The sequence below is a fragment of the Nicotiana sylvestris genome, chromosome 5, assembly GCF_000393655.2.
Source record: "Nicotiana sylvestris chromosome 5, ASM39365v2, whole genome shotgun sequence".
Taxonomy (NCBI): domain Eukaryota; kingdom Viridiplantae; phylum Streptophyta; class Magnoliopsida; order Solanales; family Solanaceae; genus Nicotiana; species Nicotiana sylvestris.
Genome location: NC_091061.1, coordinates 72,269,673 through 72,341,761, shown reverse-complemented (window position 1 = coordinate 72,341,761; position 72,089 = coordinate 72,269,673). Strand labels below are relative to the sequence as shown.

At 41.5% G+C, this 72,089-nt stretch overlaps 1 protein-coding gene and 1 long non-coding RNA gene across 3 annotated transcripts in view; both read left to right on the top strand.

The window, feature by feature from the left end:
* The first annotated feature begins 11,798 nt into the window (after window positions 1–11,798).
* Window positions 11,799–54,574, top strand: LOC104215003 (uncharacterized). 2 transcript variants are annotated; one of them, XM_070174456.1, is made up of 10 exons: window positions 11,799–12,309; window positions 17,692–17,812; window positions 23,479–23,564; window positions 23,804–24,221; window positions 24,312–24,412; window positions 25,109–25,175; window positions 42,921–43,148; window positions 52,663–53,124; window positions 53,341–53,413; window positions 54,180–54,574. In XM_070174456.1, exons 1-10 carry the CDS (start codon window positions 11,897–11,899, stop codon window positions 54,416–54,418), a joined length of 2,208 nt encoding a protein of 735 aa, XP_070030557.1. In that variant the 5' UTR covers window positions 11,799–11,896; the 3' UTR covers window positions 54,419–54,574. The 2 variants fall into 2 exon arrangements, with proteins under 2 accessions (XP_070030557.1, XP_070030558.1); XM_070174457.1 differs by lacking the exon at window positions 11,799–12,309 and adding an exon at window positions 21,846–22,144 and having other exon boundaries at window positions 17,723–17,812.
* Window positions 54,575–70,971: 16,397 nt separating this feature from the next.
* LOC138891085 (uncharacterized) overlaps window positions 70,972–72,089 on the top strand; it is an 8,476-nt gene continuing 7,358 nt past the window's right edge. The window contains exon 1 of the long non-coding RNA XR_011407394.1: window positions 70,972–71,160. This is a non-coding gene — a long non-coding RNA (uncharacterized lncRNA). The remainder of the gene's footprint in view (window positions 71,161–72,089) is intronic.

The window sequence follows — 72,089 nt, the reverse complement described above, 5'->3', positions numbered from 1 at the left end:
AAATATCCAATCTCACAACTCTCCAACCAATACCTGAACATCCATAGTCCAATTGCCTCTCCTTCGCTGGAATTAAATGACAAATCTCCCAATCATGAACTGAATAATCGTCCTTTTGAATCACTCACTACAATGACGCATAGGTAAGCACCCTACTATTTACACCATCATTGCGTGATAACAACGCATGATCATCATAATACATTGTGCATAGCCTCAAAACCATGGGTGAAACTAATATTGGGCTGAAATGACAAAACACCCCTCCACAAGGTGACGATAATAGCTCGCCCGCGTACGTAGGGAAAAACATCCTGCACTACATCTGTAGCATCTTCACAACTCGTTGGTGCCCAACTGATACTGAATGCTCCCGACATCACGTACGAATGGGTATGAAGAAAATGAAGACATAAACTTTAATAAATCAAATCGCACGACGGGGGATCAAGAAGGGAAGTTCTCCTAACAGCCATGTAGCCTATTGAAGATAAGTACAAACGTCTCGATACCAATCCACAAGACTCTACAAGACATACTTATGACTCGTGAGACCTAAATGAACCTAGTGCTCTGATACCAAACTGTCATGACCCAATTCCCACTATAGGTCATAATGGCACCCAATGTCGCTGTTAGGCAATCCAACGGTGAACTATCAACTTAATTATTCATTTTATTGTTTTTGTCCAACGGTGAACAGTCTGAGTGCACTATTCAAATTCTTGAGGATATGCTCCGTACGTGTGTGATTGAGTTTGGAGGATATTGTGATCAGTTCTTACCATTGGCAGAGTTTACTTATAACAACAACTATCAGTCCAGCATTCAGATGACACCGTATGAGGCTTTATATAGGAGACGGTGTAGATCCCCGGTGGGTTGGTTTGAGCCAGGTGAGGCCAGATTATTGGGAACAGACTTAGTTCAGGATGTTTTGGAGAAGGTTAAGGTAATTCAGGATAGATTCCGCACAACCTAGTCTAGACAGAAGAGTTACACGGACTGGACGGTTCGTGATGTTTCCGATATGGTTGGAGAGCGGGTTCTGCTTCAGGTTTCGCCTATGAAGGGCGTTATGAGATTCGGGAAGAAAGGGAAGTTGAGTCCGAGGTTTATTGGCCCTTTTGAGATATTGAGGCGTGTGGGGGAGGATGCTTATGAGCTTGCCTTACCTCCCAGCTTGGCAGGAGTTCATCCGGTATTTCATGTTTCGATGCTCCGGAGGTATCACGGCGATCCGTCGCACGTGTTGGATTTCAGTTCAGTCCAGTTAGATAAGGATCTATCTTATATTGAGGAGCCAGTGACAATATTGGACAGACAAGTTAGAAAGCTGAGGCCAAAGAACATTGCATCAGTGAAGGTTCAGTGGCGGGGTTAGCCGGTCGAGGAGGCGACCTGGGAGACCGAGCAGGATATGTGCAGTCGTTACCCTCATCTTTTCACTACTTCAGGTATGTCTCTATGCTCGTTCGAGAACGAACGAATGTTTAAGTGTAGGAGGATGTGACGACCCGGCCGGTCGTCTTAAGAATTAACGCCCTGATCCCCTATTAACTTCTTTCCCCAAGTTTATTTCTGCTATTTTGATTTGCCGGGATGTTCGATTTTAAGTTTCGGAGAGTTTTGGGACACTTAGTCCCTAAATGAGAGCTTAAGTGTTGTAAAGTTGACCGTAGTCGTAACATTGTGAAGACGGCCTCGAAATGGAAATCTGACAGTTTTGTTAGCTCCGTTGAGTGATTTCGGGCTTAGGGGGCATGATCAGATTGTGTTTTGGAGGTCCACAGCTAATTTAGGCTTGAAATGACGAGATTCGATTTTTTGAAGTTTCCGGTCCGATAGTGAGATTTTGATCTAAGGGTCGGAATGGAATTCCGAAAGTTGGAGTAGCTCTGTAGTATTAAATGTGACATGCTTGCAAAATTTCAGGTTATTCGGACGAGATTTGATAGACTTTTTGATCGAAAGCATAAGTTAAGAGTTCTTGGAGTTCTTAGGCTTGAATCCTATGTTAAATTGGTGATTTAATGTTGTTGTGAGTGTTCCGAAGTTTTGATCAAGTTTGAACGATGTCATGGGATGTGTTGGTACAATTGGTTTGAAGTCCCGAGGACTCGGGTGAGTTTCGGGATGTTTTAGGTCGAAAATCATAGCTGTTGCAGGTCCAGAAGAGTTGCAGGCCTTGGAACCCACCAGTACGGTCCGCACAAAATCCAGTGCGTCCGCGGTGGGGGTTGTGCGGCCACACAAAATGTAGTGCGGTCCGCGGCGAGGAACATTTCATTGGTCCTACTTTGGAAGCTCATATCTTTTGATCTACAAGGAATTATGGGATGCTTCAAAAACAAAAGTTGTAGACCTTCGTGTCTAGTTTCATGAAAGGTAAAAAACTCACAATTTGGACATTTGTAGAGAAAGTTATGTCCAAAATACTAAAACCTGTCACTGCAGTCAAAACCTGTGCGGACAGCACTGGTTTTTTGGGGACAACACTCGTTTTTGTGCGGTCCGCAGTGGTGCAAATCTGGGGGGTGCTCTATAAATACGAGGTTTTGGATTTTATTTCATATTTTGACCTAGAGAGCTCGGATTTTGGCGATTTTTCAAAGGTTTTTCCAGAAATTCATCGGGGTAAGTAATTCTAACTCACATTTGGCTTGAGTACATGAATCCATCATTGAATTCATCATTTAATTCGTGATTTGGGATGGAATTTGGGAAGAAAACTTGTGAAATCTTTCAAAAATGTAAAATGATGATTTGAAGGACCAAATTGTATCGGAATTGGATAATTTTGGTATGATTAGACTCGTGAGGGTATGAGGATTCTGAAAATATGAATTTTACCCGATTACAAGACGTGGGCCTGAGGGGCATTTTGGTCATTTTACATAATTTCACATATTAGCTTAGAATTTAATTGTAAAATCAATTACTTGAAGTATTAGTTAATTCTTTTGCATTAAATGTTTTAATTGTTTTATCAGTGTGACCTCCTTACCCCTACTACACAGTTAATTCTCCTTATTTCTCCTCATTAGAAATATGAAAGTTTTTTTTTAGTTTCTCACCAGGTGTTTTGTGATGATAGATTATAATTGCATATTTTAGTCGCTTATTACACTCTAATTTACTGCACTTTAATTGAGTTTGAGCTTTAATCGCTAGTGTTTTGCACTAATTGTGTGTTTTATGCCTTGTAGGAGTGATTCCGAGCTACATAGATGTTATGGAATGAATTCAAGTGATTTGAAGATTTGAAGTCTGAGTAAAATCTCAAAGAATTAAGCCTGGATCGTGTTTAGTGATCAAATTTGATAGTTAAGAACAAACGAAGACTCGAGTAGGTATATTGCGCACTGTCTAGTAAAATAGACATAACTCTTTGGTCCAAACTCCATTTGGGCTATATAATATATGGTTGGAAAGCTAACTCAAAAGGATACAACTTTCATATTTTACATTTTTCCAAATTCCAAATGGAGAAGGGTGAAAAATACGGTCGAAATTGCAATAACTGAACTGGACGCAGACTGAGGCAGTGCACTTGGAAAATACCGCGCCCGGGAGCATCCAAACCTGAAAAATTGTCCTTTTTCATGTAGGAGAAGGTATAATTATTTGGGCCTGACCCTACTTGGTATATATACATGGAAAAACGGTTTTTTGAGGAGGCTGGACAGATTTTTTGACACAGATTCGACCTAAGGAGGCAGAGACACAATAGGAGCAAGGCGGGGGATTCTTCTATGAGTTTTTCCTTCCTCTTCCTATGTTTCATTGTTGGTTATGACTTTTAATATTGTAGTTTTACCTACTATTATGAATAGCTAATTTGTTATCTAGGGTTTTGATAGAACCTTTTGTAGGATATATTCTTGTTATGTCACATCACAATGGGTACCCGCGCTCACTGGGGGTGTGCAGACCGTTGGAGGGGCCCCCTACGGCCCAAGTGTAATATCAAGACATCTCGTGACATCATCACTAGGCTCTCGGCATCATATCATTAAGTCACCACGTGGCGTACATATTTAAGGCCCTCGGCCTCATAATCATAATCAGTGTATCACCGCTGCGCCGTGCAGCCCGACCCAAAAGTATCCTCACAGCACAGGCCCTCGGCCTTACTCAGTCAAAATCACATAAGCCACTCGGGCCACAGTAAAACATGATGCTCAGCCCAAAGTATTATTTGAAATATCATTTGATATATTAAAATAGAGTGGACATGGCTGAGTTATGAAAACAGTGAAATATAGCATGAATGAGTTCACGTATAAAGTCAAAATAGTGAGGAAATATCAATAAAATCCCCCTAAGGGTTCAAATAGTTGGCATGAAGCATAAATATGGCATTCAGCCCAAAACATGATGATAACAAATAGTTTCCAGTCAAATACGCGATAAAATAATCATTCGGGATAGACTAAGTCACAATCCCCAATAGTGCATGACCCCACGCTCGTCATCTAGTGTGTGTGTCACTTCAATATAACACAACGATTTGCAATCCGGGTTTCATACCCTCAGAACATCATTCACAATCATTACTCACCTCGATCAGGTCCAAACTCTAGCCCGCGATGCATTTGCCCTCACAAATCGACCTCTGAATGCTCCAAATCTAGCCACAATCAATACATAACCATTAAAATATGCTAAGGGAACAAAGCCCACTCGAAAATATCCAATTTATATCAAAATCCCGAAAATTCTCAAACCCTGCCCCCGGGCCCACGTCTGGGAATCAGATTAAAAGTCACATCAATAGAATCCTCATCCTTTCACGAGTCTATACATACCAAGAACATCAAAATCAGACCTCAATTGCCCCTTCAAATTTCCAATTTACACTCTCCAAAGTCAAGCCCTAATTTCCCAATTTTTGGCTTTAATTTTCCACATATTTTATGATTAAACAAGTAAGAATCAACATAGGATCGAGTGTTGAATTCAAAAATCTTACCTCCAAGTGTTTCCCTTCGATTCCCTCTTCAATCTTTCTCAAAAGCTCCAAAAATTACTCAACAATGGAGAAAATAGACCAAAAATCGCGAACTCACTTTTTAAACATTCTGCCCCAGGCCTGAAATCCTTTATCGCGATCGTGGGACTTCCTTCGCGATCGCGAAGCACAATCTACCAGGCACTCAAATTTACTCTACGCGAACGTGGTGAGGTCCACATGAACGTGATGCTCAGAACTTTAAACCTACGCGAACGCGGATAGATCCACGCGAACGCGATGCACCACTTGCCCAACTCACGCGATCGCGACTCACGCTACGCGATCGCGAAGAACAACCTGACCTACATTATCACAACCCTACACGATCGAGACTCTCCCTACGCGATCGCAAAGGAGAAATCTCTGCAATAGATGAAACTCAAAACCTGCAACTACAAACAACATGGATTGGTCCGATTGACCACCCGAGGCCCTCGGGACCTCAACCAAATATGCCAACATATCCCATAACATCAATCAAACTTGTTCCAACCTTCAAAACTCTCAAAACGACATCAAAACACCTAAATCTCATCGGATTCAAATTTCAAGAACTTCCAAATTCCTCTTTTGATTAGAAACCCAACCAAACCACGTCCAAATGACCTGAAATTCTGCACACACGTCACAAATGACACAGAGGAGCTACTGCAACTTCCGGAATTCCACTCCGACCCCTATATTAAAATCTTACCTATCAACCGAAAAACGCCAAAATCTCAATTTTGCCAATTCAAGCCTAAACCTTCCACGGACTTCCAAAATGCATTCTGGTCACGCTCATAAGTCCCAAATCACCTAACGGAGCTAAACAAATCATAACAATCCGAGATCATATACTAACAAGTCAAATCTTGGTCAAACTTTTCAAATTTCATGCTTCAAGCTGGGGAACTGTTCTTCCAAATTCATTCCAATTACCCTAAAAACCAAAACCAACGATTTACATAAGTCATAATCCATCACACGGGGCAAGTCATGCCTGAGAACCAACGAGCAAGGTGCAAAAGCTCAAAACAACTGGTCGGATCGTTATAATAGACTTAGTCTTCTACCCACCATGTTCCTTCTCGTCCTTCGCTGTAAATAAATGCTGCCTCGAATCATGATCCATATCTGCCACACCCGAACAACTATATTACCATCAACTCTAAGCCTCCTTACGATCATCTTCCTCAAGCCATCAATACTAGAAACACTAATTCAACCTTGAAGTCGCAATACACCATCATCTCAGATAACCACTTCTTAGGTGCCACTTTACAACATCGTGCCCCTAAGGGCAAATAAATGAAGACCATCATACCAACAAGCCTCACTGCGACGAGGACGACAACACTACAACATAAACAAGAATTCCACCAAGTTCAAAAATATCCAATCTCACAACTCTCCAACCAATACCTGAACATCCATAGTCCAATTGCCTCTCTTTCGCTGGAATTAAATGCCGAATCTCCCAATCATGAACTGAATAATCGTCCTTTTGAATCACTCACTACAATGACGCATAGGTAAGCACCCTACTATTTATACCATCATTGCGTGATAACAACGCATGATCATCACAATACATTGTGCATAGCCTCAAAACCATGGGTGAAACTAATATTGGGCTAAAATGACAAAACACCCCTCCACAAGGTGACGATAATAGCTCGCCCGTGTACGTAGGGAAAAATATCTTGCACTACATCTGTAGCATCTTCACAACTCGTTGGTGCCCAACTGATACTGAATGCTCCCGACATCACGTACGAATGGGTATGAAGAAAATGAAGACATAAACTTCAATAAATCAAATCGCACGACGGGGGATCAAGAAGGGAAGTTCTCCTAACAGCCATGTAGCCTATTGAAGATAAGTACAAACGTCTCGATACCAATCCACAAGACTCTACAAGACATACTTATGACTCGTGAGACCTAAATGAACCTAGTGCTCTGATACCAAACTGTCATGACCCAATTCCCACTATAGGTCATAATGGCACCCAATGTCGCTGTTAGGCAATCCAACGGTGAACTATTAACTTAATTATTCATTTTATTATTTTTGTCCAACGGTGAACAGTCTGAGTGCACTATTCAAATTCTTGAGGATATGCTCCGTGCGTGTGTGATTGAGTTTGGAGGATATTGGGATCAGTTCTTGCCATTGGCGGAGTTTGCTTATAACAACAACTATCAGTCCAGCATTCAGATGGCACCATATGAGGCTTTATATAGGAGACGGTGTAGATCCCCGGTGGGTTGGTTTGAGCCAGGTGAGGCCAGATTATTGGGAACAGACTTAGTTCAGGATGCTTTGAAGAAGGTTAAGGTAATTCAGGATAGATTCCGCACAGCCTAGTCCAGACAGAAGAGTTACACAGACTGGACAGTTCGTGATGTTTCCTATATGGTTGGAGAGCGGGTTCTGCTTCAGGTTTCGCCTATGAAGGGCGTTATGAGATTCAGGAAGAAAGGGAAGTTGACTCTGAGGTTTATTGGCCCTTTTGAGATATTGAGGCGTGTGGGGGAGGTTGCTTATGAGCTTGCCTTACCTCCCAGCTTGGCAGGAGTTCATCCGGTATTTCATGTTTTGATGCTCCGGAGGTATCACAGCGATCCGTCGCACGTGTTGGATTTCAGTTCAGTCCAGTTAGACAAGGATCTATCTTATATTGAGGAGCCAGTGACAATATTGGACAGACAAGTTAGAAAGCTGAGGTCAAAGAACATTGCATCAGTGAAGGTTTAGTGGCGGGGTCAGCCGGTAATGGAGGCGACCTAGGAGACCGAGCAGGATATGTGCAGCCGTTACCCTCATCTTTTCACTACTTCAGGTATGTCTCTATGCTCGTTCGAGAACGAACGAATGTTTAAGTGTAGGAGGATGTGACGACCCGGCCGGTCGTCTTAAGAATTAACGCCCTGATCCCCTATTAACTTCTTTCCCCAAGTTTATTTCTGCTATTTTGATTTGCCGGGATGTTCGATTTTAAGTTTCGGAGAGTTTTGGGACACTTAGTCCCTAAATGAGAGCTTAAGTGTTGGAAAGTTGACCGTAGTCGGAACATTGTGAAGACGGCCTCGAAATGGAAATCCGACAGTTCTGTTAGCTCCGTTGAGTGATTTCGGGCTTAGGGGGCATGATCAGATTGTGTTTTGGAGGTCCACAATTAATTTAGGCTTGAAATGACGAGAGTCGAATTTTTGAAGTTTCCGGTCCGATAGTGAGATTTTGATCTAAGGGTCGGAATGGAATTCCGAAAGTTGGAGTAGCTTCGTAGTATTGAATGTGACATGCTTGCAAAATTTCAGGTTATTCGGACGAGATTTGATAGACTTTTTGATCGAAAGCATAAGTTAAGAGTTCTTGGAGTTCATAGGCTTGAATCCTATGTTAAATTGGTAATTTAATGTTGTTGTGAGCGTTCCGAAGTTTTGAACAAGTTTGAACGATGTCATGGGATGTGTTGGTACAATTGGTTTGAACTCCCGATGACTCGGGTGAGTTTCGGGATGTTTTAGGTCGAAAATCATAGCTGTTGCAGGTCCAGAAGAGTTGCAGGCCTTGGAACCCACCAGTACGGTCCGCACAAAATCCAGTGCATCCGCGGTGGGGGTTGTGCGGCCACACAAAATGCAATGCGGTCCGCGGCGAGGAACATTTCACTGGTCCTACTTCGGAAGCTCATATCTTTTGATCTACAAGGAATTTTGGGATGCTTCAAAAACAAAAGTTGTAGCCCTTCGTGTCTAGTTTCAAGAAAAGTAAATAAATCACAATTTGGACATTTGTAGAGAAGGTTATGTCCAAAATACTAAAGCCTGTCACTGCAGTCAAAACCTGTGCGGACAACACTGGTTTTTTGGGGACAACACTAGTTTTTGTGCGGTCCGCAGTGGTGCAAATCTTGGGGGTGCTCTATAAATACGAGGTTTTGGATTTTATTTCATATTTTGACCTAGAAAGCTCGGATTTTGGTGATTTTTCAAAGGTTTTTCCAGAAATTCATCGGGGTAAGTAATTCTAACTCACATTTGGCTTGAGTACATGAATCCATCATTGAATTCATCATTTAATTCGTGATTTGGGATGGAATTTGGGAAGAAAACTTGTGAAATCTTTCAAAAATGTAAAATGATGATTTGAAGGATCAAATTGTATCGGAATTGGATAATTTTGGTATGGTTAGACTCGTGAGGGTATGAGGATTCTGAAAATGTGAATTTTACCCGATTACAAGACGTGGGCCTGAGGGGCATTTTGGTCATTTTACATAATTTCACATATTAGCTTAGAATTTAATTGTAAAATCAATTACTTGAAGTATTAGTTAATTCTTTTGCGTTAAATGTTTTAATTGTTTTATCAGTGTGACCTCCTTACCCCTACTACACAGTTAATTCTCCTTATTTCTCCTCATTAGAAATATGAAAGTTTTTTTTAGTTTCTCACCAGGTGTTTTGTGATGATAGATTATAATTGCATATTTTAGTCGGTTATTACACTCTAATTTACTACACTTTAATTGAGTTTGAGCTTTAATCGCTAGTGTTTTGCACTAATTGTGTGTTTTATGCCTTGTAGGAGTGATTCCAAGCTACATAGATGTTATGAAATGAATTCAAGTGATTTAAAGATTTGAAGTCTGAGTAAAATCTCAAAGAATTAAGCCGGTATCGTGTTTAGTGATCAAATTTGATAGTTAAGAGCAAACGAAGACCCGAGTAGGTATATTGCGCACTGTCTAGTAAAATAGACATAACTCTTTGGTCCAAACTCCATTTGGGCTATATAATATATGGTTGGAAAGCTAACTCAAAAGGATACAACTTTCATATTTTACATTTTTCCAGATTCCAAATGGAGAAGGGTGAAAAATGCGGTCGAAACCGCAATAACTGAACTGGACACAGACTGAGGCAGTGCACTTGGAAAATACCGCGCCCGGGAGCATCCAAACCTGAAAAATTGTCCTTTTTCATGTAGGAGAAGGTATAATTATTTGGGCCCGACCCTACTTGGTATATATACATGGAAAAATAGTTTTTTGAGGAGGTTGGACAGATTTTTTGACACAGATTCGACCTAAGGAGGCAGAGACACAATAGGAGCAAGGCGGGGGATTCTTCTATGAGTTTTTCCTTCCTCTTCCTATGTTTCATTGTTGGTTATGACTTTTAGTATTGTAGTTTTACATACTATTATGAATAGCTAATTTGTTATCTAGGGTTTTGATAGAACCTTTTGTAGGATAAATTCTTGTTATGTTTTTATATAATTGAGCCGTTGGATTTCTCTACTTGTTCAACTACGTATTTATTGTTGTTGATTGAATGGCCATCGATTGACTGTGCCTATTTATTATGTGTTGGTTGAGAAAGGATACATATTTAGGTAGTTGTTGAACAACGTCACTCCTAGCGTATGTGAGAAATCAATACAGCGGGTTTAAAGGTAGGTTTAGAAATAACAAAGCCTTGACGTGGTCATAGTGAGCAGTTAAATAAAGCCAACTAGCGTAGTTCGAGAGAATATATCTAGTAAATTGTTGTAGTTGCTCGAGAGAGAATTACGACACCTAAAGTGCTCACGATCAGTAGAGAATACATTGGCAAAATTGTAGGGAACATAACTAGAAGGATTCCGATAATTGGGGAAATCATAACTCTAGACCTCCTTAATTTAGTCTCCAACCCTTTGTCTCGTTAGTTGATAATTTTCCTGCTTTCTAGTATTTGCTAGTTAATTAGTTAGAAATATAAATCTCAATCTTTATAATTTAGAAAATTGTTCAAACTTGTCTTTTTAGTGATATTAAACAGATATAGCTAAGCCATAGTTCTCTGTGGGATTCGACTCCGAACTTTTAGACCGGATTATATTTTCAGCGACTGCTTATCCTTTTTAGGACTAGAGTTGGGCGTGATCATCCGGTACCCACATTGGGGCCCGACTAAATCTGTATTCGCACCGGGAAGTCCCACATTGAGGGGTAAAGTTCTCCCTAACAAAGGCGACTCCATACCTAGGGGCTCGAACCCGAGACCTCTGGTTAAGAATGAAGGAGTACTTACCACTCCACTACAACCTTCGTTGGTAGAAATATGAAAGTTTAAGATTCTCCTTATATTCCTCGTTAGAATTTTAAAGTGCCAGTACCAAATATCTAGGTGATATATTTTTCCTTTAAAGAGGCAAAAAAATACTTCATCAGTTTCAATTTATGTTATATATATATATATATATATATTAATTCATTTAAGAAAGATCAATTAGCGCCTTTTGATTTTGAAATTCAGTATATAAAAGGGAGTTGATAACTCTCTTCCTGATTTTTTATCTCGTGAATACTTAGATTAATCATGAATTTCTATACAGCTTTTTTCGATGAAAAAACGTTAATCACTATTATAAAGGTGATTAGATAATACAAAGACTTACAAAGTCTTATAATTGAAAAAATTATTGACGATATTGTAGAAGAAGAATTCTCTAATCATGTTTACTCTAATGAAACTTTAAAAATCTCCTTTTCTTTTAAAATTTTTTGAATCAAATTACAATCATTATCAATAAAAATAAAATAAAATCATAAGCCTATGTGACCGCTCGTTACTTACCCTCTCTATCCATAGCAAGTGTAAGTATATGGTCATGAATTAACGGTCAAGCGCAAATATAAGTAAGGCAACCACATCAGTTTCCATCATATCAAAGCATACAGTAAACATGATTATGCAGCTCAATAAAAAATAGTTCTGGCATTATTAAAATTAATTAATTAAAAATAGATAACCGCTTGTGTCCCCCTCACTCCCAAGTTATTCACATTCCCTAGTCACCATTACCCATTTCTCTCTTAGTGACAAAATTTTGGTCGGAGCATGCGTACTTTGTGTTTCAGTTTCATAATCGGACCTACAAACTATGCGAATAACAAGAAGAAAGTTCCATCTTGCTCTTGTTCTCAAGCCAGCTTCTCAGCTTCCGAATACAGTATTAGATTGGATGTCAATAAGCATCAGATTGTCAGTAGTGATAAAAGCAGTAGGAATTCCTATTCCTACAATAGCAGAAAAGGAGGAATTAGAGAGGATCCGCTGTTAGGAGGAGGAGGAGCAGGAGATGTGGTGGTTGCCGCAGATAGAAAGCAGGTTCGGTGTGAAGTGGAAGTGGTGTCTTGGCGAGAACGGAGGATTAAAGCTGAGATTTCGGTGAACGCTGATGTGAATTCTGTTTGGAATGCTCTCACTGACTACGAAAGGCTTGCCGATTTCGTCCCTAATCTCGTTAGCAGGTAACACCATTTAATGTATACACACCCCATTATGTTGTTATTGAAAATGCATTCTTCTGTTTTCCAAAATTTGATTTTGTTTTAGATTCTCCTTATCCTTTTTTTTCTGCTTTGTTTTGCTTCAAAGGATATCATTGTAGATACGGAAAAGGCCTAAAAATGCCACTCAACTATCATAAATGACCTATCTATGCCATCCGTTAAAAGGTCGCTATTTCCATGCCACTACAGTTACACTTTTGGTCTATTTATGCCACTGTCTACTAACGGTTCCATTTTCTGATTTTTAAATAATAAGAATTAATTTTTCGACCCCACCTTTGACACGTGTCTTTATATTACTGGTTCTTCTTTACTTGACCCTAAATTTCTTTTAACCCTGATTATATATAATTAACCAAGCCCAACCCGATAAAATCTAACCACATAACCCAAAACTAAACCCTAGAGGAAAATGACACTTCCATACTTTATCACGGCTCCTCCCGCGACTAAACCAACTCCCAGTTTTAATAAGAAGTTCAAATCCTCCTGCTTGTCATAAAATTTCAAAAACGACCTCACAGGTGAGTAGTAGTATGTAAATAAAATATAATAAATTACTCGTTAAGATTTTGAAAATATTGCCAAAATGATCGTGAAAATCGTGATTAACGAAAAGTTAAAGTGTTCTGAGAGGGGTTAAAGGGAGGGACTGGGGTAACCTGTGGTAGGAAAGGAAGGCCAGGTTCATCAGTGCTGCGATTTGGTTGGTCAGTTTTGGGGTCGGAAGCTCGGGCAATCATGGGCGTCTTAAAGGAGGAAGTCATTCTGAAAGATTTTGGAACGAGGAACCCAACGGCTGCTGAAGAGATGATATTGAGGTTGAGGTGGAACATGTTGCCGGAAATTTTGCAGGTCGCAATACGGCAGCCTCCATCTCCTCAAATGTCAACCAAGGTTAAAAGAAATGTAGGGTCAAGTAAAGAAGAACTAGTAATATAAAGACACGTGGCAAAGGTGGGGTTGAAAAATTAATTCTTATTATTTAAAAATAAAAAAATGGAACCGTTAGTAGACAGTGGCATAAATAGGCCAAAAGTGTAACGGTAGTGGCATGGAAATAACGACCTTTTAACGGATGGCATAGCAAGCCATTTCTGATATTTGAGTGGCATTTTTAGGCCTTTTCCGTTGTAGATATTAAGGTAGAGTAATACAACATATTACATTGGTACTACTGCATTGAGAGTTGCTACTGCTATTACAGAAAGGGTTACTGCTGCTATTGTAATAGGGCTTATGCCCATACGGCTTTGCAACTAAGACTTGCTTCATCTCTCCCCTCTTTGATTTGCCTAGGGTGTCACATACACCTGCTTAGGGACTCAGCGTCGCGATCGTGCTGCTCTGCATTTACTGCGTCACTAAGGTCTAAAGGCTTGATCCCTTATATACCCGACATCTCTTTCGTGTTTTGTCGCTGTGAGATTTACCTAGGGTTATCAGGTAGCCATATCCCTTTCTACGAAACATGGGGTAATCACTACCCTGGCGATAGTATTTCCTCTTTTTCTCTTTGGAGACTTGTCTGGTCCAGATACCCTAAGCATAACTTGCATGATGTCTGATGACATTTTTTGGTTTGAATAGCAAGAGTGTAATGATAGAGGAATGTAGAAAGGAACACATACAAATTGGTAAAAAAGGAAGAGAAGGAAATGGAAGGGGCAGTCCAGGACGTTCCTTAAATTGGACAGAGACGTACGTGTTACAATTGATCAATAGTGCGGGAACGATGTCGTCCTTGTGTTGCTGCTAATAGCAGAAATCCCCCCAAGGTAGATCTTGTTGTCTTAATGTTAGAACAACTATGTGAATATATATGTAATTAGTCCTTGTCCCATAGGTAATAAGAGTAGCTTATATATTATGTGTACTTATTGGGTTTATTGAATTACAATTAACATCAATAATAGATTTTTCTCCCGTGCGTTCTTACATGGTATCAAAGCACACTTGAGAGATTCATCGCTGTGCAAAAAACCAGCAACTCCGGGAAGGAAAAAAGGGGTCACTGTGCGAATTCCGGTGGCTGTCCGGCGTCAATCTCTTTTTCTGTTGGTGTTGTGCGAAAACCAACACCACCACAAAGTTAAGCACCCTTCGGTGAGCAAACCCCAGCAAGAATCTCCGGCAACAGACCTTACACGCGCTCCCACGCGCCGACGTGTGCATGTGTTTCCGACCACTTTCCGGCAGTACTTCTTGAGGACAGTATGGTCGCGAGGTATTTCCGAGCTTACCCATCCAGGTTACACCAAATTCCAACAACTTTCTTATTTTCCGGCAAGTGAACAGTGTTTCTCCAAAAAAAAAAAGAAGGAATAACTCTCCAACTTAACCTGTCAAGAACTTGAGAAATTGGTTGTAGAATGGTATCCAATACTATGAATACTTGGATGGTTTCTCTACCGGATTATATTGAGTTCTTTCAGTACAAAGCATGTAAACAGACATCTTCAGAGACAACTTCCATTGTTCAAATAGGTAGTAGCGTGACTTGTATCTGTCAATCTGCAACCTCGGAGTCTTGGGTCATTGATTAAAGTGCATCTGATCACATCTATGATAATAAATCTCTTTTCACTGCTATTTCATATTCTTAATCTCTTTCATCAGTCACAATGGCCAACGTGTCTCAAACCATGGCAACTGGAATAGGTCAAGCAAGTCCACTTTCTTCCCTATCTTTAGATTCAATTCTTTATGTTCCCGGTAGTCCTTTTAACCTCATAGCTGTTAGTTGCTTAGCCAAGTCACTTAAATGTGCTGTTTTATTTCTTGATGACCTTGTTTTTATACAGGAACGCAGTATATGGCGGGTCATTGGTACCCAACGTGAATCAGATGGACTTTATTACCTTATCCTTGTAAAATCACATGGACTCACACCTTGTCTTCCTTCAACAACTTGTCCTGTTACTGATTTACCAGATTTATTACATAAACAGTTGGGACATCCTAGTTTGTCAAAACTTCAAAAAAAGGGTACCTTGGTTTATCTCACTTGTCCACTCAACTTTACCAATTCATCTGTATCTAACAACTAAACAACTCACGCAAGTGAAACCACATTATAGAATGCAACAAATATTACAAAACAATAGAACAAGTAAAGCATGTGACAATTAAAGTGTGCAATTGAGACAAGTAGAGGCAGATAGCAATTAAGCAGGAGTCATGGAAAGAATGGACAAATTTAGACAAGGGACAATTAAATGACAAGTGATAGATATGGGACGGAAGTCAATTAAAATTTAAAGACATGTAACAATTAAGGCATGAAGCAAGAATAACATGAAATAAATGATAACATGGAAATAAATATCAAATCCCCGCATGCTAGATCCTATGACGCCGTATATACGCTCGTCGCCTCGCATATACGTCGTTTCCCTACATGATTCACATAGCACATAGTTCAAGAATTCCTAATTCCTTCAAGTCAAGGTTAGACGCAATACTTGCCTCACTCCACGAATCAAAGCAATCAACCAACCACGGCCTTGCCTTTTGAACAAGCCTCCAACCCAACCAAATCTAGCAAATTATCGATCAAATGATTCAAAATAAGCTTTAGAAACTGCCTATTAATGAAAGAGGTTCAATTTTGATCAATTTTGTAAAAGTCAACAAAAGTCAACCCCTGACCCGCTTGGTCAAAACCCGAGGTTCGGACCAAAACCCGATTACCCATTCACCCCCGAGCCTGGTTATGTGATTTGTTTCGAAATCCGACTTCAATTTGAGGTCTATACCATGAAATCCTAAATTTGATATTGAAAACACATTAAAAGTAATGGGTAATTGAAAAGAAATGGATTAGAGTTGCTTACCAATGATTTTGGGGAGAAAATCCTCTAGAAAAATCGCCTCCAGAATGTTTAGGGTTGAGAAATGGTGTAAAATGAGCTAAGACCCGATTTTTCCCTCTTTTACCCAACTGCGGATGTCGCAATTGCGAGACAAGGGTCGCAAATGCTAACCGTGCCTCAGAAGTCCAGATGTCGCAATTGCGACAAAATGATAGCAAATGCGAAGATCACACCTTCGCAATTGCGAAGATGCTCTACTGTTGCCAGGCATCGCAAATGCGACTAAGTGATCGCAAAAGCGATCCGGGACAGTTCGCAATTGCGAACAATTTCCTCGCAAATGCACACATTTGTCCGCAAAAGCGAGGCTGCAAATGAGAGTTAGACCTTGCAAATGCGAGATCTGCATGAGACACCTCAACTGGGCACTGCACCAACAGTCTTTGCACTATCCAAATTCATCCGAAACACGTCCGAAACTCACCCGAGCCCAGCCCCTTGGGCTCCAAATCAATCATGCACACAAGTGTAATAACATCATATGAACGCGCGCGCGATTAAATCACCAAAATAACATCTAAATCTACAAATCGAACATTAAAATGAATGAAATTTCAAAGGAAACTCAAGAACAACTAGAATCACATCTAAGTGTCCGAATCATGTCAAACCAGTTCCGAATTGCACCAAATTATGCAGACTATTTTAAATAGTAATACGGACCTATAACAAGCCTCAACATCAAAATCCAAACCCGATAGCCATGAAGTCAACTTACGGTCAAACTTAGAAAATTTCCAAACTTTCAAAATACTAGTTTTCGGCAAAATAAGTCAAATCAACCTAGGGAATTCCGATTTCAATTCCGGGCATACGCGTGAGTCCAAAATCACGATACGGACCTAGCGGAATCGTCAAAACACCGATCCGAGGTCGTTTTCACAAAATGTTGACCGTAGTCAACTCAAGTTGTTTTTAAAGTCAAAAATCATGTTTTCTTTAAAATTTTCACATAAAAGCTTTTCAAAAAGCGACACGGACCATGCATGCAAACCAAGAAAGATCAGACGAAGCTAATGGAGGTTTCGAAACACGGAAATAAGGGCTAGTGTTCAAAACGACCTATCGGGTCGTCACACTATGACTTACTGCAGTGAGATGCTGTATTGCACCTTTTGCAGGTACAATTTCAGCATAAACACATGTATGACCATAATACTCACAGTAGAGATGGATATCTGAATTGTGTGTCTCTGCGGTCTTTGCTAACATCCATATTTGATGACATTTGGGAAATGTTTCGATCTCGTATTTCCAAAACTAAAAAAAATTTAACTTGTACTTAGCAGCTGAATGCCAGGAAGAATCTATCATCAGATACTGCAACTTTTATATTATCTTGAAGTTTTCTGTCTGTCATATTCCCATGAAATTCGTATTTCATATATTTGAGGCTATGGCTATGATGATTTATGCATATACTTTGCACTAGATTGCTGACACATGAATGAATTGTTAATCACAGTAGGAGAATTACTTGTCCACGTCCCGGACGGATTTGGTTGGAGCAAAGAGGTCTCCAACAAGCGCTTTATTGGCACATAGAAGCTCGCGTTGTACTGGATCTTCAAGAATTCATTAACTCGGTAAGCATATGAAATCTGTTTTTGGGACCTGTGACATTCTAATCTACGAAGGCTCACATAAAAATTTGATTGGGTATTTTAAATTAATAGTAGACTATTAGCATACTCTAACTACAGTCCATGCTTGTCTAGAAACAAGAGTTGTGCCACAAGTCTGAAAAACAAAAAGTTGATCTGATGGAAAATAAGCCAATACAGACAGTATCTTACTAGTGTCTATCCGGTCTTCTTGATAAATAATATTTGTCCATTGCCTATCCTCTTCCCTATTTCTTATCCAATTGATGGAGTTGCAAATGAGCAATTCCTTTTGGTTATTTTGCTTTTGTTTACCAGTTACTGGGTTCACGTCAATCCCCATAGAGCCAAAGACCAAACCCATTTCACAGTCGAAATTCCCGTATCTTTTTGTTTCGATTAAGTGAGGTTATGACTACTGTATTGTTCTAGTTTTCATTCATTGTCCTTGAGCTATGACATACTGATCCTTAAATCTCCAGAGCCAAATGCGTCAGATGCAAAAGCTATGAGGGTTTTTATAAATTATCCCAATATAACAGTTGACTCAACTAGAAAATGTTACTTAAGAAGTGGTTATTAGTTATATGAAGTTTCTTCTGTATTTAAGTATAGGTGTCTGGGTTAAAAGGTACTTATAGACTTTATAACTTTTTGAGTGTGCTTCTCCTTAGCAAAGTCATTGTGCCGAATATGATTACATTTTTCACAAGTAGCGATAATTCTTTTTATTTTTATTTTTTCGCATATAGAACAATATTCATTTTTCCTGCGGTCATCTATAACACTGAGGGACGTCTAAAGAATGTCAGTTACTTCGATGTTTCATGAGAAAGTTCTCGTAGGAGCCTCATTTCTAAATTTTATTTTTCAGAGCTTGTCTCCTTATTAGCAATATCTGTGTATATCTAAACAATTTTCAGATCCATTTCGCAGCTGCATTTCATGTGTAGCATGTAAATGGTTGTAATTCTTGTTAGGTAATTGGTAGATAGTCATGTAAATAACCCTAGTCCCACATGGAATAAGAGTAGAATATGTATTGTGATTTGTGTATAGTTATAAATAGAGCTACTATAAAACATTTAATAGAATATCAATAATATTTTTTCCCGTGCTTTCTCACATGGTATCAGAGCGGTAGTGAGAAAATACTCGTGCAATCTACCAACGGTTACAGGAAGAAACAATTGCCGTGCAACTTTTCCGGTGGCTGTTTGCGTCAAAACCATTTTTACTGGGAGTGAGGTGCCCAAGGTAGAATTGACTCGACTAGGACCCGAAGACTTCACTAAAATGATTTCGGCAACATTGTGGGTACCTTCCAATATTTTAGGTTTCAACTTGCCGTAAAGAAAATATAACTGCCTTTCTTTGATAATTATTTTTCTAACATGGGCCTAATGCCATAGCAAACAGTCAACCTGACTACTAGGGGTGTCAAATGGGCGGGTTGAACTGATATTGGGTGAGTCAAAATGGGCTGAGTCAATAAATAAGTGGGTCAGTGACGCGCCCAAAAGTTACTTGGTCTGAGATTGCCTGGGTCAAAATGGGCTAAAATTTGGGTCATAACCCAACCCACCCTTTTCTTATCAAGCTTTAATTAATATGTATTGTTTTCTATGAATTATTTTTTATCAAATAAGACTTTTTCTTTTAATTATGGTCATATGTAACAAGGTTAGTCATGGATCAATTATTTTAAAGATATTTTAACAAGGTTAGTCATGGATCAATTTGGGCTAAAAATCAGCTCAACTTTAGATGGGTTGAGATGAGTTGGGTCAAGATGCTGAGTTCAACAAATAGGCGGGTCAGTGACCGGTCCAACCTTGGGCAGGTTGGGCGGGTCAAATGGGTTTGAGTTCAAATTGTCACTGCTACAGAGTCAGGCTATTTAATTAAGGTAGGAATATCTTCTTTAGTCAGCATAAAAGAGATGCCGATTCATTACATAATAATGTTAGATGTGGTACATAGTTATATTTAGTTAATATGCAGAGTGATTGAACGGATCTCTGAAAGATGGAAGACTTTTAATTGAGCTCTTGTGAACTTATTTACCAGCTTCCATAGTCTTGGCATTGAGAAATTAGAGTGTATTAGGTTGAAAAGCTTGATTATTCCCTCAAGCTTGATTGATAATTTATAGTAGTTACAGTGCATACAATTTTGACAAGTGTATAATCACAGAATAAGCTCATAATCAAATCTCAAATCAAATCAAATCAAATCAAATCATATTGAATCTTAATACTCCCCCTCAAGCAGGAGCTTATATATCATAAGCTCCAAGCTTGTTACAAATGTATTGGATCCGAGGTCATCTTAGGGATTTAGTAAAAACATTTAACTGATCCTTCGAGCTAACAAAGCCGGTGACTATGCATCTGGACTCGATCTCGTGTCTAATTAAATGACAATCCACCTCTATATGTTTTGTCCTCTAATGAAAAACAGGATTTGTGGTAATGTGGAGAGCAACTTGATTGTTGCGAATTAGCTTCATTTCTTTGACTTCTACAAACCATAACTCTTGGAGGAGTTATTTCGACCAGATAAGTTCAGTAATGGCAAGAGGCATAGCTTGATATTCTGCTCATGCACTAGATCTGGCGGCAACATCTTGCTTTATTCTTCCCCAAGAGATTAGGTTTCCTCCAATCACAAGACAATATCCAAAAGTGTAACGTCTATATGACGGAGAACCTGCCCAATCTGTATGAAAATATCTAACAATGTTTAGATGACCCTTGTCTTGAATAAGAATCCTCGTTCCCAAGCTCTTTTGATGTATCTGAAGATACGAATTTTTTGCATCCCGATGACCTTTACACCGTGTTTGGAGGAATTGACAGATGACACTTACTGCAAATAAAATATCTGTCAAAAGCTGTCTCTATCCAAGAACAAGTTTGACACTCATTTCCATAGGAGTATCAATAGGTTTGTAATCTGCCATGGCGGTCACCTCTAGTATATTTAAGGCGTACTTTCTTTGTGAAATCGCAATACTTGTCTTAGATTGTATAGATCGCCAAAAGTACTTTAATTATTGTTAGTTAAATAGTTATATGTAAATAATCCTAGTCCCATAAGTAGTAGGAGTATAACATATATTATATATAGGGGTCATTGTATCATTATTAATAAGTCAACATAATATAATTTTTCCTGTGTAATTCACATGGTATCAGAGCGAGGTTGTGAGAAAATATCCGGGAAAGAAAACTCAGCCGAAATAATCGCCGTGCTTCAATCCGGCGACCTTTGTAGGGCTGTTTTTCGTCATGACAATTTCTGGTGGTGTTGTGCAAAAACCAACACCGCCAAAAGGTCCTCCAACCTTCAGCAGCCAAACCCCAAAAATAATCTCCAACATCAGAGTCTCCACGTGCTCTCACGCGCCCATCGGAATTTCTTTTCTCCGACGAGATTTGTCTCACGTACCGGTCGTTTTGGAAGATCAAGACCTAAGTGTTCTTATTGTAATAAACTTGGACACACTCGTGAAGTTTGCTATTCTTTACATGATCGACCATCCAAAAATGCTTATGTTGCTCAGACCGAGACTACAGGTAACCCGAGATTTTCTTTATCTGAAGGGGAATATAATGAGTTCCTTCGGTATCGAGCAAGTAAGCAAACATCTCCACAAGTAGCCTCGGTTACTCAGATTGATACTTCTGTTGCTGGTAATTCTTTTGCTTGTGTTTCCCAATCTAGTACTCTTGGACCATGGGTCATGGACTCAAGCGCTTCTGATTATATCTCTGGTAATAAATCACTTTTGTCGAATATTGTGTATTCATAGTCTCTTCCCACTATTACTTTAGCCAATGGGTTTCAAACTAAAACAAAAGAAGTTGGACAAGCTAATTCCCCATCTTCGGTCACTCTAGATTTCGTTCTTTATGTCCCTGGCTGTCCTTTTAGTCTTGCATTTGTTAGTCGTTTGACTCGTTCCCTCCATTGTGGTATATATTTTATTGATGATTCTTTTATTATGCAGGACCACAGTATGGGGCACACAATTGGCACAAGGCGTGAATCAGAAGGCCTTTACTACCTTAACTCACTCAAGCCTTTACTACCTTAACTCACTCAATCCCTCCATAACATGTCTAGTTACAGATCCTCCAGACCTAATTCACAGACGTTTAGGACATCCGAGTTTATCCAAGCTTCAGGAGATGGTGCCTAGTTTGTCTAGTTTGTCTACATTAGATTTTGAGTCGTATCAGCTTGGGAAGCATACCCAAGCCTCCTTTCTACATAGTGTTGAGAATCATGCAGAGATTCCTGTTCCAAGTAAGTAGACATATCGGATTCCTGTTTCTTTAAATTTGTCATCCTAGATATTACATCATAAAAAATGAGAAATGTCATTAGTGTATAAAGTCCGAGCCTTTTCCCAAACTAAATGACATGTCTGAAATAGACGAAATAAAGACATCAACTTGGATCAATAGATCGCCACAGGATACTATATCACTGAAGGGCTCTGAAGTGATCATGAAGCTTGAATTATCAGAACCCTTATTTTTAGAACCGAAAATATCAAATCCAAGAGACATAATTGGATTAAAGAGACGTCTAAATCAAATATCACAAAAAAAAAGAAGAAAAATCAAAGACAATCACTAGAGATGTCGCAAAAGTTACTATAGCTTGCCGGAAATCATTGTATCTTGTTGAAAAATTATACACTTCTCGGAAACTAAAGAAAAATAGCAAGGTTGACTCGGAAAGGCTGGCCAACTCCTTTGGAAACAAAGTTCTACTCCAAAATTTAGCCCGAAGAGGTGTCACTCGCCGGCACGTGGATCTGACGCGTCGCCGGCGTCAGAGGTTCTGGAAGCGCGTGAAGGCGCGTGGATGGGATTCTGCTGGCGTGGTTTTCTGGTGTTTGGTTCTTCCCTGCACCTGGTGGTGGTGTTAGGTTTCACAAAAAAACCCAGTCGAGGAGAAGTAACATAAAAAGCACCCTGAAAGTCACCAGAAAGAAGGCCGGTGACTGTCCCGGACTCGCTGGTTACTGCATACTAGAAATTTCTCACTGATGCGTTGATACCATGTGAGAAGGCATGGGAGATAATATGTTTACAGACATTACATAACACTAATACCTATTCTCTGATGTGGGAGACTAGTATATTATTATATATACTAGTATCTAACAACTCCAATGGAAGATGGTGAGATTTTGGATTTGGGAAGCAAAATTGACTGAGGATTTTTGATGTTGCAGAAAAGCATAAGACATAGTATTAGGCTGAAAAGCTTGATTGGGAATTATAACAATTACAATTACAATTGTATACATTTTTGGTAAGTGTATTTCTGAATAAACTCCTAATAAAATCAAATCATATAAATTCTTAACAGGCATAAAGAAAATATTCTCCGACTGATCTTATGTTTTAAATCATCTTTTGTGATGAGTAGTCCAATTCAAACCCATAAAATCTATTCATGCAGTAAAACAATAAGAACTAGCGCATTGCATCCTACTGAGAGGATGGTGATAAATGCACATTTCCTTGAAGATTCCTTTGGTTATGTCTAGATGACAGCCTTTTTCTTACATTGCTCTTTATTTTCCTTGATTTGGTTAATATCTTTTATAAATTCTCCAAATTTAGGATAATGTTCGCGAACTCCATTTCTCTATGGTTGACGGTGACTTCAAGAAGTTTGAAGGCAGATGGTCTGTGAGAACTGGAAAAAGGTAAGATCTTTATTGGAGCAGACAGAACTTCTCTTTTCCTAATTTCCCTTTTATGTTGTCTTCTATATTAATGTCAAAACCTGCAAATGCCTTTTTCAGAAAATAAGGTAGGATTAGGAGAGAATTGGCCTCAAACGAGTCAAAGGACAATTTCCCCTAGTGCACTTATGATGCAGACATATTTCTACATGTAGACATAGTTCTTCTTTAGTTTCTTATTGCCCTGGTTTCCTTTTCAGGTCTTCAACAGCTATACTAAGTTATGAAGTTAGTGTCATACCAAGGTTCAACTTTCCTGCCATTTTCTTGGAGAGGATTATCAGGTCAGACCTCCCAGTAAATCTTCAAGCCTTGTCCTACAGAGCTGAAAACAGTTATCAAGGCGATCAGAGTGTTTCTGTCACTTGTGCTAATACCAAAGCAGAACCTGGTTCTTCCCTTATTTCCGTGATGAGAGATATTGATTGTGCCATATCCCATGAGAATAAATCTTCCTGTGAAAACTTAAAGGACAAGTTTGTCAAAGACACTTTTGGCCCGTTGGCACCAGCTACAAGTGATGTGAGTAATAATTGGGGAATATTTGGGAAAGCTTGCAGACTTGACAAGCCATGCGTGGTGGATGAAGTCCATCTCCGAAGATTTGATGGTCTACTGGTAATTGATAAACTTTATACTATGACTTACCTTTTTGTGCGAAGCCATATTATTTTGGTAGTCCCTTTGATAAATTGATTTTGGATGAAGGAAAATGGAGGGGTTCATCGCTGTGTTGTTGCTAGTATTACAGTAAAGGCTCCAGTTCGTGAAGTATGGAATGTTTTGACTGCTTATGAAAGTCTTCCCGAGTAAGTTTTATGGGTTTTCTTCTGATCATGTTTGAGTTTTTTATAGTAAATTGTTCATGTAAACTCATCATTGATATCTGTTTCCTCTGGTGATTACATTTCAATTAGTGTATATTTTAGATGTGCCTTTAAGTGGCAGAAATGAGGGAAACTGGGTCTTGCTTTGATTCATAGATATCACTAAATGTCTTTTGGCTAGCTACATAAAAGTTTCTTAAGCTGGAAACAGTAATATAAGGTAGAATTCTCTAGTTTGTCTTAAGTAAAGTCTCTCTGATGTTTAATTCCATGTTTCAGATTTACCGGCTTAGAGAGATACAATCTCTGTATCCTGGTTCTTGTGAAAGTAAAAGAATTCAATGGTACTATAGAACCATTTGACTAACCCTGGAAGAACAAACCTTAGCTTCCTAAAGATGCGTAAATCCTCGTCAATTAATTATTGCATGGTAAAAATGAAATTAAACTACAGACTAAACCAAGCACTCGACATTAGAAATTCATCCAAAGTTTGAAATGCTTAGAAATAGAAACTCGTTGAATCATAGTCTTATTCAGTGTAAAGCAAATTCCTAGCCTTTATAATATCTTGCAATCAAGGACGTCTTATTGTGGAATTAACTGCTTTGTTTGTATTGAGATATTATAATTTCCGGCTTGGTCATAATAATGTTAATTTGTCCCGAATTGTTGCAGGATAGTTCCAAATTTGGCAATCAGTAAGATTTTATCACGGGACAACAACAAAGTTCGCATTCTTCAGGTGGGTTGCGTTTGAATTAAATAACAGAATAAAGCAGCAGTATATTACATTTGAACTGCACGGAATTGTGTTATTTCATACTGAAAGTAATAACATTTTCTTATATCTAAACATCCATGAAAGAGAATCTTAGAAAGTTTTTCTTAAATTGTGTTAAATAAACCTCTGATGTATCTCTATAAATTCTTTCCTTGTGCCTGCAAAGCAAATGCCTTCTCCATGATGGGTTTGGTAACATTGTTTCTGTTTTTCCCTTTTCTCCCTTCTCACAGGACTAATCGTTTCCTATAATCTGGTTCTTTTATTTGGTAGAGTGGACTCTTGAATCTTACAAGAGAACCTGGAGAAAAACCAAAATAAACAGAAATTAGCAAAATGATCTGAATGGGTCTTTTACTTGGCTTTGGTAATGATAATTAAAATTCTTAATATATAGGACCTAAGGTTTTCGACTAGAAAAAAAAGTTGAATGATTATGGACCATAGGTGACATGAGACACCACTAGGCATTTATTTTGGATGACTCAGTTTCCAAGTTTGACATGGAGTAGGGACTAGGGAACTCAATCTCCTAGTTAGTTTATCTTTTTCCCACTATTCCTTGGTGTTGTTGCCTACCAACTACGATTTCTTTCTGTAGGAGGTTTAGGTCCACTCCTTTGCCTATAAAATGGGGAGATATATTGAGATAATTTGTGTAGTTGTGGAGAACCAGAGAGAATAGAAAAGCAAGAGGTTGCGCTTCTTTATGTGTTGAAAAATGGTGTGAGAGAAATAGCACGGGAGAAAATATTATTAATATACCTATTAACTGTTTACTTACATTGAGCCTTACTTATACATACACTTTACATATTACACACTACCTATTTTCCAATATGGGATACTAAGAATACATAACATATCTAACACTCCCCCTTAGTGGCGTACGCAAGAATTTTTGTAAGTGGTGTCAATATTTGAAGAAGTGAACAAATGAATAACTTAATCTAACGGCAAGGGTGACATTTCTTATATTTATACCCAATATTTTAATTTTATGAATTATTTATACATACATATTACAAAAAAAATTGACGAAGCGGTGTCCTGTGACACTGCTTCAAGCAAGGTGCCTACACCCCTGCTCGCCCTCAAGTCGGTGCATATAGATCATATGTACCGAGCTTGTTACAAATATAACCAACACGAGGATCAGTGAGGGACTTGGTGAAGATATCTGCAAGCTGATTATTTAACTTCACAAACTCTATAACAATATCTCCTGAGAGTATCTTTTCTCCGATGAAGTGACAATCAATCTCAATGTGTTTAGTCTTCTCATGGAATTCCAAATTTGATACAATATGAAAGGCAACTTGATTATCACACACCAGTTCAATCTCACTGATTTCACCAAATTTCACTTTCTTGAGCAACTGTTTGATCCAAAGTAGCTCATATGTTGCCATGGACATTGCTCGATATTCTGCTTCTGCACTAGACCGAGCAACCACATTCTATTTCTTGCTCTTCCAAGACACCAAATTACTCCTATTAAAACACAATATCCAGACATAGAATGTTTATCAGAAGGTAATCTTGTCCAATCAACGGTTGTGTATCCACGTTCTGCTCATGGCCTCGATCCTCGAATAGTAATCCTTTGCCTGGGGCATTTTTTATATACTGAAGAATTCGGATAACTGCATCCCAATGACTATCACAAGGAGAGTTCATAATTGACTTACAACACTTACTCGAAAGGAAATGTCAGGTCACTTACTGCGATGTAATTCAACTTATTAACCAACCGTCTATATCTTGCAAGATCACTAAGAGGCTTTCCCTGTCCTGGCTGAAGTTTAGCATTCGGATCCATATGAGTGTCAATGGGTCTATAATCCGTCATTCCTGTCTCTTCAAGAATGTCTAAAACATACTTCCCCTGTGAAATAACAATACCAGAGCTAGATTGAGCGTCTTGAACAACAAAAATAGAGAGGCTGTTTCCGAACCCTCTGTATTGAGCGACTTCAATACCTAAAAAATACTTCAATATACCCAGATCCTTAATCTGGAATTGCTGAAAGAGATGATGCTTCAAACTAGTAATACCACCCGGATCATTGCCAGTAATAACTATATTGTCAACATAAACCACCAAATAATACACATTGTGAGAAGGCATGGGAGAAAATATGATATATTGATATTGTATGTGATGCGATACAAGAGGTGCTATTTATAGCTACTCTATACAAAGGGGATACTACTCCTATTCCAATGTGGGACAATTACATAGCTATCTCTAACACTCCCCTCAAGCCGGAGCATATAAATCATATGTACCGAGCTTGTTACATATATAATCAATGCGAGGACTAGTGGGAGACTTGGTGAAAATATCTGCAAGTTGATCATTCGATCTCACAAACTTCGTAGTAATATCTCCTGAGAGTATCTTTTCTCTGACGAAGTGACAATCAATTTCAATGTGTTTAGTTCTCTCATGAAACACCGGATTTGATGCAATATGAAGTGCAGCTTGATTATCGCACACAAGTTTCATCTGACTGATTTCACCAAATTTCAACTCCTTGAGCAATTGTTTGGTCCAGACTAGTTCACATGTTGCCATAGCCATTGCTCGGTATTCTGTTTCTGCACTAGACCGAGCAACTACATTCTGTTTCTTACTTTTCCAGGGCACCAAATTTCCTCCTACTAAAACACAATATCCAGACGTAGAACGTCTATCAGAAGGTGATCCTGCCCAATCAGCATCCGAGTACCCAACGATCTGCTCATGACCTCGATCCTCAAACAGTAATCCTTTACCTGGAGCCGATTTTATATACCGGATAATGCGGACAACTGCATCCCAATGACTATCACAGGGAGAATTCATAAACTGACTTACAACACTCACAGGATAAGAAATGTCGGGCCTAGTCACTGTGAGATAATTTAATTTACCAACCAGCCGCCTATAGCTTGCAGGATCGCTAAGCAGCTCCCCCTGTCCAGGCAAGAAGTTTAGAATTCGGATCCATCGGCGTGTCAACAGGTCTGCAACCTGTCATCCCTGTTTCCTCAAGAATGTCTAACACATATTTCCTTTGAGAAATAACAATACCTGAGCTAGATTGAGCAACCTCAATACCTAGAAAGTACTTCAATCTGCCTAGATCCTTAGTTTGAAAGTGCTGGAAGAGATGCTGCTTCAGATTAGTAATACCATCCTGATCATTGCCCGTAATAACAATATCATCAACATAGACTACCAGATAAATACATAGACTTGAAGCAGAGTGGCAATAAAACACAGAGTGATCAGCTTCACTACGAGTCATGCCAAACTCCTGGATAACCGTGCTGAACTTACCAAACCAGGCTCGAGGAGACTGCTTTAGACCATAAAGTGACCGACGCAAGCGACATACAAGGCCACGAGACTCCCCCTGAGCAATAAAACCAGGTGGTTGCTCCATATAAACCTCATCCTCAAGATCACCATGAAGAAAGGCATTCTTAATGTCCAACTGATAGAGGGGCCAATGACGAACTGCAGCCATGGATAGAAAAAGGCGAACTGATGCCACTTTAGCCACTGGAGAGAAGGTATCACTGTAATCTAGCCCAAATATTTGAGTGTATCCTTTGGCAACAAGACGTGCCTTAAGTCGATCAATCTGGCCATCGGGACCAACTTTGACTGCATTCCCAAGTTCCGTGGTTCTAGCACGGTCGCTCAACTGTCACATTCGGCTTGTTTATCTGATTTTATGCAATTATGAGCTCATGTGCAAATTTTAACTCTTTACCGCTTTCATTATATTTTTTAAGGAATGTGAACATCGTTTAAAAACATGTCTTTGGATTGCGTTACATGAAATGCACCCGCAATCCTGAACATATTTTATTCAATGTTTTGGGATTTGGATTTGGGTCGCATGAAATGCACACCCGAGTTTAAGAAGGTAAGATTAATTAAATCGCGCCTAAAGAGTCTAACGCGTTATTATCTTTGGGGAAGGCAGTGAAATTCACTAAACAGTCCATCCCAAATTCTAAGTAATTATTATGACCAATTATTGAGGGCCCCGCAATTTGCATTTTTGTTTGGCGAGGCTCGTCTCGTTTTATTTAAAAGGTCGTCCTATAGCGACTATGTTTTCTATTGAGTTTGTCTCTAATAATGAAAGAAGAAGAACGACCCAACTTTATTTACATGCTTACAAGTTAGTTATAGTCGGGTTCCGAATATGATTTGTCAAATTCGGAACATGAACGCGTATATGGGCAGTTGTTTAGATATTACGGGCCCAGGCCCAATGTGCATAATGTGAAACTCGACTTGGGCCATCCTTATTCCAATTTGGCCTAGTTAACCCATTTTGTACATGTTCAACATTTATAAGGGGGGTGAAATGTAAAGTACTGCTTGTTTGATCAAGCAATATCCCTACAAATAAAAAAAGGCTATTTGTTTAAAGAAGTAACTATTGGATACCTAACATGCTTCTTGACAACAATGATGAATTAACAGAACAGGGCTACTGCAACATTAGTCCCTTTTAATTATAAGCAAAACATAGAGTTCTCCAACTAAATGATATGTATAAAGGTTCAGTTACATCACAGCTAACTACATAGTTCTATTAGAGAAAGCGAACTATCATACATACAACTAATGTTCAGTATGTTTCTAAAGTGAATCCAAAATAACTTCAACTCTTCATTTCTTTGTATTCATGCTTCAAATTTCAGCCTACATTGATCAGTGTATCAGTGGTGTACCTGGTATTTGGGAAAGCAAAAAAAGAAGAGGAATGATCAGTGCAGCAGTAGCACACACAGCAACAGCAGCAACAAGAAAAACAGCACTCAGCAGCAAACGACCCAGCAGTCAGATTTTTGAAACCCAAACAAACCCAGCAGGAAAACCCAATAATAACCAGTAGGAGGAACCAGCGACAGGTTTAAACCAAACAGAAAACCAGTGAACTTTCAAACCAACAGAAAACCAAGACACTCAACTGAAACAGTGTTCAACAAGTAAAGAAACCAGGAAAGCTAAACTGAAATCCAACAGTGTCCCAACACAGCAGACTGGTGCACGAAAGCAGTAATTTCTGATTTTGTCAAACACCCCAGAAAAACAGCCTCAAACTCCTTAATGTGGAGTTTCAGCTTTAACACTCTATTTCTCTCAATTTCTGATGTCCACCTCTAAACTTAACTCTCTAGCCCTCAAACTCAACTGTCCAGCCTTAATTTCTGATCTCCGACCCCTTACTCTACCCTAAATGAGCCTATTTATAGGCAAAATACAGGCAAGCCCCAGGCTGCCTCGTTTTCCCCAGCCCTCAACTCTGCCCATACCCCTTTATTTCCCATTAACATGTGTTTCGTGCCCCAAATGGTATGGGCAGCTGACGATCCCCAACTAATCCCCCATCAATTCATTTTATTATTACCAAATGTTATGGGCCTATTATAATACTCAATTAACAACCCATGCTATCAAGTTTTGTTCCCCACTATTGTATTAGTTTAATCACACTTCAGTACCCTACTGTCAGCCCACTTAAACTAACCATTTCTGATCTTTTCACACCCCCAAACTACCCCTGTTAGCCCCTGGTTATTACTGTTTTACCCTGCTTCAACAGCCTGAAATTTTGAACTTTCGGAAGTTCAATTTCAGGCTGCCCTAAACTGAGTTCTAGCTATTACACTGCAGCTACAAACCGTTCACAGATAATGTCAAACAATCAGCTAAACGACAATGGTTCGATCAATCATATGAAGCTATACGAATAAGAATATTTGAACATTCAGTCCTATAGAACTAATCGACGACGTTTATCTAATCGACTATACAATTTATAACATAGAACAATCAGTCGATCAAACAAACAACACGAACAGGGCATCAACGGGCTTCAGACAGCTTTGCACAAGACAAAGGAACAACATGAATTATCTGTTCGACGATATTAATCAAATCGAATATGTATCTCATCATACACATTTAACAATAAGCAGAAGAATAATCGACCAAATAAAAAGGTCTTACGAAGATGGAGGAAATTGAAAGAACACATCAGAAATACCAAACAAACTGACTAAACATGTTAACAAACTCAAACAACACTCAAACAAAATAGAAAAGAAAAAGGAAAACTCACTGTGGAAGCTCAACAACAAACGACCCAGGCCTGAACCGGATTTGACCATTTGAGGTCGAACAGACTTTAATCGAGGTGTTCTCAATCGAGAACACTTCGATTAAGGTCTATTAGACCCTAACCCTCCGTTTAAACTGGCCGGATTCCCAAAGTTCTTGTGTTCTAGGGTTTGAACATTCCGATTTGGGGCTCGAAGGTTTGTGGGTAGATTCGGACCAAACCAAGCTTGGTTTGGTCACGAGTGAGGGCAGGGTAATGACTGGTGTGAATCTGGGGTGGGTTGGTGTAGATCGGGGTTTTGCTCGAACCTTCAAACGAAGATTCGAGACGATGGGGAATGATTCGAGGCAAGGGGGTAACAGATCCGTGTTCAGGGTGGTTGGGTGCATCAGGGGTGTTAATTTGGTGGTCACCGGCATCGTTGCCGCCGGGTTTATGGTGAGAGTGTATGGTGGCGGCTAGGGTTTGGAACGGGGGGTTTGGGTTTGTGTTTGGGACGACGGTGTGGTATGCGAAGGGGGGGTTGGTTTGGGGGCGTGGGTAAAGGGGAGGCCTTATATACGGGACGTGGCAATTGACTTGAGCCGTTAGATCAAATGATCTCAACGGCTTGGATTAACTGGTGAGGGACAGGACGGAGTTGTTTGGTGTAGAAACGGGGTCGTTTGGTTTTAATGAGGGGCTGGGTCGACCCGGGTAAGCAGGTCGGGTTACGGGCGCGATCGTGGACCGTTGGATGAGTATGGATGAATGGCTCAGATCAAACGCCCTATGCGGCGTCGTTTGGGGGCGTCCCTGGAAGGCCTGGTTTTGGACTGGGTCATTGTATTGGTTTGGGCCTGATTTTAGTTGAATTTTTGGCCCAAAATCCGATACTTTCCTTCTATAAATTAAACAAAAATTCCTAAAAACCAAAATTAAACTACACAAATATTAATTAACACCTAACAACAGTCATTACACGAATTAAAACATTTAATAAAATTACCAAGACAACAAAATAGAATAAAATGCCTATTTTTGTGATTTTCGCTTTTAAAAAACCAAATAATGGTTAATTAATTCCTAAATGTACCATTTTTCCTAAATGCATGCAACATGTATTTTTGTATTTATTAACTAAGCAAGGCGAGCATTTACGGACAAAAGAATTATCAAAATGTCACACAAATCCTCAAAATTGTACCCGAAGGTAACTTGTTTTATTTCTTTTCCGATTTCTTTTGGAGTAGTTTCCGTGAAGCAAAAATCACGTGCTCACAATCACCATGAAGAAAGGCATTCTTAATGTCCAACTGATAGAGGGGCCAATGACGAACTGCAGCCATGGATAGAAAAAGGCGAACTGATGCCACTTTAGCCACTGGAGAGAAGGTATCACTGTAATCTAGCCCAAATATTTGAGTGTATCCTTTGGCAACAAGACGTGCCTTAAGTCGATCAATCTGGCCATCGGGACCAACTTTGACTGCATAAACCCAACGACAACCAACGGTAGATTTACCTGAAGGAAGAGGAACAAGCTCCCATGTACCACTTGTATGTAAAGCAGACATCTCGTCACTCATAGCCTGTCGCCATCCTGGATGAGACAATGCTTCACCTGTAGACTTAGGGATGGAAACCGAGGACAATGAAGATATAAAAACATAATGGGGAGATGACAGACGATGATAACTCAAACCAACATAATGAGGATTAGGGTTTAGTGTGGTCCGTATACCTTTTCGAAGTGCAATCGGTGTACTAGGAGCAGGATCCGCAGTAGGAGCCGTGTCAGGTGCAGGACGAGAACCAGATGGGCCTGATGTAAGGAGCGAACGACGATGATAAGTCAAGAGTGGTGTTCCTGTGGCTGGGGAACTAGGAGGGATAACACTGGACTCCTCAAAAGTTGGTATGGGTGAAACCTCTGTGGTTAAAGGTGGAAGAGGATTACTAAACTCCTCAAAAGTCGGTATAGGTAAGACCTCAGATATGTCATGGTGGTCAGCAAGAAGTGACATCAGTTGTGAAGAAAGGTTTAGACTCGAAAAATGTGACGTCAGCTGACATAAGGTACCTATGAAGATCAGGTGAATAACAACGATATCCCTTCTGAACACGAGAATAACCAAGGAAGACACACTTGAGAGCACGAGGAGCTAACTTATCTTTCCCCGGGGCTAAGTTATGAACAAAACATGTGCTCCCAAAAACCCGAGGTGGAAGAGGGTATAAGGCTGACTGGGGAAACAATATTGAATGTGGAATCTGACCCTTGATGGGAGATGAAGGCATCCTATTAATCAAATAACAAGCTGTGAGAACTGCATCGCCCCAAAAACGCAGCGGAACACGAGACTCAATTAGAAGTGTGCGAGCAGTCTCAATAAGGTGCCTATTCTTTCTTTCTGCAACCCCATTTTGCTGAGGGGTATAAGGACAAGATGTCTGATGAATAATTCCATGAGAAGACATAAACTGCTGAAACTGAGAAGATACATATTCTAAGGCATTATCACTGCGAAAAATGCGGATAGAGACACCAAATTGGTTTTTGATTTCAGCACAAAAACTCTGGAATATAGAGAATAACTCAGAACGATCTTTCATTAAGAAAAGCCAAGTACATCTTGAGTAATCATCAATAAAGCTAACAAAATAACGAAATCCCAAGGTTGAACTGACTCTACTAGGACCCCATATATCAGAATGAACCAAGGAGAAAACAGACTCTGCATGACTCTCAACACTACGCGTAAAGGAAGCTCGGGTATGTTTCCCAAGCTGACACGACTCACAATCTAATCTAGACAAACTGGATAAACTAGGCACCATCTTTTGAAGTTTGGATAAACTCGGATGTCCTAAACGTCTGTGGATTAGATCTGGAGGATCTGTAACTAGACATGTTGTGGAAGGACTGAGCGAGTTAAGGTAGTAAAGACCTTCTGATTCACGACCTGTACCAATTGTCCGTCCCGTACTGCGGTCCTGCATAATAAAAGAATCATCAATAAAATATATACCACAATTGAGGGCACGAGTCAAACGACTAACAGATGCAAGACTAAAAGGACAACCAGGAACATAAAGAACGGAATCTAGGGTGATAGAAGACAATGGGTTGGCTTGTCCAACTCCTTGTGCCTTAGTTTGACATCCATTGGCTAAAGTAACAGTAGGAAGAGACTGTGAATATACAATATTCGACAAAAGTGATTTATTACCAGAGATATGATCAGAAGCGCCTGAGTCCATGACCCATGGTCCAAGAGTACTAGACTGGGAAACACAAGCAAAAGAATTACCAGCAATAGGAGTGTCAGTCTGGGCAACTGAGGCTACTTGTGGAGATGTTTGCTTACTTGCTCGATACTGAAGGAGCTCATTATATTCTTCTTTAGATACAGAAAAGCCCTGGTTACCTGTAGTCTCGCTCTGAGCAACGTAGGCATTTTTGGGTGGACGGCCATTTAAGGAATAACACATTTCGCGAGTGTGTCCAAGTTTGTGACAATAAGAACACTTGGGTCTAGATCTCCCAAAACGACCGCCTCCTCGTCTATTCTCCATACATTGAGATGCCCGAACATCCACTGTCTGGGATGCAAGAACAGAGGAATCAAGTATCTGTGATGAAATCACTGGGTGACTTGGTGCTGCAGCAAGGCGAAGTAATCGAGAGAATAATTCATCAACTGTAGGGACAGTCGGACTCGCCAAAATCTGGTCTCGTACTGAATCAAGATCATGAGGAAGTCCAGCGAGTGTAAGAACTAGAAACATTTTCTGTCGCTGCTCTTGTTGTTTTGACACACTAGCAGAAACTGGCATCAATGTCTCAAATTCCTCCATGACTGCCTGTACCTGACCCAAGTAAGTAGACATATCTAATTCTTGCTTCTTTAAGTTTGTCATCCGTGATATCACATCATAGAAGCGAGATATATCATTAGTGTATAACGTACGAGCCTTTGCCCAAACCAAATAACATGTCTGGAATGGCCGAAACAAAGGCATCAACTTAGAATCAATAGAACGCCACAAGATGCTACATAATTGAGCATCAATTTTTGCCCAAAGCGCTATCGCCTTTTCATCTCCTTCGCTAGACTGTTTAATCAGATGATCTTGCACACCTTGACCTTTACACCACAACTCGACAGATGAAGCCCAAGCTAAGTAGTTTGAACCTCCCATTAAAGGTTCCGAGGTAATCATAACATTAGAGTTTCCAGAACTCATGCTTTTAGACCCAAAAACATCAATTCCCAAAGACATCTTGTAAATTATTACCAAATAAGAGAAATAATCAACTGTAATCCACTGAAAATAGAGTAAGGAACACTGAACCAGAATAGTAAACTACTGTAACAGTTGGAAAGTTACTGTTGCAGCCGGAAAATATTCAAAGTGGTCGTAATGAAATAAAAACAGTAGGGGTAGGATCGGAATTACCAGAAGACCCAACTGTTCTGAAGAAACTTTTTCAAAAAATAGCCGGAAGTCAACTTTTTGAAATCACTATTCACGCCGGAAAAATAAAAAAGTGGTCGGAATTTGGTGTAACCTGGATGGGTAGGCTCGGAATTGCAAGGGAAACAATCTGTCCTAAAGAGTCGTCGCCAAAAAATGGCCGGAAGGTGGCCCACGCAACGTTGGAACTTCGCCGGAAAATTTTCTTTGGACAACTACAGTACCGCCGGAGATTTTCACTGGGATTTGGTCGCCGGACAGTGACTACTCTTGTGGTAGTGTTGGATTTTGTGCACAACACTGACTGAGACAAAGCAGACGCAAAACAACTTTGAAAGTCGCCGGAAAAAAAGGGTTCCGGTGACTGATTTTACTTCCCGGAATCGCTGGAATTTATGCACAGCGATAAATCTCTCACGATAGCTCTGATACCATGTGAGAAGGCACGGGAGAAAATATGATATATTGATATTGTATGTGATGCAATACAAGAGATGCTATTTATAGCTACTCTATACAAAGGGGATACTACTCCTATTCCAATGTGGGTCAATTACATAGATATCTCTAACACACATATTTGGAGCATAATGTCAGATAAAATATAGAGTGATCAGCTTCACTACGAGTCATGCCAAACTCCTGAACAACTATGCTGAACTTCCTTGTGCACGAAATAGAAAGAATAGCTTGTCTTCTCATTCCAAGAGGTCAGCAATATAAATACATGTACATCAGATGCTAACTAAGGAAAGAAATAAAAAGAGATTCCTACAAATCTGCTATTTATGTACACTACTAAGAAAGAGTCTACATTCATTCTATAATAAGTGTCTAGATTCATTCTATAATAAGTGTCTAGATTCATTCTACAACACTCCCCCTCAAGCTGGAGCATATATGTTGATCATGCCCAGCTTGTTACAAAGGCAACCAATTCGAGTACCATTCAATGCTTTAGTGAACAAATCAGCTAGTTGCTCTCCTGTTTTCACGTAGCCAGTGGAAATCAAGTTCTCTTGAATTTTCTCACGAATAAAATGACAGTCAACTTCAATATGCTTGGTTCTTTCATGATACACCGGATTTGAGGCAATATGGAGCGCAACTTGATTGTCACACCAGAGCTTTGATGGAGTAGGATGCTTTAACCCTATTTCAGTTAAAAGATGGTGTATCCACATTATCTCACATGTTGATTGTGCCATAGCTCTATACTCTGATTCTGCACAGGACCGAGATACAACATTCTGTTTCTTACTTCTCCATTATATCAAGTTTCCACCAACAAATACACAGTAACCAGTAGTAGACCTTCTGTCAATCTTGGATCCAGCCCAATCTGCATCTGCAAAACAATCAATGCGGGAATGCCCGTGGTTGCTATATAATATGCCAAGTACAAGAGCTCCTTTTAAGTAACATAGGATCTGCTCCAAAGCCTCCCAATGTTTGATTGTGGGCGCGGACATGAATTGGCTAACCTTACTTACTGCAAAAGCAATATCTGGACAAGTCACAATGAGATAGTTTAATCTCCCAACTAACATCCTGTATCTATCTGGATCATTAAATGGCTCGCCATCATCTTTTATAAGATGCAAATTAGGAACCACTGGAGTACTGCACGGCTTGGCAGCCAACTTACCAGTTTCTGCAAGTAAGTCAAGAATATACTTTCGCTGAGATAAAAAAATCCCCTTCTTGCTTCTAGTTACTTCTACTCCCAAGAAATATTTCAGTTGTCCCAAGTCTTTTGTATGAAACTTAGTATGCAAGAAAGACTTGAGAGAAGAGATTCCTGCATAGTCACTTACTGTAATCACAATGTCATCAACATATACAACAAGGAAAATAGATTCAGCTGTTGATTGCTTGTAGAAGACTTGAATGATCACAATTGCTCTTTTTTAGCCAAAATTCTTGAACTACCTCACTAAATTTACCAAACCAAGTTCGGGGACTCTGCTTCAAGCCATATAAGGACTTCCTTAAATGACAGACCTTTCCATACTCCCCCTGAGCAACAAAACCAGGTGGTTGCTCCATATACACCTCTTCATGAAGATTACCATGAAGAAATGCATTCTTAATATCCAATTAATGCAAAGGCCAATTCTCAGAAGCTGCTAGAGAAATGAACAAGCGGACAGAAGTAAGTTTGGCAACCGGAGAGAATGTGTCTGAATAATCCACTCCATAAGTCTGAGCATACCCTTTGGCCACAAGTCTGGCCTTAAGTCTTGCCACAGAGCCATCTGGATTAACTTTGACCGTGAAGACCCATTTGCATCCCACTGCTTTCTTTCCATTATGTAAATTCACTAAATCCCAAGTATGGTTTTCCTCTAAGGCATGTATTTCCTCAAGCATTGCTTCAGACCATCCAGGATGATTCAAAGCCTCTTTCACCGTTTTGGGTATAGAAATGAAGTCTAGAGACGCAATCAAAGATCTAGACGCGGGGGATAAGTGGCCGTGGGAAACAAAATTAGCAATAGAATATGTGGATTTGCAAGTACGTGTACCTTTGCGTAAAGCAATGGGAAGGTCAAGGTCTTTTGGAGGATCAGGTGGAAGAGGAACAGATGACGAAGGAATTGGTGCAGGAGACGTATCATTTGTCTCTCGCCTGCGCGAGTAAACTTGCACAATAGGTGGTCTTGCTAACACAGTTGGAGCAGGTGTTGAAAGCACAATAGTCGATTGGTGCTCGATAGAAGAGCTAGGAGATGAAGGAACATCATCTGATTGTTCTGTCAAAGTACGGGTAACCTGATATACTAGCCACTCATCTTCCTCCCCCTGACTTGTAGAGACGGGAGGTGCATAGAAGAATGGTATAGTCTCTGAAAACACCATATCAATTGACACCAGATATTTACCAAGTTCAGTAGAATAACACCGATACCCCTTCTGAAGGCGAGAATAACCAAGAAAAACACACTTCAATGCCTTGGGATCCAACTTGGTAACAGATGGTCGAACATCTCGAACATAACATGTGTTTCCAAACACCTTAGGTTCCATAGGAAATAATAACTTATTTGGAAAAAGAATACTGTAAGGCATATTACCTCCAAGCACAGTAGATGGCATGCTATTAATCAAAAAGCAAGCCATGGAGACCGCATCAGCCTAGAACTGTTTAGGAACTTTCATTTGGAACAGAAGTGCCCGAGCTGTCTCAAGTAGATGCATTCTTCTTTTCAGCAACTCCATTTTGAGATGGTGTATCAACACATGAAGACTGATGTAGTACACCATGTTGTCTCATGTAGGATTGAAATAACTCTGACATGTATTCTTTAGCATTATCACTCCTTAGAATACGCATCGAAGCATTGAATTGAGTTTTGACTTCAGCACAAAAGGTAGAAAAGTGAGTAAACACTTCAGAGCGACTCTTCATAAAGTAAATCCAAGTCATTCGGGAAAAATCATCTACAAAAGTGACAAAATACTTATGTACAGTTTTAGAAACAACAGGACATGGTCCCCAAACATCAGAATGAACTAACTCAAAAGCTGATTCAGCTCGCTTGTTAACCCTTGGACCTAATGAGATGCGATGATGTTTTGCAAATCGACATGACTCACAATCCAATGAAGAAATATTCTGAAATCGAGGACAGAGCTTCTTCAACAAAGGTAAAGAGGGATGCCCCAATCGATAATGTGCTTCAAAAGGAGACACGACACTAGAGCATGCAATAGACTGTGGCTCCCATTCATCAAGGATATAGAGATCACCAGATAAATACCCTTTACTAATAATTTGCTTTGTCGTAAGATCAAGAAACAAACAATGATTGGGAAAGAACGCTACACAACAATTAAGGTCTCTGGTGATTCTACTAACAGAAATCAAATTAAAGGCCAAGTTTGGTAGACTTAATACAAATGATAGGGTAATAGAGGAAGTCGGTTTAACAGTCCCAGATCCAACATTGCTACATGTTGTTCCATCAGCTACAGTAACTGAAGAGGGTGCTTTGTGTGATCGAAAGCTAGAAAAAATATTTGGATTACATGACATGTGATTTGTGGCACCTGAGTCAATCACCCATTTATTTGAAGAGGTAATAAGACATGTTTTATCTGGTCCGGCAAAAGTAGTAACTAAAGAAGATTCCTTAATTGATTTATGATATTGAAGGAACTCAAGAAACTCATCCGAAACAAGGATTGTTGGACTAGAAGTTGTATCACTATTTCCTCCTTGCTTACTGTTTATAGTCATCCTATTTCCAACTAATAAAACTCACTGTATCAAAATAAGTGATGGAGAATCCAACTGAAAGACCCAAACAAAATATATTCGAAAGCAGAAATCAGACAATACTTGAAAAAGACAGTAGCCAGCGCAATCAAAAGCCTGAGAATAGCCAAACTCAAGGTTGCACTCAAAAAGACAATTTTTGAAATCTAACCAAGCTTTAGATAACCTCCAAGAGACAATATCAAATCACAAATTCGTGAGCAACAATCCAATTCACTGTTGCACCCGTAGAAAACCTCTGCCAATTCCTAGAATCAAAATAACAATCAGCAACTAATAAAAAATTTTCAAACCTAATTAAAAAGAATGTTCAAAGATTCAGGTTTCAAGGCTCTTCTTCTCCAAAATGTGGTCCACTACCACATGACCACCACAATTCAACCAAAACTTCGAGGGAAAGTCATAACGGGAAGCTAGACCAAGATTGATCCACGAACGCGCCTCCACACGCAGCTTAAACAGAAGTATCTCCGGCAGCTTCATCGGCACGTGAGACGCACGTGCTTCTCCTCCGACCACCAGATTTTGGGGTTTTGTAGATCGGGGGAGTTTTTGATCTAAGTCCGACAAAGCAGGATACCCTACTCTAATACCATGTGCATGAAATAGAAAGAATAACTTGTTTTCTCATTCCAAGAGGTGAGCAATATAAATACATGTACATCAGATGCTAACTAAGGAAAGAAATAAAAGAGATTCCTACAAATCTGCTATTTATGTACACTACTAAGAAAGAGTCTACACTCATTCTATAATAAGTGTCTAGATTCATTCTATAACATTCCCAAACGGGCTCGAGGAGATTGCTTTAGACCATAAAGTGATCGGCGCAAGCGACAGACAAGTCCAAATATGTAGTTAGATTTCAAATCGGGTTCCAAATTCATTCTCTTAAGTTCATACCAAAAACCTCAATTTCTACACTTTAAATCCTTGATTTAGGGGTAAAAAAACATCCATGTAGAGTCTTGAAATATAATCACAAATGAGTAGAAATCACTTACCCTCTTGCCTTGTATCAAAATCTCCTTGAAAAATTGTCCATCTCCAAGTTTAGGGTTCAAAATATGAGAGAATAAGCAAAAATCTTAGAATAACAACTTAGATACACTGCCCAGATCGTGATAGGGCCCTCACGATCGCAGAGCACAAATATCCAGTGCTCTACGCAATCACGACCCTCAACCTCGCAACGGCGTAGGCCAACACGCCCCTACTCTTGCACCTCTTCGCGTATGCGATCACACCCACAAGAATGCTGTGACCAGCCCTCTCCAGCCTACGCGATCGCATCCCCTCGCCCGCGACCGCGAAACATGACCAACCCGACCACCTTCCTTCTTCGCGATCGCATAGATCCTTCCGCGATCTCGAAGTGCAAGAAGTCGCTAGCCTGACTCCCTTCTCCGCGATCACGAGACTCAGCTCTGCGATCGAAGCACCACCCTGCACTAGAAAACCAGCAACCCGAATCACACCTGCCCCCCCCCCCCCAAACGCCGTCCAATCATTCCAACATGTCCATATACTTCCTGTAAGCTTGTCGCAAGACTTGAACCATAAAAAACAACAAACCAAGAATCGAAGATCAAATCCATCTCTTAACTTTTCAACTTCGCTGAATGCGTTCGAATCACCCTTGACATTCCGGATTACAACCAAAGTCTGCACACAAGTTCATATCAACCAGTAGGACCTATCCAAGGTCTCCAAACCATGATCTAAGCTCATTAACCCAAAAGTCAACTACCAGTCAAACTTAAGAACTCTCAAATTCTTCAAATTGCCAACTTTCGACAAAAAAGAGCCAAACCTTCTAGGAACCTCTAAATTCAAATCCGAACATACGCTTATGTCCAAAAAGATCGCCATACTAATCTATTAGAACCCTTAGATCCCGATTTCGAGGTCGTTCACTCAAAAGTCAAACCTTGATCAAGTCTTACAACTTAAACTTTCCAAAATGGAACTAAGTGTTCCAATTCACTCTCAACCCTTCCCGAAACAAAACCAACTATCCTTTCAAGTCATAAAACATCAAATATACATACGGGAAGCATCAAATAGGGAATGAGGTTCTAATACTCAAAACGACCGGTCGGGTCGTTACACTACCTATTTTCCAACGTGGGACACTAACTTTACATTACATATCTAACAGTGTGGAAGGTACTTTGGTTGGGTTTACCGGGCCTGCAAATCCAACTTTCAAATTCTGGTACTAAGTTTCTCATGGTGAAAGAACAGTTCATCTTTCCGTGGAAAAGCACAAATACTTGTCGAACCAGGTTAAATCCAACAGTCTTTCTTATTGTACAATCTAGTCATGTTGCTTTAGTTTGCATCAATTTAGTCCGGTTGTGTCAAATTGGATTAACCTTAGTGCAAACGCTTCCCCAATGGTCTAGCTTTTTTCCCAATAGCATCAATGTTGTTAAAAATAGACCATCACGTGTAATTTAAAATGGTGGTATATCATATATTGTGGGTTCCTTGTATTAAACTGTTACACAAAGTGCCCAGGAGCTAGTGGTATTGCTCTATACATGTAACTTAATCTTGGAAAACTTGGTAATATTTAGGTCAAACTCAAAATGGGTAGTTCTATATTGAAAGCATATACTGAGTTGTGTGTGCGGGAAGGCGTGTATGCTGTGCTCAAAAGTCATTAGTGTTTGCCTTTAGAAATTTTTCTGTCTGCCTCACTTTCTCGTACAGTAAATAATGCAATACGTTCTGTATTGTAATGAAATATGTTTATCATGTATTAGTAAGTGGATAACTCCTTGAATCAATAAGGTGATGCTTCTACTTGTCCCTTTCCAGGAAGGATGCAAGGGTCTCCTATACATGGTACTCCATGCACGTGTCGTCCTAGACTTATCTGAACATATAGAACAAGAAATTAGCTTTGAGCAGGTGGAAGGAGACTTCGATTCTTTTCAAGGAAAATGGATATTAGAGCAATTAGGCAGTCATCATACACTACTGAAGTACAGCGTGGAGTCAAAAATGCACAAGAATTCTTTTCTTTCTGAAGCAATTATGGAAGAGGTTTGTATCAATGACTACTCTCTTCATCCAGTTGACATTGAGATTTATTTTCCTACATTCATATGCCAGGATTACAAGAAAACTTTTGTCTGAAATACCAACTTGTATTAAATTGGTTGTAGTCTGAAGTTACCTTATTCCGGGTAGTCTAAACTCTTATATAAGGAGTGCTAAATAAGAAAAGTTATTACACAAGGAATATTATGTAAATACCAGTACACCTAATGTTGATAGAATTTATGAAGAATATTTTATATTGTTAATACGAATACCTATTCTAGGGAAAATTTCGGATCTCTTCTCAGGTATTGCTTCATAAAACTAACCTCCCTTGTGGTTTGCAATATTATAGTTAACTCCCTTATTTGGATTTCTTTGTATGGGATCCACCACCGTCTAAATGGAAATAAAAATGAAAAGAAATGATGTGTGAGATGTAAAGGCACGGGAAAATATTATTAAGATGTATAACTTAATTATCCTACAATGAGCTTATTTATATATAGATTTTACACAATACATACAACCTATTGTCCAATGTGGGACACTAAGCGCGCGCGCGCGTGCACACACACACATACACGCACACATATGTATATATGACACATATGTATCGAGCTTGTTACAAATATAAATGCGAGAAATAATACATGGGAAAATTATATTATTGATATCTTTTAACGATAGTACAAGGACCCTATTTATAACAATATACAATATATACACTAATCCTATTCCATGTGGAACTATACTTATTTACAATTATATTAACTATCTAACACTCCCCCATCAAGCTGGTGCATATAAATCATATGTACCTAGCTTATTACATATGTAGCTCATACGCGGACCAGTGAGAGACTTGGTGAAACCACCAGATAAGTACAGAGATTTGAAGTAGAATGCCGATAAAACACAGAGTGACCGACTTCACTACGAGTCATGCAAAACTCCTGGATAGCTATGCTAAAGTTAGCAAATCAGGCTTGAGAAGACTGCTTTAGACCATAAAATGACTTGCGTGTCCGACATGTGCTAACTTATCTGTTCCTGGAGTAAGGTATGAACAAAACATGTGCTCCCAAAGACACGAGGTGGAAGAGGGAGCAAGGGTGTATGAGGAAACAACACAAAGAATGAAACTTGATTCTAGATAGTTGAGCATGACATACGATTAATAAGATAACAAGATGTGAGAATTGCATCCCCAAAAACACAACGGAACATGAGATTGTATGAATAGGGTACAAGCAATCTCAATAAGATGCCTATTCTTCATTTTCGCTACCCCATTTCGTTGAGATGTTTATGGACAAAATGTTTGATGAATGATTCCATGAGAGTTCATAAAAATTTGAAATGGAGGAGACAAATACTCTGGGGCATTGTCAGTATGAAATGTGCAGATAGAAACCCCAAATTGATTTTGGATTTCAACGTTGAAGGTCTCAAAAATAGAAATAGCGCAGATCAATTTTTCATTAAGAATATCCAAGTGCACATGGAATAATCATCAATGAAACTAATAAAGTAGCGGAATCCCAAGGTAGAATTGACCCGACTAGGAAGCGAAACATTTGAACAGACTAAAGTGAAAGGTGACTCTGCTCGATTATCAGGACGCTGAGGGAAACGAGAGCGAGTATGCTTACCGAGCTAACATGACTCACACTCTAGAGTGGACAAGTGAAACAAACTAGGTACCATTTTCTGAAGTTTTGATAAACTGGGATGTCCCAACCATTTATGTAATAAATCTGGTGAATCAGTATCAGAACGAGTTGTTGATGTGGGTTCATGTGATTTAGCAAGGATAAGGTAATAAACTCCATTTGATTCATGCCTTGTACCAATGATCTGCCCCGTACTGCGTTCCTATGTAAAAACATGGTCATCAAGAAATAAAACAAAATATGTAAATGATTTGGCTAAGCGACTAACGACTATGAAATTAAAAGGACTAGCGGGAACATAAAATACTGAATTCAAAGGTAAATAAGGAAATGGACTTGCTTGACCTATTCCAGTTGCCACAGTTTGAGATCGACTGGCCATTGTGACCGTTAGAAGAGATTGATAATAGGAAATAATAGTGGAAGCAGATTTATTACTAGAAATATGAGACGCTACTGAATCAATTACCCAATTACTGGGAGAAAAAGATTGGTAGACACAAGTAATGCTATTACCTGTTTGAACAACAGTAGCAATCTCAGAAGATGTCTGTCTACAAGCTTTGTACTAAAGGAACTCTATATATTCCGATAAAGAAACCATCTGGATTCGATTCAATGATTTGGATCCAACGGATTGTGAGTTAAAGGCTTCCGATACGAATGACATTATAATGTTCACGCCGCAAAAATTTGAAAATTACTGTTCACGCCGGAAAAAAATATAAAAGTGGTCGGAATTTGGTTTAAATTGGATGGGTAGGCTCGGAATTGCAAAGGAACATATTGGCCTGAAGAAGTTTTGTAAATTTGGCTAGAAACAGCCTCACGCGCCGGCGCGTGGACATCGGAACTTCGCTAGAAAATTCTTTCGGCAGTGCGTGAAGCCGCGTGGATACTTTTCTGCCGGAGATCTTTTTCATGGTTGGTCGCCAAAGGCTAATCTACTTCGTGGTAGTGTTGGTTTTTGCACAACGCTAACGGATAATATTGTTCTTGTCAGCGTACTTGTTTTTGCTGGAAAAGGGCTTCCGGTTGACTGATTTCTCTTTCCAAAGTCGTTGGAATTTATGTACACCGATAAATTTCTCACGGTTGCTCTGATACCATGTGAGAAAGCATGAGAGAAAAATATATTATTGATATTCTAACTATGTTACAATGAGCTCTATTTATAACATAACACATAACCTACTCTTATTACATAGGGACTAGGACTAATTATATATATTCACATAACTATCTAACATGAAAGTTTTGGAAAATGAGTTCCCTCTTGTTGGGAAAATCATTTTCTTGAAATTAGAGGAAAATGTTTTCATAAGAAAAATATTTTTCAAAATATTTAAGCCAGCCTAACATGAAATAATTAAAAATTATCTTCCAGAAAATAGTTTCCTGCATACCCATACACACCCTTTATGAGAAAAGAATGAGTTGGGAGTTTAATTGCTTGATGAAGGTGTGAGCCCTAATTGTTCAACTTTTGTAGGTGTCATAGCATGTTGTGTCCATGCAGGTCTGGTCCAAAGAGGTGGAGATTTTTTGATTTGATGATTGCCAATCTTGGTATAGAGCCAACACTTGAGCATTATTGATGCATGGTTGATCTTCCAAGTCGTGGTAGTTGTCTAAAGGAGGCTCATAACTGGTGAATTTACAATCATGCTGATTGGAACCAAATGCTACTACATGGGGCGCGTTGGTTAGCACTTGTTACACTCAGGGGGAAATGGATCTTGCTGAATGTGCACTTAGAACTTATTAAGCATGAACTTTGGAATTCTGGTAACTATGTATTGTTGTCCAGTATATATGCCGAACGATGAAAATGGGAAGCAGTTGCGAAGGTAAGGGTATTAATGAGAAGGGAAATAGCATTAACAAATCACCAGGCGGTAGTTTGTTTATTTTGTACTTCATCATGAACCTAGTTCATAGCTAAATCCTACACTCGGTGTGTGCTGGCTCATCGTATCTAGATTCTCTCCCTGGTTGAACAGCTCCATCTGAATGATCTCCTTTCGCAAAGGTTTGCAATTTATTGCAGTAGTCTGAACAAGCATGAAAACAAACCCCAAAGAGGATGTTGGCCTTTTCTTTGAGAGACATTGCATTTTATATCCCATAAAAAGCACCAATTGAAAGTTCAAAAGAGCTTGCTTGGCTTGTCAGGTTTAAATGATACTACTTATAGGGCAAACCGCAAACCTTGAGGAACTAATTATATGATATGCAACTTATAGCTTGCCTTGACATGTAACTTTTAGGGGTAATAAAATACCTAATTCACATAAGCAAAGACAATAAATCTGAAATATTACGAATTAGAACCTTCATGTGTCTTCTGCTGCTGAAAAAACGACGAGTGAAGAATGACTGCATTTACAGAGAAGATGATGAGAAGGCTGAAGAGTAACAGGAAAAAGAAAACTGTCGATTTGCAGAGAAAACGGAAGAGAATTTTCATGCTTGCGGTATTTCTCTTTTCTTATTCTACCGGGACTTGTTAAAGAAGATATTCATTAAATAAATTAATCAAAGGAGCATAAAATTATGAAGTGCAAATCAGTAAGGTTATAGTTTTTTCCCATTCATAGGTGTTGACATACAAGTTGTCTAGCACATGTATACACATGTACTACATCATAGCTAGCACATGTATATGAGTTGTATAGTAGGTGTAATACAAGTTGTGTAGCACATGTATACACATATACTACATCATAGCTAGCACATGTATATGAGTTGTATAGTAGGTGTAATACAAGTTGTGTAGCACATGTATACACATGTACTACATCATAGCTAGCACATGTATATGAGTTGTATAGTAGGTGTAATTAGGTGTATGTCAACTAATAGATTAGGTGAATTAGTATTATAAATAGGCCTTGTAATCTTCTCTTCTAGATATGAAATATAGAACTTCTTTGGTTTCTAACATGGTATCAGAGCATTGAAGTTTTTTCATCAGTTTGTTGTTGAGAATTTTTTTTTCCCCGTTCGAATTATTTTTGTTCAGAACAGTTTTCGCTGCTTTGATTCTATTTCACTATTTCCGGCCATTTTTTGCCCCTGCCGCTTCTTTACAGATTTTTCTACTCACTATTCCGACCAAAGTGGTACTGTCAGATTTTTTTTTTCCTGACAACTTTCATTTTCCAAGATCACTGTTCCGGCATTGTTCACTGTGCTGTTCACTGTTCAAATATTAATATTCACTGTTCACTGTACTGTTCAAATATCACTGTTCACTGTTCACTGCACTGTTCAAATTTCACTGCACTGTTCTTGACTATTTGATTCTGCTATTATTCGGGTGCAAGATGACTGAAACGAAACCTACCGTTGATGTCATTCTGGTTATGTCCAAAATTACGGAGAATAAGTTCATGGGTTCCAATTACATGGACTGGAGTAAGACGATCCGTCTCTATTTGCGGAGCATCGACAAAGAGAACCACTTGGTTGATGATCCACCCAAGGATGAGACTAAATCAGTCTGGTTAAAGGAGGATGCAAAATTGTTTCTCCAAATCAAGAATTCGATGCACAGTGAGGTAAATGATCTAGTTTCTCATTGTGATTATGTGAAGGATCTAATGGATTATTTAGATTTTTTGTACTCTGGCAAAGGAAACTTGTCTCGCATGTATGATGTGTGCCAGGCATTTTACCATCCATCCATGCAAGATCGCTCTCTCACCACTTACTTCTCAGAGTTTAAGAAGGTGTATGATGAGCTTAATGTTATATTGCCGTTTAGTCCAGATGTGAAGGTACAACAGGCTCAGCGTGAACAACTGGCGGTCATGAGTTTCCTTTCTGGTCTTTCTCCCGAATTTGAAGGGGCCAAATCGCAGATTTTATCTGGGACTACTATCTCTTCCTTGAAAGAGGCCTTTACAAGAGTGTTGCGTACTGAAAAGTCTCATCCAGGTCCGACAACCACGATCGATAGTGGTGCTCTGCTTAGCCGCGTCCAAAAGAATAAGAGTCATAGTAATCGCAATCGGAGTAGCGATAGTCGAGACCTAAAGCAAGGGGAAGTTGAATGTTTTTATTGTCACGAGCTCGGTCATACCATACGTTATTGTGTGAAGCTTCAGAATAAGAACAAAAGATCTCAATATGCCAACATCGCCACTTCCGAGACTATTTCACCATCTCAGTCATCATCTTCTCCTATCAATACTATCCCCGAGTCAGGTAAAACCACTAAGTGTCTCCTCTCTTCGTCATCCAAATGGGTCATTGATTCTGGTGCCACAGATCATATGACAGGTAACTCTAAACTCTTTTCCACTTTTCAGTCACATACCCAATGTTCCACAGTTACTTTAGCCGATGGGTCTACCTCATATGTTTTAGGGTCTGGCACTTGTTAACCCAACATCTTCTCTTTCCCTTAGTTCCGTCTTAAATTTGCCTGATTTTTCTTTCAATCTAATATCTGTCAGTAAACTTACTCGTACTCTAAATTGTTGTGTCTCATTTTTTCCCAATTATTGTCTTTTTCAGGATCTTACGACGAAGCAGAGTATTGGTAAAGGTTCTGAGTCTGGGGTCTCTATGTTCTTGAATCACAGGTGCCGAAATCCATTTCTTGTTCAACTGTGTTGTCTCCCTTTGATGTACACTGTCGATTGGGTCATCCATCCTTGTCTAGTTTGAAGAAGTTATATCCTCAGTTTCAGAGTATTTCCTCTTTAGATTGTGAGTCATGTCAGTTTGCTAAACACCATCGCCTTCCTAAAGTTTCTAGAGTCAATAAACGGGTCGACTTACCTTTTGAGTTAGTTCACACCGATGTTTGGGGTCCATGTCCTATTATCTCTAAAACTGGTTTTAGATATTTTGTTACCTTTGTGGATGATCATTCTCGTGTTACTTGGTTATATTTAATGAAAAATCGTTCGGAGTTGTTTTCAATTTTTTGTGCTGAAATAAAAACTCATTTTAATGTTTCCGTTCGTAATTTAAGGAGTGACAATGCAAAAGAATATTTTTTGGATTTGTTTAAAGATTATATGGCTACAAATGGTATTCTACATCAATCTTCTTGTGTTGACACCCCTTCTCAAAATGGGGTTGGGGAACGAAAAAATAGACATCTTCTTGAAGCAGGCCGAGCACTCCTCTTTCAAATGAAAGTGCCAAAATGTTTTTGGGCTGATGCCGTCTCTACAGCTTGTTTTTTAATAAATCGTATGCCATCTTCTGTACTTCATGGTAATATTCCTTACAACATTCTTTTTTCCTCTAAGCCATTATTTCCTATTGAACCCAAAATATTTGGTTGTACTTGTTTTGTTCGTGATGTTCGTCCACAGGTAACTAAATTAGATCCAAAGGCCCTTAAGTGTGTGTTCTTAGGGTACTCACGTCTTCAGAAAGGTTATCGGTGTTATTCTCCAGATCTCAAAAGGTACTTAGTGTCTGCCGATGTCACATTCCATGAAAATTATCCGTTCTTTTCTTCATATGTTTATAACAGTCCTGAGGAAGAAGATGATACTTTGGTCTACACTGTCACACATCCAGTTAGTTCTCCAACACCTCTTCCTCAGTCACCCGTTTCCCTCGATCGACCATCCGAGCAGCCACCTGTTCTTCGTGTGTATACCAGGCGACAACAAACCTCAGAACCCGATCCTTTACCTACTTCTGCTTCGTCGGTAGATCCAACCTCCTGTGTTTCAGCTCCTAGTTTGGATCTTCTTATTGCCATTCGCAAAGGTACACGACAATGTACTTATCCTATTTCTTCTTTTGTGTCTTATGACCATTTGTCTACTTTTTCTAGCTCGTTTATTGCATCATTAGATTCTGCTAGGATACCTAAAACTGTTCGTGAAGCATTGTCCCACCTAGGTTGGCATGATGCAATGATAGAAGAGATGATGGCTTTAGATGAGAATGCTACTTGGGAGTTGGCCGATCTGCCCACTAACAAAAAGGCTATTGGGTGCAAGTGGGTATTTGCTGTTAAGTTTAACTCCGATGGGACAGTAGCTCGCCTTAAGGCACGCCTTGTTGCAAAAGGGTATGCACAGACCTATGGAGTCGACTATTTGGATACTTTTTCCCCGGTCGCCAAGTTAGCTTCTGTTCGATTATTCATTTCCATGGCAGCTACTTATGATTGGCCTCTGCATCAGCTTGATATAAAGAATGCTTTTCTACATGGAGATCTTCAGGAAGAAGTATATATGGAGCAACCACCTGGGTTTGTTGCTCAGGGGGAGTGTGGAAAGGTATGTCGTCTTCGAAAATCTCTTTATGGGCTGAAACAGAGTCCCCGTGCTTGGTTTGGCAGATTTAGTGAGGCTGTTCTAGAATATGGGATGAAGAAAAGCAATTGCGATCATACGGTGTTTTATAAAAAGTCTGATGATGGTATTCTTTTATTGGTAGTATATGTTGATGACATCGTTATTACTGGAAGTGATATTACAGGAATTTCAACTCTAAAGTCTTTCCTTCACACTCAATTTCAGACGAAAGATTTAGGGCAACTAAAGTATTTTTTGGGAGTTGAAGTTACACGGAGCAAGAAAGGCATCTTCTTGTCCCAAAGGAAATATACTCTTGACTTGTTAGCTGAAACTGGAAAGTTGGGATCTAAACCATGCAGCATGCCAATGGTTCCTAACACACAACTCGTGAAAGAAGACGGTGAGTTATTCGAAGATCCAGAGAAATATAGGAGATTGGTTGGGAAACTGAACTATCTTACAGTAACTCGTCCCGATATCGCATACTCTGTCAGCATTGTGAGTCAGTTTATGTCTTCCCCAACAGTCAGGCATTGGGCGGCTCTGGAGCAGATTCTTTGTTATCTAAAGGGATCTCCAGGACGGGGTCTAGTATATAAGAATAATGAACACACTAACATTGAGTGTTTCACAGATGCAGATTGGGCAGGGTCAAAAGCCGATAGGAGATCCACGACAGGATATTGCGTTTTTGTTGGTGGAAACTTGATTTCGTGGAAGAGTAAGAAACAAAATGTCGTATCTCGATCTAGTGCGGAGGCAGAATACAGAGCTATGGCACAATCTGTGTGTGAGGTGGTATGGGTACATCAACTATTAAGTGAAGTTGGCTTCCAAACTACATTGCCAGCAAAGTTGTGGTGTGATAATCAAGCTGCTCTTCATATCTCCTCTAATCCTGTATTTCACGAAAGGACTAAGCACATTGAAATAGATTGTCACTTTGTTCGTGAAAAGATTCAACAAAAGCTCATCTCTACAGGTCATGTTAGAACTGGAGATCAATTGGGAGACATTTTCACAAAAGCTTTGAATGGAGCTCGAGTTGAATATATCTGTAACAAGTTGGGCATGATCAATATATATGCTCCAACTTGAGGGGGAGTGTTGACATACAAGTTGTCTAGCACATGTATACACATGTACTACATCATAGCTAGCACATGTATATGAGTTGTATAGTAGGTGTAATACAAGTTGTGTAGCACATGTATACACATGTACTACATCATAGCTAGCACATGTATATGAGTTGTATAGTAGGTGTAATTAGGTGTATGACAACTAATAGATTAGGTGAATTAGTATTATAAATAGGCCTTGTAATCTTCTCTTCTAGATATGAAATATAGAACTTCTTTGGTTTCTAACAATAGGAAATAGATTAAAATAATTGTTAAGGAGAAATCAAACAAAGGGAGGTAAGCGTAATACTCCAAACTACAAGGGAGGTTAGTATTACGAAGCAAAACCCGAGGAGAGGTCTTTGAAAATTTCGTTATATTCTATTGTATTATTACATTGATTTTTTGGACTTTCAGCAGTTTGTGACATTTTCAGGTCATATATGAGGACCTTCCCTCTAACTTATGTGCAATCCGTGATCACATCGAGAAAAGAGAAACTGAGAAACCTCTTGAGAAAATTAACCATGATGCGTGTAGAGAGGCATCGGTTAGTTCATCAATCAAGGATTCATATGTTTATTATGATAGGCCAGCTGCGCAGAATTCAGACAGTTGTAGTTTATATTCACCTCGACGAAGGCCGAAAGTTCCAGGGCTGCAGAGGGATATTGAAGTTCTCAAAGCTGAGCTCTTGGATTTTATCTCTGAACATGGACAGGAAGGATTTATGCCTATGAGAAAGCAACTCAGGAATCATGGAAGAGTGGACATTGAGAAGGCGATTACACGCATGGGAGGTTTTAGAAGAATTGCTTCATTGATGAATCTCTCTCTTGCTTACAAACACCGCAAACCGAAAGGTTACTGGGATAGCTTGGAAAATTTACAAGAGGAGGTTAGATATCAGTTCTTCGTACTAATTATAACTTCTGATTTCTTGCATAAACTGTGAATACATGCAAAAGCAGAAAACATCATAAGATACTGATCAATGGGGAAAAAATTGAGTTTCACTCTTTAAGAAAGTTTACCACCTTTTTTTGTTGTATTTCATATTTTTTTGATTATTTTGATTAAGCTTGGAAATTAATCTGCAACTGCAACTTCTCAGATCAGTCGCTTCCAGACGAATTGGGGAATGGATCCATCATATATGCCCAGTAGAAAATCCTTCGAACGTGCAGGTATGGAACTTGATTACAAGATTTTGTTCCTGTTTTGGTATAATTGATTCATCCGCTCCACCCACTGCCCTACAAAAATGGAAGAAATAAGTGAAATAGAAGTGGAGGATACCGTCCACTGTAAGAAGTCCAATAATATCAACTAGTTTTGTTCATAAAGGTGCAATGATTGAATCTTACCTCTGCAGGAGTAATATTATGTTTTACTTGGTCCGACAGATGGTAGTCATGAAGAAATACTCCATTCATACGTATATTTATTTGACCTTATGATGGTACTTGCAGCTGTGTAACATTGACGAGTACCAAAATTCATAGTTAGCTCAGTGCCACACAACTTTAGCATGTTCAAACTGAGAAATGGTTTAAGAATCAATGGTAAACAAAAGTTTAAAACCTCAGGCTTTGCCAACTGTTGAGCTTTGTTTAAGAAAATTTGATTTAGTTATTTGAATCTGAGAAATTTAAAACATCAGCAAATAAGAGGGTTTACGTTTATAGTACTACATATTTATCAAGCTCCAATGCTCTGTAACTTTGAAGGGTACCAAACATCATAGGGTTCCTGCGTTACAACGTGTTTTGAAAGTGTAACTCATCTTGAGGAAGTTCTATGGTCCCGGGCCACAATGGTGGTTGACACTTGGGACAATCATATATTTGGATTCCATCTGGGTGCCACATGACACAATGTTTATGAGGCGTAGAGTTGTGGTGGTTCTTTACCTCGCATATGGTTCTGATTGTTTCAAGTTATCTCCTACAGGTCGCTATGATATTGCTCGTGCATTAGAAAAATGGGGTGGACTTCATGAAGTTTCGCGTCTTCTGTCACTTAAGGTAAGGCATCCTAACAGACAAGCAAACCTTGCCAAGGAGACGAAAGTTGAAGTGTTAGCTAATGATGTAAATGGTGAAACAATGTCGTCTAAACCTTTTGTTGCACAAGATGCACAAAAATGGCTCATGAAACTCAAGGATTTGGACATAAATTGGGTGGAATGAGTATTGGCTTTGTTTCATTATACTTTTCTGCTGAAAGTATGACAACAACTAATTGTGTCAAGTGTACATATAACAATCAAATATGTGTCCATAATTTGATTTGATTCTCCATGTCCATTTTCGAGTTTAATTTCAAATCTTATGTTGACTGTTCAATTTACATTTAATACGTGGTCAAGTAACAACACATCATGAGTTTTGAACTTGTCTTTGAGGGTAGGGGTGGACATGGTTTAGGCAAACCCGAAATTCGAACCGAAATTGAATATTTTTTGGAGTTTTGGTTTGGATTTTTGGATTACAATTGGTTTTCAGATTTACTTTATAAAATTTCGGATTTCGAATTGGATTTAAGATTTGGGATTTAATATTTTTTTATATTTTAAAAATACAAAATATTTATACTTTATATTTAGCCTTACCTGTGCGCGGCGAAATTAGAGGGTTTGATTTCTTGCTATTAGTTCATTTCAGAAGGACATCTCGAGGCCTCGAGGACGCCAAGCTGCGATCGAGTTCCCTTTCTCGAAGCTCGTCGAGGCCCGGCTTTAAGGGAATATCGACCGAGGCTAGAGTAAAAATGGGGAGTTCCTAGGGCACGCTGCTAAGTTTGACAAAGCCGCCCTGCCTAGAACATATGTCAGGGTGTCGCGTCTAGCCGTCCCATCCCCATACCTTTGTAATTAATGCTTTTCGTACTATGTTGGGATTCCCCTCCTATATAAAGGAGATCCTTACCATTTTGTAGAGGGCTGCTGTTGCTCCAACTATTCTACATAAGATAAATAACAACTCTCTCTCTCTCTCTCTCTCTCTCTATGTTCTCTCTAACACGACCCTTCGATATTATTACTCTTATTTGTTGATTTCATACTTGTTCTTCATTTATTGCTTGTCGTTGGCCATAAAGAGCCTTCCTTAATCATATCCTAACTGTTAGTCCGTTCCCGATTATCCCCGATAGCTTGAGCCCGAGCCTGGACATCAACCTCGAGGCCCTCATCGGTCAGTCCGAAGCCCGAATAGCTAAACCCCCCGGTTCGACTATAATCCCATTCTAGCTCGCATTTCCTCTTTTATCTTCACATATCTAGTATCAACTGCTTAACAACTAGCATAAAAATAGATCACGTATTTTTAGAGTCCAATCAACAAATTTAATTATTATTACCATTTTCATGGTAAACAGTTTGACGCCTACCGTGGGGCTAAAAATAATAGTCATTATTTTCTTGCTGGTTTCGTTACACAACACATCTTTCACACTTTTTCTTGTCCAAGATCTTTGATTTCAGGTCAAAATGTCTGGCTCAGTGAACAGAGGTGAGAACGACAACCTTGAAAACCATGGAGAAAACGGTGTGGATGTTCCAATTACTGGCGCGCCACCACAAAACCCCAATAACGCGCCTGGAACGATTCCAGCGGACGCGGGTTCGCAAGACGCACAACAGGTCGATGAAACCTCACACACCGGCATGAGCATACAACATGGCGACCAACAGGAAGTCCAAAAAACCCTAGCTCGGGAAGAACGGGAAGTTAGCCTTCATGTTATTTTTGAGATGTTGTAGGCGCAACAACTGGCTATCTCTTAGCTGTAAAGCCACCCGAAGACTCCCAGCACGGTAGCACCGGGAACAGCTCCCCTAGCCGAACAGGTACTTGAGAGATCGAGCAATAACGGATCGATAGCCGACCCTGCCATCGTAAAACTGCTAAAAGATCTCACCAAAAGGATCGAATCGGGCGAGAAAATGATAGCAGCCAACGATAAGAAGGTCGAGACCTACAACTCCAGGGTCGACCAGATCCCCGGCGTACACCCGGTCCTAAAAGGTGTGGATTCAAAGAAGTTCATACAAAGGCCGTTCCCCGAAGAAGCGGCCCCGAAACCCATTCCAAAGAAGTTCAGAATGCCAGAACTCCCAAAATACAACGGGACCTCAGACCCCAACGAACACGTCACTGCCTATACGTGCGCAGTAAAGGGCAACGACATAAAAGACGACGCGATCGAGTCCGTCTTACTGAAGAAGTTCAGAGAAACACTCTTGAAGGGGGCCATGATGTGGTATCACAACCTACCTTCCAACTCCATAGACTTATTTGCCATGCTAGCAGACTCCTTCATAAAGGCACACGCCGGTGCCATCAAAGTAGCAACAAGGAAATCCGACATATTCAAGATTAAGCAGAGGGAGAATGAAATGCTATGAGAATTCGTATCTCGCTTCCAAACAGAACGAATGGAACTACCCCCGGTCTCCGACGACTGGGCGGTGCAGGCCTTCATTCAAGGCCTGAATGAACGAAGCTCAGTGGCCTCAAGGCAGCTGAAAGAGAATCTGATCGAATACCCCGCCGTAACCTAGTCGGACGTCCACAACAGGTATCAGTCAAAGATCAGGGTCGAAAATGACCAGCTGGGAGCCCCATCGGGCTTAGTATATCCGTGCAGACTCCTGGCGAAGGAGTCGTAACCGAACAAAGAGAGGTATCAGCCGTAACCCGAGGATAGGAGGAATGCCCTGAGACGCAATCCGCCTCGCAACGATCGATTGGTGAACCGAGGACAGAACCCTCGGGGACTCATCAACAGAGGCGGACTCGACGGGGACACGGGGCCAACAGGGGCACCTCGCTTATCAGAATACAACTTCAGCGTTGATGTATCGGGCATTGTGTTCGCCATCAGCAAAATCAGAGATGCCAAGTGGCCCAGGCCTATACAATCGGATCCCTCACAAAGGAATCACAACTTAGTGTGCGAGTTTCACAACACGCCACCAACTCCAAGAAGAGGTAGCCTGACTACTTAACAAAGGGCATCTCCGGAAATTCCTTAGCAATCGAGCCAAAAATCAGTTCCGGGGATACATCCCCAAGGACGCCCCCACATTCAGCGAAGAGGACACCGAGACCTTGTCTCAACCTCACAATGACGCATTGGTAATCTCTTTCCTTGTAAATTCTTTTCAAATAAAATGTGTACTCGTGGATCCAGGTAGCTCGGCCAACATTATTAGGCTGAGGGTGATATAAAAGCTTGGACTGCTTGACCAAATCGTGCCCGCCACTCGAGTCCTCAACGGATTCAACATGGCAAGTGAAACAATGAAAGGGGAAATCATCCTCCCAGTCACCGTGGCCAGCATGACCCAAAACGCCAAATTCCATGACACCGAAGGAGACATGAGGTATAACGCCTTATTCGGACGGCCGTGGATACACTACATGAGAGCGGTACCATTCACTCTTCACCAAATGATGAAATTCCCAACAAAGGATGAAATCAAAACCGTCTACGGGGAACAACATGCGACAAGGGAAATGTTCGCGATGCACGACGTGGCACCGGCGCTTGCACCTCCGCCCGCAAAAGAGCCAAAGGGTAATCGAGCCACACCCTCGATCAAGCCCGATTAAACAAAATAAAGGACCGTACCGCGTCCTCATCCCGAGTGATTAGAACATATTGATTCTTAAAACATCGCCGGCGCGTCTCACATTAAGGTACGACCATCTCTCTTTTCATTTCGTATTTCAGACTAAGCCCTATGTAAGCGCCCGATCGAAGCGGTCAGAACGCTAACCCAACTCGAAGACCTTAAGGTTTTAAAGCATCTGTTGCACTCTTTTCCTTCGACCGAGTTTTTATCCCGAAGAGGATTCGCTGGCAAGTTTTCTAACGAGGCAACACCTACATGCTACCTAAGGAGGATCCAACAAGCGTACAAGGCTTCTTTTGCAATCGACCCCGAACACTGGAGGGCATCCCCTAGAAAGGTCATCCACTCGGAAAAACCAAGGAACGCCGAACAAGGTTCCAATAGGAAATGATGTACCGGGCCAAACGGTCAAATGAACCGTGTTCGCATAATCCGGACCCACGACAACAAAACAACATGTACTTATTCCAAGCAATCAAAGAATATCTTTCGCCAAAGCAAATCGTACTCCAAAGGAAACTCAGCATTTTCACAACAAAGATCCCTCCACCAAAAACGCCCCGAAATACTCGGAGACTGGCATCAACAACTCGGCACCCATATAACCTCAGGGTCGGAACTCCAAACTCATAAGCCTTCAATGAGGCGACATAGAAATTACGAAACATCTCTAGGAAAGGAAAACGTCCCGAACACTCGGAGACTGGCATCATGACCTCAGGGTCGGAATCTGCAAAATCGTAAGCCCTCAACGAGGCAATTCCGAGCTTACGAGTAATGGCTCCCGAGCCTAAACAAACTCGATTACTCGGAGACTGTCGCCAATCGCCTTTCATTAAAAAACCCGAGGCCGTAAGACCCCGAGCGGGCAGACTCGGTCTTGTAAGACCTCAAGCAAGGCATGAATCATACTTGTACCAAGTATCAATAAAACTGCAAGATCTCAAGCAAGGCATGAATCATACTTGTACCAAGTATCAACAAAACTGTAAGACCTCAAGGAAGACATGAATCATACTTATACCAAGTATCAATAAAACTGTAAGACCTCAAGCAAGGCATGCATCATACTTGTACCAAGTATCAATAAAACTATAAGACCTCAAAAGGCATGAAAATTTTGTAAGACCTTACTACAGGCATAAACTCAATCCCGAAGTTTAGGCTATATATCGCATTTGTAAGATTCCCAAAAGGGCATACCCTCGATATAGACACCTAAACTACTACACTGGGGACCAAAAATGGCTCCGGCCAAACACAAATGACTACGGTCATACGGCTGTACCAGCCAAATTAACGCGACTCGGGGACGCCCGACTGTCGCTACAAAATCATAGGCCATTACTTCAAATCTACTTCGAAAAGAACCGGTTAAACAGGCTACCCTCGACAGGCAAAAAAACTTCGACCATGTCAGCTCCAAATCATAAGGCTTCGAGCTACTCAACCTACGAGCCAAACCTTCCGAGGTGTTCAAACATCGCCGCAAACGACTTTAAATTGAGGTTCTTCTCGAATCGACGACCGGTCAGGCAAAATCATTTCAAAAGTCCTTAACGAGAGGAAAATAAAGCCTACATAAAAGGTCACATCGACTAAGCGCGTAAGAGCCATTGTCGCCAGCCTAATGAGCCCCAGGGCCACACATACTAAAAGGTCACAACGACCAAAAGCGTAAGAGCCACTGCTACCAGCTTAAAATTTGAAAGCTTGAGGGTCAAAATAAGCTCGAGTCGTAACCCGATTCGGAGACTGGACCCAAAATAGTTAACTTTATATGCCTAGGGGCAAAGCATAAGAGCCATTGTCGCTAGCTTAATGAGCCTCAGGGCCGTGCATATAAAAGGTCACTTCGACCCAATGCGTAAAAGCCGTTGTTGCCAGCCCCCGCAAATACAGAACTTGAGGGTCAATTGTGCTCGAGTCGAAACCCGACTTGGAGACTGAACCCAAAATAATTAAAATACAAATGCCCAAATGCAAAGCGTAAGAGCCATCGTCGCCCGCCCATGCAAACACAAAAGCTTGAGGGTCGAATGAGCTCGAGTCGAAGCCTGACTCGGAGACTAAACCCAAAACAGTTGAGCAAAAGCATAAGAGCTCTAACGCCAGCTTACACTAAAAGTCGCATCGACCGAGCGCATAAGAGCCCCCGAACCTGCCTAATGAGCCCCAGGGCCATATCACGAATCTAAGGATTCTCACCAACTCTGAAACCAGTCCACCTGGTCAGAAGCAAAGTAGAAAGGGGTACAGAAGAAATAAAACCTCAAGTTTTCCTTTATTTACATATGTGAAAAAGTGCATTCTCCATCTACAAGCACGCTCTGAAGATATTGCATACAAAATGGTGAACTCTACGCCCCGCCCCTGAGGTCTACGACCTATCAGCCTCATCTTCACTCTCCTCGGCGTCAGACAGGAATGACCGAGCACCACGCTCGTCCGCCCACGCTCGCGCCAACTTTTCCTGGAGAACAAAACCCCTGGCACCGATCTCCTCGAGAACCCTTCTTCGGGATCTACAATGAGCATATTATTTTATCCTCTCTTCACGATCGAGGACCCTCTTCAACTCGGCTTGGGAATCGGTAGCATCCTTCAAATAAATCGCCATCTCCTGATCAGCCTTAGTCCGGCTCAGTGCTGCTTCGGTCCGAGCATCAACGATCTCAGCCCTGACCTTCGAAAGTTCGGATTCGAGCTTCATGATCATATCCGCTTGAACTGAAGCGTTATCACGAGCTAAGCGGAGTTGGACCTCGAAGGCAGGAACTTTAGCCAAGGCACCTTTCTCCTCTGAAGCTTGAGCCTGCGCCCGAGCTCTTAGCTTGCCACAGTCATTCCTGATTCGATTGGCTTCACCCCTAAGGCGTTCCAAGGCCTCCATCTTTTTCTGCAGCTGGGATAGGCGAAGAATTAACCTGAGAAGTTAAAAAGCGAAACACGTACTCGCTCGGGACGGGAAGTTACCTGCTCCATCAAATAACTCTCATAATTCGAGCTCTGGTATGCCTCATATCGCCAGTGTGTCAACTCAACTTCCTTCTCCTCGTAAAGGAGCCCAAGGGACCTACTCGGAGCCCAGCCCCATGACGGAGTAGCTCATGACGGAGAAACTCAGACCTAAGCCTGTCAAAGGCCTGCAAAAGAAAAACTCGATAAGGAAGGAAGACGCGAGATTCGGAAGGCCTGTGCCAAAGCTCACCACAAAATAAAGACGGTGGACTTCCTCGAAGGCCGAGCACACCTCTGTTAATCTAGTCCCCTCGGCCCTGGAAGAATCAACCCCGGTCAAAGCACGATCGCTCGGACAAACCACCTCTCCAGAACCAGAAATTTCGGGTGCAGCAGGCTCGGACGATGTTTTCTTCTCAAAGACTCGGCCCCGTTTCGCCTTGTTGCGAGCGCCATCGCACTGCAAATGCATATCCCATTTAGTATTGTCGTCATTTAGCTTGGAAGCTGGCAACCCCTCCCCCTCTCCGGAGGAGCACAGCCTTGCCCTTAGAGACCCTCCGATACCTTCGACGACAAGATTAATACATGAGAGGAGAAAATGTCTTCCCAAATGTACGAGGGACAAGGAAAAGGCAGTACACACACATACCATGATATTTTGCTTCCCATCTGCCCCAGGACACGGCTCGCCACCTACGCTCGTCACAAGTCGAATGGGTCGCCAGCTTCCGGGCCCAACCAGGCAGATCAGGAACTTTGCCCGGCGCCCATGAAATTACTGCAGAAAAGGAGGAAAACACGATTACTAAACTAGCATCCACCATGAGCAAATTTGAGAAAGCACGAGACGCTCCACTTACGTGTATAATTCCATTCCTCGGGGAATGGCATAAGTTCCACGAGAATAACGTCAGCCGTCCGGACCTGGACAAACCAACTAATCCACTCTCGATCTCTATCTTCCTCATCGTCAACAACGAAGGGCGTGGACGAATGGCACCGCAAGGTTAGCAGACCTCAATGATGGAAGGGCCGGTATAGCCTGACAAGATGACTGAGCGTGAATTCAAGCCCTGCCTTCTCCGCAAAGAACCTCATTATCAGCACTATTCGCCAAAACGACGGATGTATCTGCGCCAAAGTAACACGATACTTTAAATAGAAATCGAGCACATCCCTATCAAGGGGGCACAGTGCGAAAGGGTACAAGTACACGTTCAGAAATCCATCGGCAAGGTCCGTGATATCCTCATCTTGGGGAAGCATCTGTAACGCTACCCCCTCGCCCCATCCACAGTCTCTCCTCACCAACTCAAGGTGCTCCTCTCTTATCGAATACACAGTCTTCAAGGTAAACTCCCATGGATCCTGAGCGCTGGGAGTGGAACTCTCCTCTCTCTGCCGGGCAGACCCTGAAGTAGCAGTCATGACTATGGCGGGACTAGTAAACTGAAGCGGGAACCTACGCAAACACTTTGGTGCTAAGGTAACGAAGTACTCGACGCCGAAATGGAAGGATAACTATCTAAAATAGTGGGATCTCCCAAGAAGCGGGAGCAACCCTATATATATGTGGGGAAACAACAATGATCCGCCTACCCTAGTTAGGCCCCGGGAGGCTAATAACTTCAATACGTGTTCCAAGGTGGTACCCGACCTTGAGGACCTCCATTAAAGAGAAGTTATGCTGCAAAAATCCAGCCATATCACCTCCAGTCCCGAGGTGGTACCCGACCTCGAGGACCTCCATCAAGGAGGAATTTGGGCTTCAAAAGGCCAACAACATCATCTCCAGTTTCGAGGCGGTATCCGACCTCGAAGGTTTCTCTCAAGAAGAAAAGTAAGCACTTCGAGCTCCGCCCATGAGGGCTCGACCTCAGAACATCACCTAAATATGGGTGACCCCTCCTCAGGGACCTATCTACAACGCTTTAAAAGGTTGTCTACATCAAGTTCAAAGTAAATCTCCAGGTGCCTGAAGCTGACCTTCACTCAGAGACCACTCTCAAAAGTTTCAAGGTTCGATGTGCTATCTTCATGTGACTCGAGGGTCCCGATGACCCGAGTCTATCAGACCGTTTCAGACTTGATATGGGAAAGGAGCCATTTCTATCAACCAAAGACCGAAGGGAATACTCGCGTCCGAGTTAGTTATCGACAATCGTCAGAAGAGGCATAGATTCAGAATTCCCACAAATATAAAAGAATATGACGAGCATCAAAGGCAGAAATCAAGAAGATAGTTTTATATTCATATTCGTAAACAATTGGTTCCTTACATATGATTACAAAAGCCCACAAGGGGTCCTTATACAGAAACAAAGAAGCGAAGGGGTGCACATCCATAGTGAAAGCCTAAGGGCCTAGTCTTCCCTCGAAGGTTCATCTCCGGTAGCAGCATCTATTTACCGTGAAAATGGTAATAACAATTAAATTTGTAAATGAGATTCTAAAAATATGTGATCTATTTTTATGCTAGTTGTTAGAGCAGATGATGCTAGGAATATAAAGTTTAATAATGAAATACAAGTTGAAACGAGACAGTGATTAGACCGAGGGGCTTACAACCCTGTCTTCGAACTGGTCGATGAGGGACCTCGGGGTCAATACTTGGGCTCGATCTTGAGCTATCGGGAACAGTCAGGAATGGGATAACGGTTAAGATATGATTAAACAAGGCTCTTTATGGCCAATACCAAGCAATAAATGAAGAACAAACGGGGGGATGTCAGATGCTAAAGTGAACTCGAGCCAATAAGAACAAGCGAGTTAGAGAGAAAAGGGAGAGGGAGATATTATTGATCTTGTGGAGAAATAGTTGGAGCAACATCAGTCCATCACCAAGTAGCGAGGGTTACCTTTATATAGGAGGGGAACTCAGCTATAGTATAACATGCATTAATTACAAAGTATGGAGATGGGACGGCTAGACGCGACGCTTCGACATAGGCTCTGGATAGGATGGCTTTGTCAGACTTAGTCGCGTGCCTTGGAAACTTCCCCTTCTGTTCCGGCCTCGAACTCCGTCTTCTTTAAGTCGGGACTCGACGAGCCCCGTGGGAGGGGACTCGGTCGTGGCTCCCTGTCCTCGGGGTCTCGAGGCATTCTTCTGAAATGACTTGATAGCGAGAAATTAAGTCCTCTGATTTCTCCGCGTATAGATAGTCTCCACGTTTCCTAGAACGAAGCGATGGGAAATGATTCTAACACTTGACTCCTCGAGCTTCTTACGGCGACGTCATACTAATGATGCAACTGCGGCGCGAGCTTTTGTGGCGACCGGGGTGTCCCATGGACTTGTGCATTTTGACTTCATTCAATGTACTGCCAATTCCCGTTCTCCAAGGTGAATGTACCGTCGTCGATTCAGTTTTTCAAGAATTCCATAACTGCATCCGCCGGTCAATCTTCCAAAGCCTCGATGACTTTGTCGTTAGCCCTATAAATAGGGGTGCCTTGGCGTTGTTTTCCCCATCCCAGTACCTTCGTTGGCTCATTTGCCCATTCCTTCTTATCTTCTTTTTCTATCCTTGAATATCATGCTTGGCGTTCATGGCCTCAAGGCCGTTTGGCGGAGCTCCCGTAGATTGTGTTGTGGAATCTTGCCGGGGCTTCCCCTTGTCGAGCATAATCATGCTGTCATGTCGCTGTTGTGGTTATTGATATGTTTGCTGTTGCTGTTGCTGTTGGCCCGAGATGATGACGGACGGGAAGTCAGTTTTCCCCTTATGTAGATAGTCGTTCGGACTATGCACCGCTGCTTACTCTCCTACCTAGGCCTGGTGTGGCACTTCATCCCTTGGTTTTTTCCTTCCCAAGGGATAAAATGGCACTACCGGCCATTGAGGCTGGGGCCCGCCGAATCTTCAACCTTTGGCTTTGGCAGGCCATGTCTCTTTTCTCTGCCTCCTCTGCATCCCCTCCTTTTCCTCTTCTTCATCTTTTCCCTCGGCGGGAACCCCCCGGGGGATTGAGCTGGGAACTTAGAGGAGGTGGCGGTCGAAGGAATCGCCCTCGAGTATGTCCACTTGAGGGAGCGACGCTCGGGGATGCTGATATCGAAGATGGACCTTCGAAAATGGACCGGGCTCTCAGGTTTCAACACATGTATGTCCTTCCGTTCCTCCATTTTTGTGTAGAGATCCTCTGTAGGCTTTTGTAATTATATGTAAGGACCCTTCGAGGGCTGTTGTACATGGAAATTTATGAATGCGAAGATACTTTCTTGATTTCTATTTTGAGTTTTCGCCCTATTGTTGCATGCTCTTGTGTGCTTCGAAGCCTTCGAATGTTTTCCTTTACCGTTGGCCGCTGACATCTAACTTGGGGGTGAGCGCTCTTTTCGATCCTCAGTCGGCTGATATGGCTCTTTTTCGAGCCCATCGTCATACCTTGGACCAATCCTGAATTGATCTGATAGGCTCGAGCTGTTGGGACCTCTGAGCTAGGGGCCTGCTTTGAACTTGATGTAGATAGCTTTTCAACGCGTAGTGGATAGACTTCTGTTGAGGGGTTGCCTTATGCTCAGTCAATGCCTCGAGCTCTCCAAGAGCTTTCACGATTAGAGCTTCACGCGCTTATTTTTCTTTTAAGAAAGGAAAATCATGAGATCATGTACTACCTCGAGTTAAATGACGGCGTTGAAGGCTTCTAGAAGCGTAACTTCTCTTTTTTGGCGGAGATCCTCGAGGTTGGGCACTACCTCGAGACTGGAGATAATTTATTTGACTATTTGAGGCCTAACTTCTTGTCGATGGATGCCTTTGGGGTCGGGTATCGCTCTAGGATCTGTATCGAGGCTGCTGGCCTCCCGAGCTTACTCTGGACAGGCGAATCACCACCGTTTCCTGCATATATGCAGGGTGGCCCTTGTTTCTTTGGGAGATCTCATCATTCTGGATAGCTATCCCTCCGCCTTGGCATCGGGTTCTTCATCTCTTCAGGCGCAAAAAGCGTGGGAGCACATTTTTGCCTTAGTCGATCGATTCTACCATAGCTATAAAAACTGCCTCAGAGCCGGCCCGGCAGGGAGGGGAGAGTTTCGTGCCGAGCGTTCAGGATCCGCGGGAGTTCCCTCTGAAGACTGTGTCTTTGATAAGAGGGGAACATCTGGAGATGGTGAGGAAATACTGCGGATGGAGAGAGAGGGGATAACGCTGCAGGTGCTTTCCCCGGGTGAGAGCATTACAGACTCTACTGATGGATTCTTGAGCGTATACCTATATCCCTTTGCATTTGGCCCCCTTGACAGGGTCGTGCTTGATTTCTGCTTAAAGTATCAGGTTACTTTGGCGCAGATACATCCGTCATTTTGGTGAGTGGTGCTGATGATAAGGTCCTTTGCGGAGAACGCTAGGCTTGAATTCACGCTCAGCCACCTTGTTAGGCTGTATCGGTCCTTTCACCTCCAAGGCCTATTAACCTTGCGGTGCTGTTCGTCCACGCCTTTTGCTGTTGATGATGAAGGAGGTGAGGACCAACAGTCGATTCGTCCGAGTCCGTATTGCTGACATTATTCCCGTGGAGCTTATGCCGTTTCCCGAGGGTTGGAATTACGCTCGTGAGTGGAATGTCTGGCGCTTTCTCATATTTTGCTTATAGCGAAAATTGGTTTAGTAATTATGTTTCTCCCGTTTTGTAGCAACATCGTGGACGCCGTGCGAAGTCCTCGATCTGCCCGGCTGGGTCCGGAGGTTGGTGACCCATTTGATCTGCGATGCGCGTAGTTGGCGAGCTATGTCCCGTAACAGATGGGAAGAGAAATACCAAGGTATGCGTGTACAATGCTTTTACCTTGGTCTTCGTACATTTGAGATGACACTTTCCTTTTTCTTTGGCACTGGCATTGCCGTTGCAGATATCGAGCGACTCCTTGGGGGGAGGATGTGCTCTTCCGGAGAGGAGAAGGAGTCGTCGGCCTCCGAGCTGAGGGTTGATGGCAACAAACGGGATCCGTACCCGCAGTGTGATGGAGCTTTTAGTAGGGCTGAACAGGCCCGTGTCTTCGAGGAGAGGGCATCGTCCGAGCCTGCTGTTCTCGGAGTGTTTGATTCCCGGATGGCAGTTCCTCTTTGTGAATATGCTTTGCCTGAGGTTGGTTCTCCTGGGGCCGAAGGGGCAGGATCAATAGGAGTGTGCTCTGACTTAGAGGAAGTCCACTGGCTTCACTTCATGGTGAGTTTAGGCGCCGTTCTTCTGTATTTTGCATTCTCATTTTTTCTTATCGAGTTTCCCTTTGCAGGCCTTTGATAGGCTCAGGTCCGAGCTGCTCCGTCAAGGAGCCAGGCTTCGGAAAGCTCTGGATGAAGGTAGTCCCTTAGGCTCCATAGCGAGGAGAAGGAGGTTGAGTTGCTGTATTGGCGATATGAGGCGTACCGGAGTTCGAACTACGAGCGCTATTTGATGGAGCAAGTAACCTTTCATAGTACGCGCTTCGCTCTTTTTGACCCTTAAGGTTAACCCCTTTTCCTATCTTAGCTGCAGAAGAGAACGGAGGCCTTGGAGTACCTTAAGGGTGACACTGACCGCGTCAGGAATGCTTGCGACGAGCTAAGGGCTTAGGTGCAGGCTCAAGCTTTAGAGGAGAGAGGTGCCTTGGCCAAGGTTCCTGCCTTCGAGGCCCAACTCTTCTTAGCTCGCGACAATGCTATAGTTCAAGCGGATATGATCGGGAAACTCGAGTCCGATCTCTCAAAAATCAGGGCTGAGATAATCGATGCCCGAGCTGAAGTAGCATTAAGATGAACCAAGGCTGATCAGGAGATGGCGATTCGTATGAAGGACGCCGCTGATGCCCAAGCCGAGCTAAAGCGGGCCCTCGAATGTAAGAAGAGGATCGAGAAATATGTTCGTTGCAGATCCCGAAGAGAGGTACTTGAGGAGATCATCACAAGGGGCTTCGTTCTCTCGGAGGAATTGGCTCGAGCAAGGGCGGACGAGCGTGACACTCGGTTACTTTTTGCTGACATCACGGAGACCGAATCCAGGGCTGGCAGGCTGTAGCTCGTTGGAGCGGAGTGTAGATTTAGCTGTTTTTCCGTTTTGTATTTAATACCTGTAGAGCATGTTTGTAGATGGAGAGTGCACGTTTTGCGTATGTAAGATAAGAGAAAACTTGAAGCTTTATTTCTTCTCCATCTCTTTTTGTATTGTTTTTGACCAGGCGGGCTGGTTTTGGTGTTTGGCGGGATCCTCGTGGGTCCGAAACTAATCAGGCAGGGCCGGACGCTTTTAAGTGCGATTTTTGACGTGAACAGGCGTTGGGGTCTCCACGCTTTGCCTAGCTGTTTAGGCTTAGTCTCCGAGTCACACATTGACTCGAGCTTGCCTAACCTTCAATCTGCTATGCCTGTGTGGGCGGATAGTAATTGTTCTTGTTTCTTGCCCTTGGGCATTTGCTGTTTCGACTATTTTAGGTCCAGTCTCCGAGTTCCGTTGCGACTTGAGCTTTAATTGACCCTCAATTTATTTCCTGCCCGCATAGGCGGACGACGATGGCTTTTTGTGCTTTGGGTCGAGGTGACCTTACAATTGCGTGGCCCGGAGGCTCAATTGGTTGGCGACAATGGCATTTATGCCGTGCCCTTAGGCATATTGCAGCTAACTATTTTGGATCCGATCTCCGAATCGGGTTACGACTCAAGCTCATTTTAATCCTCAAGTTTTCAATTTTTGAGCTGGCGACAGTGGCTCTTACACTGTTTGGTTCTTTGAGACATTTTTAGTGTGCGACCTGGAGGCTCGTTTGGCTGGAGACAATGGGTCTTACGCTTTTTCCCGTGGGTTTTTTGTAGGCTTTGTTTTCCTCTCATTAAGGTCTTTTTGAAATGGATTTTCCTCACCCGTCGTCGGTTCTCGAAGAACCTCAATTTCAAGTCGTTAGTGGTGATGTTCGAGCACCTCGGAAGGTTCTTAGCTCGTAGGTTGAGTAGCTCGAAGCCTTGTGATTTGGAGCTGACATGGTCGAACCTCGTTTTGCCTGTTGAGGGAAGCCTGTTTTAACCGGTTCTTTCCGAAGTATATTCGAAGTAATAGCCTACGATTTTGTTAGCGACAGTCGAGCGTCCCCGAGTCGCGCTAATTTGGATAGAGCAGCTATTTTGACCGTAGTCATATGTATTTGGACGGAGCCATTATTGATCCCGAGTGATAGTTTAGGCGTCCATACCGAGGGTATGCTCTTTCAGGATTCTTACAAATGCGACGTATAGCCTAAACTTCGGGATTGAGTTTTACACTTGTAGTAAGGTCTTACAAAATTTTCATGCCTGTTGAGGTCTTACATTTTTCGTTGCTATGTATATAGATCTGGTTACACCGAGTTTGCCCCCTCGGGGTCTTACGGTTTTGGGTTTTCCAGTGCATGGCGATTGATGACAGTCTCTGAGTTGTCGAGTTTGCTTAGGCTTGAAGGCCGCTATTCGTGAGCTCGGAGTTGCCTCATTAGGGCCTTATGAGCTCGGAGTTCCGACCCTGGGGTCGTGCAGGTGTCAAATTGTTGGTGCTAAGTCTCCGAATATTTCGGGATGCATCTGATGGAGGGATCCCTGAATATTCAAGGTACACCCGATGTTGGCGACGCTGGGTGGTTTCCGCGTTGCATTACCTGAAGGCTTTGTGATTTTGGAGTTTTCAACCTGGAGGCCATTTGAGCGGTGAATTTGCTGGCGTCAGTCCCTCGTGTTCGGGATGTTTTTTGGCGAGAGAGTTGTAATCTCACTTTGCGAAGGTGTATTTGACAAAAGATATCCTTTGATTGATTGGTACAATGACCCACACATTTGCCAACGGGAACCTGACTACATGGGCGCAGTTTTTTCTCGACCGTTTGGCCTGGTATGTCGCTTCCCTATAGGGACCCTGTTTGGTGTTCCAAAAACCCTTTCGAGTGTGTAGCTTTCCGGGGGAATGCCCCTCGTCGTTCAAAAGGTTGTCTGCCAGAGGAGTCTTGAGTATTTGCGGAGTTTTCCTTAGGCGGCTCGCAGAACCTTGCCGGTAAAACCCTTCTTTTGGGACAAAAAATTCGGTTGAAGGAAAAGAGTGCAACAGGTGCATTTTTAGAGCCTTGAGGTCTTCAGGCAGTGCTAGCACTATGACAGCTCCGGTCGGGTGCCTTCGCAAGGGTCAGTTCTAAATTCGAAAACAAAAGGAGATGGTCATACCTTGAAGTGAGATGTGCTGGCGATGCCTCGGGATTGACTTGTTGTAATTGCCTGAGACGAAGACATGGTACAGACTTCCGCTTTGTTTGTAAAGTTCGATCGAGGGTGAGACCTGGCTTGCCCTTTGGCTTATTCGGGGGTGGAGGTAGGAACGTTGGTATCACGTCGTGTATTGTGAATATTTCCCTTGCTGCGTGTTTTTCCCCGTAGACGGTTTTGATCCCGTCCTCTGTCGGGAATTTTATCATCTGGTGAAGGGTGGATGTCACTGCTCTCATGCAGTGTATCCATGGCTGCCCAAATAAGGCGTTATACCTCATGTCTCCTTCGATAACATGGAATTTGGTGTCTTGAGTCGTGCCTGCCACGGTGACCGGGAGGATGATTTCCCCCTTCGACATTTCGCTTGCCATGTTGAATCTGTTGAGGACCCGCGTGGCGGGCATGATTTGGTCGAGCAATCCGAGCTGTTCTATTACGCCCGACCTGACAATATTAGCTGAGCTAATTGGATCCACGAGTACACGTTTTATCTGAAAAGAATTTACAAAAAAGGCAATTACCAGGGCATCGTTGGGGGGTTGAGACAGGGTCTCAGTGTCTTCTTCGCTGAATGTGAGGGCGTCTTCGGGGATATATCCCCGAGTCCACTTTTCTCGGGTGATGGATATTTTAGTTCTTCTTATTACAGGTTCCTTTGGGGCGTCGGCGCCCCCATGATCATGTGGATGACGTGTTGCGGCTTGTTTACCTCGTTTTTCTTGGTTGCCTCCCTTTCTCGAAACTGAATTTTGGCTCGATCGCTGAGAAATTCCTGGAGATGTTCTTTGTTAAGCAGCCGGGCTACCTCCTCTCGTAGTTGATGACAATCCTTGGTCCTGTGGCCGTGCGTGTTGTGGAACTCACATACTAAGTTGTAATTCCTTTGCGAAGGATCTGACTGTATCGGTTTGGGCCATTTGACGTCTTTGATCTTACTAATAGCGAACACAATGTCTGACACATCGACGTTGAAGTTGTATTCCGACAGGTGAGGTGCACCTGTCGGTACTATGTTTTGTTCGATCCGGGCTCTATTGATGATCCCTCAAGGGTCCTGTCCTCGATCCACCCTCTGATCGTTGCAGGGTAGGTTGCGCCGCGGGGTGTTCCTCCTATCCTCGAGGTATGGTTGATACCTTTCTTTGTTTGGCTTTAGCTCCTTTGCCAGGAGCCTGTTTGGGTACATCGAGCCCGAAGGGGCTCCCAACTGATCATCCTCGGCTCTGATCTTCGACTGGTATCGGTTGTGGACGTTCGACCAGGTCACGACCGGATACTCGATCAGGTCCTGTTTCAGCTGTTTTGAAGCCACCGAGCTTCGTTCGTTCAGGCCTTGGGTGAAGGCCTGTACTGCCCAGTCGTTGGAGACCGACGGTAGCTCCATCTGAAAACGGGACATGAATTCCCGCAGCATCTCGTTCTCTCTTTGCTTGATTTTGAAGACGTCAGATTTCCTTGTTGCTACTTTGATGGCTCCGGCATGCGCCTTTACGAAGGAATCTGCTAGCATGGCGAATGAATCTATGGAATTAGGAGCCAAGTTGTGATACCACATTATGGCTCCCTTCGAGAGTGTTTCCTCGAATTTTTTCAGCAATACAGACTCGATCTCATTATTCTTTATATCGTTTCCTTTTACTCTGCAGGTGTAGGCATTAACGTGTTCATTAGGGTCAGTGGTACCGTTGTACTTAGGGAGTTCCGGCATTCTAAACTTCTTTGGGATAGGCTTCGGGGCCGCTTCCTCGGGGAATGGCCTTTGTATGAACTTCTTTGAGTCCATGCCTTTGAGGACCAGGGGTGCTCCCGGAATCTGATTGACCCTAGAGTTGTAGGTCTTGGCCTTTTTATCATTGGCCGCTATCATTTTCTCGCCCGATTCGATCCTTCTGGTGAGGTCCTCAAACATATTTATTATGGCAGGGTCGGCTACCGACCCGTTATTGCTTGATCTCTCGGGTACTTGTTCGGCGGGGGGAGATGTTTCCGGAGATGTTGTGCTGGGAATCTTCGGATGGCTTTGTAACTGAGCAATGGCCAACTGTTGTGCCT

Excerpts from the sequence above, each read along its gene's own strand:
- LOC104215003 (XM_070174456.1), top strand. The coding sequence starts at position 11,897 with ATGCGTACTTTGTGTTTCAGTTTCATAATCGGACCTACAAACTATGCG. Across the intron at positions 17,813-23,478 it reads TTCAAGAATTCATTAACTCG|GATAATGTTCGCGAACTCCA; the intron begins GTAAGCATATGA and ends CTCCAAATTTAG. Across the intron at positions 23,565-23,803 it reads TCTGTGAGAACTGGAAAAAG|GTCTTCAACAGCTATACTAA; the intron begins GTAAGATCTTTA and ends TTTCCTTTTCAG.